At 44.8% G+C, this 60,948-nt stretch overlaps 5 protein-coding genes across 8 annotated transcripts; all 5 read left to right on the top strand.

Annotated features, from left to right (window-relative positions):
- Positions 1 to 568: 568 nt before the first annotated feature.
- On the top strand, positions 569 to 4,677 carry LOC136514017 (probable glutathione S-transferase DHAR1, cytosolic). Its single transcript, XM_066507999.1, has 6 exons — positions 569 to 883; positions 1,006 to 1,096; positions 3,060 to 3,206; positions 3,728 to 3,845; positions 4,068 to 4,208; positions 4,300 to 4,677. The coding sequence occupies exons 1-6, from the start codon at positions 814 to 816 to the stop codon at positions 4,384 to 4,386; spliced, it is 654 nt and encodes a 217-aa protein (XP_066364096.1). The 5' UTR covers positions 569 to 813; the 3' UTR covers positions 4,387 to 4,677.
- A 138-nt stretch (positions 4,678 to 4,815) lies between these two features.
- On the top strand, positions 4,816 to 8,587 carry LOC136514016 (probable glutathione S-transferase DHAR1, cytosolic). 2 transcript variants are annotated; one of them, XM_066507996.1, is made up of 7 exons: positions 4,816 to 5,022; positions 5,780 to 6,000; positions 6,150 to 6,240; positions 7,117 to 7,263; positions 7,768 to 7,885; positions 8,113 to 8,256; positions 8,349 to 8,587. In XM_066507996.1, the coding sequence occupies exons 2-7, from the start codon at positions 5,841 to 5,843 to the stop codon at positions 8,490 to 8,492; spliced, it is 804 nt and encodes a 267-aa protein (XP_066364093.1). In that variant the 5' UTR covers positions 4,816 to 5,022; positions 5,780 to 5,840; the 3' UTR covers positions 8,493 to 8,587. The 2 variants fall into 2 exon arrangements, with proteins under 2 accessions (XP_066364093.1, XP_066364094.1); XM_066507997.1 differs by lacking the exons at positions 5,780 to 6,000; positions 6,150 to 6,240 and having other exon boundaries at positions 7,107 to 7,263.
- A 3,122-nt stretch (positions 8,588 to 11,709) lies between these two features.
- On the top strand, positions 11,710 to 14,308 carry LOC136512655 (11S globulin seed storage protein 2-like). Its single transcript, XM_066506619.1, has 3 exons — positions 11,710 to 12,018; positions 13,050 to 13,773; positions 13,891 to 14,308. The coding sequence occupies exons 1-3, from the start codon at positions 11,820 to 11,822 to the stop codon at positions 14,048 to 14,050; spliced, it is 1,083 nt and encodes a 360-aa protein (XP_066362716.1). The 5' UTR covers positions 11,710 to 11,819; the 3' UTR covers positions 14,051 to 14,308.
- Positions 14,309 to 22,848: 8,540 nt separating this feature from the next.
- LOC136512068 (beta-hexosaminidase 1-like) lies at positions 22,849 to 28,400 on the top strand. Its single transcript, XM_066506070.1, has 15 exons — positions 22,849 to 23,215; positions 23,317 to 23,403; positions 23,942 to 23,977; positions 24,160 to 24,271; positions 24,379 to 24,449; positions 24,536 to 24,666; positions 24,789 to 24,805; positions 25,155 to 25,203; positions 25,769 to 25,869; positions 26,698 to 26,757; positions 27,188 to 27,221; positions 27,322 to 27,420; positions 27,505 to 27,564; positions 27,690 to 27,940; positions 28,035 to 28,400. The coding sequence occupies exons 1-15, from the start codon at positions 22,880 to 22,882 to the stop codon at positions 28,208 to 28,210; spliced, it is 1,620 nt and encodes a 539-aa protein (XP_066362167.1). The 5' UTR covers positions 22,849 to 22,879; the 3' UTR covers positions 28,211 to 28,400.
- Positions 28,401 to 32,166: 3,766 nt separating this feature from the next.
- Positions 32,167 to 36,973, top strand: LOC136512067 (protein-tyrosine-phosphatase MKP1-like). 3 transcript variants are annotated; one of them, XM_066506069.1, is made up of 4 exons: positions 32,167 to 32,404; positions 32,495 to 34,080; positions 34,189 to 34,771; positions 36,334 to 36,973. In XM_066506069.1, exons 2-4 carry the CDS (start codon positions 32,537 to 32,539, stop codon positions 36,385 to 36,387), a joined length of 2,181 nt encoding a protein of 726 aa, XP_066362166.1. In that variant the 5' UTR covers positions 32,167 to 32,404; positions 32,495 to 32,536; the 3' UTR covers positions 36,388 to 36,973. The 3 variants fall into 3 exon arrangements, 2 of the variants coding, with proteins under 2 accessions (XP_066362166.1, XP_066362165.1); XR_010772971.1 differs by having other exon boundaries at positions 32,171 to 32,404; positions 32,495 to 34,771; positions 36,334 to 36,500; positions 36,615 to 36,973; XM_066506068.1 differs by having other exon boundaries at positions 32,171 to 32,404; positions 32,495 to 34,771.
- The last annotated feature ends 23,975 nt before the right edge of the window (positions 36,974 to 60,948 follow it).

Genomic DNA, 60,948 nt, shown 5'->3' with positions numbered 1-60,948 from the left:
TATGATGACTTCATAAATTTTGAGATTTGTCGGGGTGAGTATGCGTATGTGTTGTGGATGTCTAAATTGTACCGTGTAATTTAAAAAAAAATATTACCCTTCGCCGTCTCCATTCATCATCATTCGGAAGAAGAGAGAAGGCCACGTCGTTGGCAAAAGGAGCAGCAGCGCGCACCGGAATCTTTTGAGGAATCATCTTTTGTCTCGTCTCTGTTCAGACGTTCACCCTTTCTCAAAAGCGCACGAGAGGGAGCGAGAGCGACAACAAAAAGAGGATCATCTGGCCTTCTTTAGATTAGGGTTAGTATTTGTCATTGTAGTATTTTCATTTGTATTTGATAATTATTATTTAATTATAATTTAACTAGACTTAAAAAATTCGCCTTGTAATTTATAATCAAACTATATAATTAGTTATTTTTTTATCTACATTTAATATATCCAAAAATTTAATATGACGAAAAGAGTGAAAAAATTTACGATTAAAAGCCATGGTCACGGATTTCTGCACGCGTCCTGGTTCGTGCTACCAACACCTCCACGAGGCCGCAAACACGGCCCGGTTCCCGAAGGCTCTAGAACCGGGCCCACGGAAGGGACCGTCAGCTGGCCCCGCACGTCAGCGACCCGCGGGCGCCCGTCCCGTCCCGTCCCGTCCCTGTCCGGTGCGATCCCTCTGCTATAACTGCCGGTCGGTCTCTCCTCACCGGCCCACCTCAAAGCAGAACACCTCCTCGCCTCGTCACTCGTCAGATCGACCGGGAGGAAGGAAGCAAGCGGAAGCGAACCGATCGCCGTCCGTCGCCAATCGCCATGGCCGCTGTGGCGCCGGTGGAGGTGTGTGTGAAGGCCGCCGCGGGGAAGCCCGACACGCTCGGCGACTGTGAGTGCTCCCCCCGTCGTCCCCCGTCCCCCGCGCTCGATTTCGCCCGGAGCCCTAGCTGTCTCGCTGATCCTGGTGTGGTATGGTTTGGTTTGGATGGGATTGAAACCTCTTGCTTGCAGGCCCGTTCTCGCAGAGGGTGCTGCTGACGCTGGAGGAGAAGAAGGTCCCCTACGAGGTGAAGCTCGTCGACATCGGCAACAAGCCCGAATGGTCTGTCTCGCTCCCTCTCTCCCCTTTCCGCCGCTTGTTATTATTATTTTTTTTTCCACAGGAGCATTCTGCTGTTCTGCACGCGGTGTCTCAACCGATTGGCAAAGCGCCGCTCACGTCGTCTTTTTTTTTCAAGGGTAAAGTATAATTTACACCCTCCAACTATCGTCAAAGTATAGATTTTAACCTCGAACTTTAAAACCGGATAACTTTGGCCCTCCAAAAAGTTCAACTTTCATCCTTCTGGCGGTTCTGTGTATGAACAGTACTTTTGATATTCTCAGGAGGCGTCGAAATTTTATATTATTTTTTAAGCATCTTAACGTTCTCAAATGAAAAAACTCAAAACTACAAAGTTGTAGATCTCATTGAGAGCTACAACTTTGGTATAAAAAGTATTTTCATTTAACTCCATACAAATAATATATTAGTACTCTAATGCGGCAAGCGCTAGTTAGCGATTATTATGGTGCTGAAAGTTTATATTATTTTTTCAAGCATCTTACTGTCCTCAAATGAAAAAACTAAAAACTACAAAATTGTAGATCTCATCGAGGTCTACAATTTACATATAAAAATTATCTTCATCCGCCATCGTATTGACGCGTGATGAGACTCTAATTTCAAAAAATAGAAAACCCTTCAATACGATGGCGGATGAAGATAATTTTTATATGTAAATTGTAGACCTCGATGAGATCTACAACTTTGTAGTTTTGAGTTTTTTCATTTGAGGACAGTAAGATGCTCGAAAAAATAATATAAAATTTCAGCACCATAATAATCGCCAACTAGCGCTTACCGCATTAGAGCACTAATATATTATTTGTATAGAGTTAAATGAAAATACTTTTTATACCAAAGTTGTAGCTCTCAATGAGATCTACAACTTTGTAGTTTTGAGTTTTTTCATTTGAGGACGTTAAGATGCTTAAAAAAATAATATAAAATTTCGGCGCCTCCTGGAAATATCAAAAGTACTGTTCATACGCAAAACCGCCCAGAAGGATGAAAGTTGAACTTTTTCAAGAGTTGAAGGGCCAAAGTTATCCGGTTTTGAAGTTCGAGGTTGAAATCTATACTTTGACGATAGTCGGAGGGTATAAATTATACTTTACCCTTTTTTTTAGTAATAATAACATCTTCTCTGCTGTCTTGACTTCATTTCCAGAGACCAGAGGTTCGGTCACCTCACTGTGGTAGACTGGGAACAGTATTCGAGACAGGGAATCTTTGCGTTGTCTCCTTGTTTGCTTTGTAGAATTGTAGTATTAATGTCTAGTGTCTAGAACTCTAGATCTTTAATGCATTCGGTGGATGTGGTAGATTTCCTTCTTTTTTTTGTGAATGATGTGGTAGATTTTCTTGATCTGACTGACTTGCAGACAGGCCCCGTTCGTGTGCCCTTAAACCCGTCTTGATCCGCTTCTTTTTTCATCCGGAACAGTGTTTTGCTCTCACAAATTCCTCCAGATTCATCCAAATTCATCCAGATTCCTCCAAGCAAACGGAGCCACAGCTTAGTCATGAATTCTGTACTATTCGGCCCCCATGTGTCCTGCTGAACTGATCTCTCTGGTGATTGTTTTTTTTTCTAGTTTCAAGGAATGAGCTGTAGCTTAATACTGCCTCCTATTTTTAATATGTGACGCTGGTTAGTAGCTTTACCTGGGAATTCTTATGCATCCCATCTATTTCTGAGAACTTAAAGCTGTCTGGTCCATCTGCATGTCTTCCCTGATGAATTAGAGTTCTATGGTGTACTTGGATTACAGCCAGTTTATGCGCACTAGAGAAGGTTTGAGGTTTTTTCAGTGTAATTTGAAGATTGAAGAGGATTTTGCGGCTTCTATTTTTTTTTTTCAGTGAGCCAAGGGTGTAAGTGTAGTTAAGTCCATTTAGACTCTGTTTTTTTTGTCTATTTGTAATCTTTTCATCCAACCTACTGTAATGGCTCTTTCAGGTTTCTGGAGATTAACCCAGAGGGTAAGGTGCCTGTGCTCAAAGGTGGTGATGGTAAATGCATTGCTGATTCTGATGTAATCACCCAAGTCATTGAGGAGAAGTTCCCAACTCCATCTCTGGTCACCCCTCCAGAATATGCATCAGTGTAAGATGTGTTGCTCACATCCATCTTGCTATGTTTTAACATGGGTGATTCTCTATTTCTGTTAATTCCTATGGCGTTAAACAGTTTGACTTGAAAGCCCCATGTTCTGAATGGAGCCTATGCTCTGCAATTATTATTTAAAAGGGTGAGATCTTAGTTGTATCTGCAATCATTTCAGAGGTGTATTATGTTCAAATAGCTGGCAGTTCATAATTCATTCACCTGAAGAATCACAATCTAGTAGGGTTTTACTTGTAATTTTCACAGGCAATACCTATACTAAAGAAAAAGGAAGTAATATATTTCATGAGTTTCAGTATGAGAAGCAGCTGCAATAGGATCTGTCAAGCGTCTGATTTATAGCTTGTGAAATACTTGTAACTTGCAAGATTGCTATCTCCATTATTAAGTTTATTCTGAAGCATTATTTTGGGTTATTGTGTTGCTGTGCATTTCAATTTTGAGCTTCAGCAATTGTCTTAGTGCTTATGCCACATGATCTGATATGGTTGTAATGACAGGGGGTCAAAGATTTTCCCAGCCTTTGTCAAGTTCTTGAAGAGCAAGGATGCTAGTGATGGTTCAGAGAAGGCGCTTCTGGATGAGCTGCAGGCACTGGATGAGCATCTCAAAGCTCATGTAAGTTAAATGCTTGACCTCTTACTGTTTGATATGGCTGCTGCTTTCAGCAGGGAAATAGACACAACACATTCTTCTGTGCACTTAACCTGTTTGGATATGACACAGATAATTTTTGGTTTGATTTGATGACTTGGTGCTCTGGAATTGCTTAGTCTCACCATCATATCTGATTGAACCATGCCTTTCCTAACGTCATTATCAATACTCTGGTGTTTGCAGGGCCCCTACATCAATGGGGAGAACGTGTCAGCGGCTGATCTTAGCCTTGCGCCAAAGCTCTTCCACCTCCAGGTCGCACTGGAGCATTTCAAAGGCTGGAAGATCCCAGAAAACCTAACCAACGTCCATGCCTACACCAAGGTACACAAGTGTTCAAGTGATTGCATTTCACTATCAGCTCCATAACCTGTACTAGAATCAAATAACCGAGCTCACTTTTGTCTTTGTGCAGGCTCTTTTCAGCCGTGAATCTTTTGTCAAGACTAAGCCATCCGAGGAGCACGTGATTGCGGGATGGGCGCCCAAGGTGAACACATAAGCGCCATCTGCTTTGGTGCTACCTGGTGGACTCCATCCATTTATCTGATCAGTCGTTGTCAGTGGTGTGGATAGGTGTCGCGTCTGTAGCCTAGATGCATGATTGAGTTGGAATAATGCAGTGCCGTGTCTCGAGTACTCAGTTCTGGCTGTTGCAATTGTGCCTTACCTTCTGTTGCCGGTTTCGTTCGAGACCATGGGCATCTCTTGATCCTATGCTACTGTAATGTGGGTACCAAATAATGGGCTGCTTTTATGCTTGTGGTGTGCATTCTGTTGTGCCTTGCTTTCATGATTTTCTGTTCTCCTGTGGTGAATTGGTGATAGCCTGAGCATCAGGTTATCTTCTATATATGGGCATATTTCTGACCTGGATTTTTTTTCAAGCACATGTTAATGAAACTGTTTGGTGCAGTATTCAACAATATCTGACGAGTGATTGTCAAAGTGCTACTCTGTTCATGTCCTTTTTTTCTACATTCCAACTGTTTTGGGGCAGAAATTTCTCTGCTATCTTGACTTCGTTTTCAGAGGTTCGGTATGGTAGACCCCTTCTCGAGAGGGTGCTTCATGCTGGAGGGAAAGGAGGGGGCTCCCTACCAGATGGAGCTCATTACCTCAGCAACAAGCCTGAATGGTTTGTCTCTTTTCCCTCTTTCGATTATTATTTTCCAGAACAGCATTCTGCAGTGTCTGACTAATTGGCAAACTGCTACTCAGATCGTGTCTTATTTTCTTTTCGCTCCAATTGTTTTGGGGGCAGATATTTCTCTGCTGTCTTGACTTCATTTTATCAGAGGTTCAGTGTGGTAGACTGGTATTGGAGTGGCAACAGCGTATGAGACAGAGAACCTTTCTGCTGTCTGCTTGTTTGATTTGGAGATATAAATGATATTTAGTATTTTAGTGGATTCGTTGGATGTGGTAGATTTCCTTGATCTGACCAACTTGCAGCCTGGGACTGGCATTGAAATCCACACTGCTTAGTCTTGCATTATATACACTTCAGACCCATGTATCCTACCGAATTCATCATCGTCTCATCGGGTCATCGGTGTTCTTCTCTAGTTTTCAGGGACAAGCTGTAGCCTACTAGAGCACTCCTGCATTACTTTTGTGCATTTTTTTTTCTTTTGGGACTTAAGGCCGTCAAAGAATATAAACAGAAGAATATAGATATAGATACATATTAAGTAGTAGATAGAATATATAGAGGTATAGAAGAATATATTATTATATTATATATTAGTAAGTAGTAGATAGTAGATATAGAGATATATAAGAAGAATAGATATAGAATAGATATAGATACAAATATAGATATAGAAGAGATAGTGACTGGCCAGCAACCTATCAGGTTCACTTTGTATATAAAGCTGGGCCCATGCATGCAGCTTGCGCCGCAACACATCATCCAAGAAGCACTGACGGGAGAAGCTTGGTCTAGATACACCAATGGCTGCAGGGCACAAGAACACCACCACAGTGGCGCTCCTAGTTCTGCTGCTGTCATTGATGCTCTCTTTGACAGTGTCAGTGGCGCGACTGTCCATTGCTACGGCCGTGGAGGTGTGCGTGAAGGCTGCTGTCGGGGCTCCTGACAAGCTTGGCGACTGTGAGTGCTCCCGTCCCTTGCTTCCTCTCATCTTTTAAAACCACATCTCGCTCTCATTTCGACATTTCCCAGTCCGATCCGACCCAAATTAAAACCCTAGCTGTTTCGTTGACCTTGGTTTGGTTTGGATGGTTCAATGGAATTGCCAGGTCCCTTCTCGCAGAGGGTTCTGCTCACTCTGGAGGAGAAGAAAGTCCCTTACCAGTTGAAGCTCATTGACCTCAGCAACAAGCCTGGATGGTCCGTCTCGTTTACCTTTTCTGTTTATTTTCCAGAGCAGTATCCTGCAGGGTCTGACAACTAGTTGACAAAGTGCTACTGAGGTCGTGTCTTATTTTCGACACTCAAGTTGTTCTGGGGCAGAGATTTCTCTGCTGTAGTTTTCATAGTTTCATTGATAGACTGGTACTGGACCAGGAAGGCGGGAACAGTAGAAGACAGAATTTTTGTGCTTTCTGCTTGTTTTGCTTTGGAGATTTTAGATGATATTTAGTGGATTCGTTGGATGTGGTAGATTTCATTGGTTTAACTGAATTGTATCCTGGAACTGGCATTGAAAACACTGCTTAATCTTGGATTCAATACTAATCAACTCTTTGTACTGAATTGATCTCATTGTCTCATCATTGAATTCTTCTCTAGTTTTCAGGAACAAGCTGTAGCCTACTAGACTTATGTTGGAATACTTGTGCATATTTCTTTTGGGACTTAAAAGGCTGTCAAAGAACATAAACCCCATACCGTTGTTCAACAGTGAACATTCAGTATCTTGTCTGGTAGAGTTGCATATGTCTTCTTGAATGGATTGAGTTCTGATCTACTTGGATCACAGCCAGTTTAGGGGCATTGGAGAAGGTATGATGTTTTTCTCTGTGAAAGCCATTAATTATCAAATGTTGAAATTACCAAAACGACCTTCTCAATTTGTGTGCTGGCACTTTTGGAATTATGCGCCCTCCCATCTGAATTTGTGATGACTTTTCTAAATTTGAAGATGGAATAAGATTTTGCAGCTTTGAAAATTTCAGTGAGCCAAGGGTGTAATTTAGCCCATTTGGACTCTAGGGTTTGTCTGTTTTTATCTTCACATCTAACCTACTGCAAAGACTTTTTCAGGTTTCTGAAGATCAGCCCAGAGGGTAAGGTACCTGTGTATAACGGTGGTGATGGCAAATGGATTGCTAATTCTGATGTGATCACCCAAGTCATTGAGAAGAAGTACCCAACTCCATCTCTGATCACCCCTCCAGAATATGCATCAGTGTAAGATGTCTCGCTCATATCCATTTTACTAGGGAAGGAGCTAGGTCAAGTATGAATTCCTAGGGAATTTAAAATATTTTAATGTGAAATCTCCATGTTCCAAATGGGTCCTAAGTTGAACTGTTGTTTGTTTCAGAAAATCCTTGCTATATATTTAGACCTGTAAAGTTTTTTTTTAGGTCTCAGTAAAACCAACATTGATTGCTAAAGGTGCCTCGTGTACTTGTAATTTTCATTGGTAATACCTCCTAAAAGAAAAAGGAGGTAATGCATTTCTCAGGTATATACAGACCATAAGTTTCAGTGGGAAGCAGCTGTACGATCTGTCACGCAGTTGATCTTTAGCATGCGAAATACTTGTAAATTGCAAGATTGCCATCTTCTTTTATAGGTTACTTCTGAAGGGTTACTCTGGGTTCTTGTTTTGCTGTACATTTTCAGTTTTGAGCTTCAGTAACTGTCTTGCTGCTTAGGCCTGATGATTCGATACGGTTGTGCTGATAGGGGATCAAAGATTTTCCCATCCTTTGTCAAATTCTTGATGAGCAAGGATGCTAATGATGGTTCAGAGAAGGCAATTCTGTATGAGCTGCAGGCACTGGAGAAGCATCTCAAAGCTCATGTAATAAGTTATAAATAATTTTTTGATATGGCTGCTGCTTTCATCAAGGGAATAGACACTCCACACACACTTCTCACTTAACCTGTTTGGATATGACACACTGCAAAAAATTTCGTTCGACAAGGCGCCATGCTGAGCGGGCCCTGCTTAGTCTTACAATCGCATCTGACTGACTGAACTGGACCTTCCCCTCCCTGACGTCACTATCAATGTTGTGGTGTTTGCAGGGCCACCCCTACATCAGCGGGAAGAATGTATCAGCTGTTGATCTTAGCCTGGCGCCGAAGCTCTTCCACCTGGTGGTGGCGCTGGAGCATTTCAAGCGCTGGAAGGTCCCAGAAAGCCTGTCCAGCGTCCACGCCTACACCAAGGTACACAAAGTGCTCAAGTGACTGCATATTGCTGTCAGCTCCATAACCTGCTCAGGATCGAATAATCTAGATCGCGTTTGTGTTTGCCGCAGGCTCTGTTCAGCCGCGAATCTTTCATCAAGACTAAGCCAACCAAGGAGCACCTGATTGCAGGATGGGCGGCCGAGGGTGCCCGTGTAAGCCCCCATACCCATCGTGCCTTGTTGGTACCTGGTGGACATCCCCGGTTCATCTGATCAGTCGTTGTCAATGGTGTGGGTAAGGCGTCTCGTCTGTAGCTTGGACGCATGATTGGATTGGAATATAAATGGAGACTGCCATGTTCTGATTACTCCCCAGTTGTGGCTGTTGCAAGTGTGCGTTTTTTTTTTTTTTTTTTGAATCTGGGCTCCTTCTTCATTACTCGTTTGCTACCAAATCGTTAGCAACGATCACAAGTACAGCATCAGGGATAGAGTTGATAATCACCTCCTCACCCTCATTACACAAATGACCCAGCGCGGCCAGCTCATGAGCGGCTCTATTACAATCTCTACCAACATGAACGCACTCAAAAGAAATAAAATTTGAGAAAACCAGCGACTTGATTTCATCAACCAAATGACCCGCTACTGATATATCATAGACATCCGAATTTATAGCCTTCACCACTTCTTGTGCATCAGACTCTACCTGGAGCCGACCAATACCAAGGCTCACTGCCATTTGAATACCTTGGAGGCAAGCAATTAGCTCGGCATGAAATGGACTAAATACATGGTCCATTCGTCCTCTTCCTGACAGCACCGAATCACCATCGTTGTCTCTGATCAGTGCACCCCAGCTGCCAGACCCCGAATCAGAATGGAAGGAGGCATCAAAAATGGAAGGAGGCAGCACAATTCAGCTTTAGAATGTGCACGGGGGGTTTTGTCCAGTGACTTCGCCGACAATTTTGCCTGACCACCGGTGTTTTGGACTGCTCAAGATTTTCATGGGCATACAACTCAACGCATCTAGCGAGGTCCTGGGCACTTCGCCTCCTCCCCTCTTCTCTTATAATATTTCGTTCCGTCCAAATGATCCATAATGCAATGACCATCAGCAATTTCTTATGCTCCCTAGCTTTTAGAATAAACTCTACAGCTCCTAGCGCCGTTGAATAGAGGCCAATTCCACTCTTTCAGCCTCCATGCCCAGAAAACGGCAGAGAAGTTTTGCCACTCGGCATTTGAAGAACAGATGGCCTCCATCTTCCCCTAGATGATTGCAAACTGGGCATCTGGTGCAGATTTTCATGCCCCGACGAACTAAGTTACATCTCAAAGGGTGGCTATTGTGTGCAAATCGCCAGAGAAAATGCTTGATTTTATTTGGGCATCTCAGCTTCCAGATATTTTTCCATGGACTGCCAGGATTGCAATTGCTTCCTCCTTACTGTCCAAAGGTGCTTTTGTTCCTCAAGAAATCAGCTCGGGCCACTTTGTAAGCACTTTTAACACTAAAAACACCATGTTTGTCATAATGCCATGCAAGATTATTGTCCCGACCCTGATGGACAGGTAGCGCAAGGATCAACTCAGCATCTTCTTCCCAGAAAGTGTCTCGGACCAACTGCACATCCCATTGTCCAGTGTAAGGATCTATCAATTCGGCCACCTCCGAGAGTAGAATATGGCCTCGTGGTGTTCGCGGTCTCCTGGAAAATTCCCTTGGAATCCAAGGATCTGACCATATATTTAGCCCAGCCCATCACCAACTCTCCAAATAATGCCTTTCTTGACCACATCTAGTCCACCAAGAATGCTTTGCCACGTATAAGACATCCCCGTCTTTGGCTTGGCTTCCAGAACGGATGTATGGGGGAAGTATTTGGCCTTCAGAACCCACGAGCACAGGGAGTCCGGTTGCTGCCATAGTCGCCAAACTTGCTTAGCGAGCATTGCCAAATTGAATAGGTGGATATCTCTAAACCCCAGCCCTCCTTCTTCTTTTGGTTTGAGCATCTGTTCCTTACTCAGCCAATGGATCTTATGTTTTCCTTCCTGGTGATTCCACCAAAACCGTCAAATCATAGCACCAATTTGATCGCACAAGGATTTAGAGAGATCAAAGCAGCCCATCGCAAATGTAGGGACAGCTTGAGCAACGGCCTTGATCAAAATCTCTTTGCCCGCCCATGAAAGGAATTTTTCATTCCATCCTTGCATTCGTTTCCAAATACGATCTTTCAGATAAGCAAAGGTTTTCATCTTGGACTGCCCAACATGCACCGGCAGACCCAAATATCTCTCATTCATCGTCTCTTTTGTAACTTGTAGTAAGTCACACACCTTCTTCCTCTGGTCCGGTTTTGTGTTCCTACTAAACAGAATTGCTGAGTTTGCTTTGTTTATCACTTGGCCAGAACAATCTTCATAGAGTTGGAGTATGTTCTGCTGGTGGCCGCAATCCCCCTCATTCGCTCGAATCAAAAATTAATAAGTCATCGGCGAACAACAAGTGTGATATGCTTGGTGCACCATGGCAGACCTTCACTCCAGCGATCAATCCATCCGCTTCCCCTTTTTTCAGCAGGGCTGAAAATGCTTCGGCACAAAGTAGGAATAAATAGGGAGATAAGGGATCCCCTGCCGCAGCCCTCTTTCAGTTTGTAAGCTCACCATTCACCTTTACCTGATACTTCACTGTAGTTACACACTCCATGATCAAAGAGATCCACTGCTCATTAAACCCCAAATGTTGCATCATTTTCTCCGAAAAGCACCATTCAACCCTGTCATAGGCTTTGCTCATATCTAGTTTGATGGCAGCATAACCCAAATTACCTTCTCTTATTCAACAAATAATGGGTTAACTCATAAGCTATAAGAATATTGCCGGTTTGGCTCGGGACCATGGGCATCTCTTGGTCTTTTATGCTATGGCGGGCCATTTGGATGGATCCTCCAATGATCTGATTTTAAGTGCGTTGTTAATGAAAATGACTTGGTGCAAAGTAAGCGCGCAGATGCACTCCCTCGTGGTTCTCCGATGGCGACGTCTGTAGATATTCTTCGGCCCTCCTTTATTATATAATTATCTTCGGAAAACGAATAAAAGAGAGTTAATCGTGGAGCTTGAGAACATATATTCCAAACTGTCTAATCGGATGGGTTCGTCGTCAGAACAAGAAATTCTTATCATTTCTGCGCGCGCGCACACACACGCCAGGTTCGTGCGTGCGCTGCCAAATGAGCTTCTCCCCTCAGCTGAGGACTCGCACGCACAAAACGCCTGAGACTCCGCAGCGAGAGGAGCCCGACGTTTAAACCCACGCGCGTAGGGGACGGGGAAAGCTGTTGTGAATAAGCACCCGTTCCGTTCCGGCCGTTTTTACATTACATACAGGAACAGGATGATGGGGGAGAGGATAAACTCGCGTGCTATAATCTGCCCGTTAATCTCGGATTCGCCGTTATCCGATCCCGCTATAAATAGGCGCCCCGTCGCCTCCTCATCTCATCTCACAGACACCAAAGCCCCCTCCGATCCCGATCACCACCACTTCCGATCCATCCTCGACCCAGCCTTCACTTCCAGCGATGGCGGCGGTGGATCTGACCCCCAAGCAGCCCAGGAAGGCGTACGGCGGCGACGGCGGCGCCTACTACGAGTGGAGCCCCGCCGACCTGCCCATGCTCGGCGTCGCCTCCATCGGCGCCGCCAAGCTCTCGCTCGCCGCCGGCGGCCTCGCGCTCCCCAGCTACTCAGACTCCGCCAAGGTCGCCTACGTCCTGCAAGGTCTGATCGATCGCCGCCTCCTCTGCTCTTACCTCTTACAGCATCTTACAGCAGGGCAGGTTGTTCAGTATGTTGCTGACGCTGACGTGTGCCTTGTGTTGCGATTGGATTTGAATTTGTTTGGACAAGTTAGATTAGATTGGGAGGAGGCGGTGGGGGGATGTGTCAGTAGTAGTTGAAAAGTAATTTGTTACCGCATCATCGAGTTTGCGAACTAAACTGTGCATGTCGACGTGGTTGGATGTTCTAGTTTGGTTTGCATGGTTGTGGGTTTCAGATTGGTAACGTACTATGGAGAAGAGAATTGAGTCATTCCTGCTCGCAGTTTTATTGCGATGGCATCAGTTTGTTATAATCTAATCTAATGGGTTATATTCGTGCATCAGATCTCGAATTAATTTGCTTAGGAAATTTCGAATTGAATGGTCTTCTGCTGTTGTGGCAAGTCGTTACTAGTTTGATTTATCGTGAAGTCTTGGTTTATAAGAAGTAGGGGTCGTATCGCGCTGCAGTTGACTTTTTCCAATGCCATTCACTAATTTGTTGTGTTAGTTTGTGTATACTAGCTTAATTAGATGTTCTCTGTTCTGTAAACCCTTCATTGGAGTGAATGAATTCCTGGTTGAGTCATTCATGTTCACAGTTTTATCAGCATGCGAATGCGATGGCATCACTTTGTAGCTGCTTTGTCATAATATAATCTAGTAATGGATTTATATTCGTCAATCAGATCTCGAATTAATTTGTTTACAAAAATTCGAACTGCATGGTCTACTGTTGTGAATTAATTTGTTTACAAAAATTCGAATAGCATTGTCTACTGTTGTGGCACGTCGTTACTAGTTTGATTGATGATCGTGAAGTCTTAGTTTAAGTTGTCGTAAATCGAGCTGTAGTTGAATTTTCCAATGGCATCTCAAGTAGCTGTTCTCTGTTTTGTAAACCCTTCGTTGCAGTGAATGAATTCCTCATGTTCCCTGGTTCTGATTGACACATAGTATATCTGATCTGATGCTTGAACCGAACCGCAGGCACTGGTACCTGCGGCATCGTCCTGCCGGAGGCGACCAAGGAGAAGGTGGTGGCCGTGAAGGAAGGCGACGCCCTCGCTCTCCCCTTCGGCGTCCTGACATGGTGGCACAACGCCCCCACCGCGTCGTCCGACCTGACCGTCCTGTTCCTCGGCGACACCTCCAAGGGCCACAAGCCGGGCCAGTTCACAAACTTCCAGCTCACAGGCTCCACTGGCATCTTCACGGGCCTCACCACCGAGTTCGTGTCCCGCGCGTGGGACCTGCCGGAGGCCGACGCCGCGAAGCTGGTGTCGAGCCAGCCGGCCTCCGGCATCGTGAAGACCTCCATCGCGCTGCCGGCGGGCTCGGCCAAGGACCGCGAGGGCATGGCGCTCAACTGCCTGGAGGCGCCGCTGGACGTGGACATCCCCGGCGGGGGCCGCGTGGTGGTGCTCAACACGGTCAACCTGCCGCTGGTGAAGGACGTCGGGCTGGGCGCCGACCTGGTCCGCATCGACGCGCACTCCATGTGCTCCCCGGGCTTCTCGTGCGATTCGGCGTACCAGGTCACCTACATCGTGCGCGGCAGCGGGCGGGTCCAGGTGGTCGGGCCCGACGGGAAGCGCGTCCTGGAGACCCGCGCTGAGGGTGGGGTGCTCTTCATCGTGCCTCGGTTCCACGTCGTGTCCAAGATCGCTGATGCGTCCGGGATGGAGTGGTTCTCCATCATCACCACCCCCAAGTAAGTGCATTGTTGCATCGTGTCGCGTCGCGTCTTCGATCATTGAGCTGTTGATTGCGTTCGAATTGTACTGGACTGGAAATTGACTGAATGGTTTGTTTGCAAATGACATTGCAGCCCGATCTTCAGCCACCTGGCGGGGAAGACGTCGGTGTGGAAGGCCATCTCGGCGGAGGTGCTGCAGGCGTCGTTCAACACCACGCCGGAGATGGAGCAGCTGTTCCGCTCCAAGAGGCTCGACTCGGAGATCTTCTTCGCGCCTCCCAGCTCCAACTGAAGCAGCCGGAAGCCGGACGCCCACGCCCACGCCCACGCCCACGCCCACGCCTTAGTGTCATCGTCGTCAGGTCATGGTTAATAAAGAGAGTGTCGTCGTCGTCGTCGTTCAGTGCGTCGGTCGGTAGTCTTAGCGTCATCAGGTCAGGGTATTAGAGAAGAAGAGGTCCCGTCAACATTTAAACTGCAACTGCTTCGGAGATGAATACGATCGCTTTTGTTAATTATTATTATTGTGGTGGTTAATTATCTTCTCTTATTAATTTTTTTTTACTGCTGCAAGAGTTGTTAAAAAAAGAACAGAGGAAAATGTTGATGGTTTGCCTTCCAACTGAATCATCTCTCAACTTCTGCGCCCGCTTCAGTATCAACATTCATATAGTCAACTGAATCAATACATGAGGCAGGCATCTCGCGTTGCTCTGCAAAGGAATGTTCTGAAGATACTTTTTGGAGTTGCCAAACTGCACAGAGCTCACCGTAATAGGACCACCTTCAAGAACATGTGTAAATGCAGATGTAGTAGGGGTCGCGAACCGGATGGTACACAACTTGGTTTTGGATTACAAAAAAGGAGGAGGCGAGCTCCCTCGTTCAGGAACAAACACTTCGTAAAATTCTTTTTGGTGAACCTGGTATATGTACATTTGCATTGCTAATGAATTTGTCATCTTCAATGCAAGTCTGACTCCTGGTCCGTAACATCCATTTCATGCAAGGATTCATTATTGGATTCACAATCCTGTTGCAACAGATCTTCTGGAGTCTTCAAAGATGCTTCACAGTTTAATGGGTTGCATCTGCTAGTATCATGTGGCTTTGTCCATTTGAAAGGGAGGGGGGGGGGGGGGGGGGGCAATTTGCACTGTTGTTTCTGTTTCACGGACCCATCACCTCTAACAAGTGGCCTGGGACGAGCTGTTCTCCTGCAGAGTCAAATGGAAATGCAGACAGCACGCTTTCGCAGCAATCTGACGAAAGTACTAGTAGTTAAATATATAAGAAAAAAAATGGATTCAATGGAGAAAACATGTAAATTTTAGAATGAGAACAATAGTTTCCCAAAAGGGTGAAGATTAGACAATTATGACAGCGTTTAGTTAGTTGTTTGGCTGAAACCATAAGGACCAACAATAAACATAGGGAAAGCATGCAGGTTGAGCTATGTGCTTGTCACATTGTGCATTATCACAGTTGGTTGATAGTTCATACAGCAGGGTTTAGGTTGGTTTGATTTATTTCCCATTGGCTGCATATGTTGTATATCTTTCACTTCCAAAAACAGGCAATATGGATCTTTTTCCAATCAGCATAGTTCAATTACATATATTTGGTTGACGATGACAAAACCAAGCACACAATCCTGGCCTGGGAGCAGCACGCAATACAAATGCAAAAGAATAGCTAGAATGTCCATAGATTTGGATTCTCGTGAGGTACAGATATGATGAGGTTTTAATATAAGCGAGCACTGCACCCAACCCCCACATGAAAATGAGACGGACGACGAGATGATAGGCAGCATCGAAATCATTGGAACAGCAATTACCTGCTATATAACAAGCATATAAGCGCCTTGATGAGCATGTACTTCCTCCTCACCAACAACACCATAACCTACATTGTACAAAGAAGCAAGCTGGTAAAATGGTGCTTACAAAAGATTCAGATTATTTGTGTGGAAACAATCGCCCTGTTCACTTGGCTTATAAGCTGTATTTTTTTAGTCAATGAATAGTATTTTTCTTTCACAACAAATCAGCCAACAGTACTTTCAGCCATGGCTCAGGGCAAATATAAATGTTAAACTATGGATACCTTGTGTCGTGGGTCGTGGCGTGCGGGCCTGTTTGGACCTTTAGCCGAATGCTTGGCGCTTGGTGCCTGTTTAGATAGGCCCAACTTCCTCTCTCTCTCAAACAAAAAAAAAGAGAAGATAGAGGCCCACTGAACTGACGGCACGCGATTTCGGGCAGCAGCCTCGTAGCGAAAACGAAAAATGCTCTGCACACTAGTACTTTTTTTAGTTTCTAAAAAAAACTAGTACTTTTTTTATTCCCCTAAAAAAATAGTACTTTTTTATGCTAAATAAACTAGCACGTCTCGTGCACACTAGTATATATAGTCGGCGTCATCATCGTCACACTGTAAAAGAACAAGTTTTTTTTAAGAGGATTCTCCATCTATAATAACTATTGGATCCGTACGTCGTGCTATATGTGTCCTCCGTCATCCGTGATCTTACATCCGTACTTCGTGCTATATGAGTCCTCCGTCATCCGTGATCTTACATAGAAGATGTAAGACTTCTCCTCAACAAAGATTCCTCATAGACCTCGAAAAAGGAAAATAATACACGTGAGATGTAAGGCTCCAACGCCCATACGAGCCAAATTATTATGTTCGAGGACTCCGACGCAAAAATAAGCCAAAAAGGACTCTGACGCACTACGACCGAAAATATTAATGCAAAATGTATTTATACGAGCAAAAAAATATTCATGTTTCAAAAACAAACCAAAAAGGACTCTGACGCCCTACAAGCGAAAATATTAGTGCAAAATGTATTTATATGAGCAAAAATATTAATGTGAAATATGTTTGAACTCGCCAAAAAATATTAATGTGTAACATGTTTGGACTCGATAGTTATTGATTAGGAGTATATGCGTGGCCCTATCATTGAGTCTGAACCCATCTATAAAGCTATTCTATTTCTATATTTAAAGAAATGTCTATGATATACATATGAACCGATATATCGAGAATTCAATTAGTATTCTCATTGCATTTGAATTTTTTTCATAAACACGTGCATGTCGCACAGACATATTTGCTAGTATTATACAAGTGTCAAGTATCTTCTTCTAAATCAACACTCGTTAGAGCATAATCTGGACAGCTGCAGGTCACCTGCCTATTATCATGGTCTGTCCACTCTACCTAAACTAGAGAAGGTCTTCACTCCAAAGGATGCACGCACAAGCACAAATCTTTGTTTGTACTGGGCACTTGGCAGAGGTGGTCACATTAAAGTTCCGTCCCTGACAGGTGGGGTCCTACGCGCGCTGCTTCCCTGTCATATAATTATAATTATCGTTTGCCGCCCGTCCCACGTGAGAGCGAGATCAGAGCCGCGTTGCGTCGGTCGCAGCTATATGTCATATTCGTTTAGCTGATAAGATATGACTGAAAGTACCATTGGCTGATTTATTATGAGAGAAAAATATTATTTATTAATTGAAAAAGTATAGATTATAAACAAAGCGAACATGACAAGTTTGCTTTTGCTTGCAGGATGGCCAACCGTGTCCCTTCAAACGGCAATTTAGTCTAACTAATTAAACACCTTTGCCTCTTTTACAATGATCGTATGGTCCGTATAATCATGTAACCAGTGGGTGATCAATTGACACAAACATATGTACGACATCCCCTACCTTAGTGTGCGAAGATTGCATTAGTCCGCTTTGGATCTACTCCGTCTCATGCTTGCGACAATTAAGCCGTTGTGACAGATCCAAGTCCTGGTGAACTTCACTAACAACCTTTAGGAGGTACTCTCTCCACTCTAAATTATATATTGTTTGTTTTGTTTTTCTAGACTAGTTAGCATGTACGTGCGGCAACGAACGTGTCTAGAAGCTATTTATTGTTTTTATTTGCCATTTTCTAGCTTGTTTGCCCTTATCATCTTATCATATTATTTCCATATATTTTTTAAAAAAACCAACATTTTTAATTTTTGTATTTTTTTGTTTTTATTTGTATTGATTTTTTTATGTTTTTTAAACTTTTATAATTTATAATTCGTCGCTAATTTTTATATTGCTCGTATGTTGGGGCATTAGAGTAGAATTTCATATTGTTCCGGTAAGGTATTATTAGACACACTAATCATGTTTTTTCCTTGTTAATGATTTTTTGATTTCTTTTTTTAACCAACTTTGTATTTGTATATATTTTATTTTCTAATTCTAATTGGACCAAAAACCCATTGACCCGGGTAGCAGCGAGCAAGTGGCAAGTGTCCATATGTTTCTGTCAGCATCTAATTTTTCTACAGCGGCGCATCCTGATTCACTGTCTTCTCTATTTCTCTCCACCTCCTCTCCTCCATTTCTGCCTGTACTCCACCCTGTTGTGCATAGCACCATCGTCGAGGCTGGCCGCGCGTCCCAGTTCTTGCCGCCGGTGACGAAGGTGAGCCGGGCAGAGCTCCTTTGCCGGGTCTAGCCGCGTCGCCCATATGGCTGGCCGCCGTAGCTGGTGAATCAGCCCGCAGGTTGCCGGGGCAGGGCTACGCCGGGTCTGGCCGCGTCGTCCAGGGCTGTCCGCCGGAGCTGGTGGATCCGCCTGCAGGACGTCGGGGCAGGTCTGAGCCGGGTCTGGCCACGCTGACTGCTGGCCGCCGATACAGGGCCGCGCCGTCGGGCAGGTTGTCGTTGCTGGCTGCGCCGTCCGAAGGCCGCCAGGGCATGCTCTCCTTCTCGTCTGTGAGGCAACAAGGGCGCCTTCGGCTCCTACTCGGCGAGTCCAGTGGTTGCTCTAGTAGCTCGCGTCTCCTTGACGCGTTCTATTTCGTAGTAAGTTCAGTTAATTTCATTTAAATGTCAATTTCCCCCCTTTAATCTCTTTTTGTTAGCAATAATATGCCTACCATATTCAGTTTTTGTATTTGGTCACTAATCTAGTCAAACTGAAAGTGAAGTTATGCGGCGAGAATTAGTAGATTATATAGATACATAGAACATGTATATGTAGGTATGGATGCGGGTGTCTTATAGAATCAGAACCTAGCACCACCACCACTTTTTGATATATCTATGTTGGATGGTGGGTAAATAGAGTAAAACTTTGTAGCTAATAATGTCATGTATCCCAAGCATGTAACAGTTGCAAAACTTACTCCCTCCATCCTGTAATAAAGTGTATTCTAGCGTTCAAAATTTGTCCTAAAATATAATGCATTTTAGAGGACAAAAACCAATTTTACATTAAATACTTTCCATTTATCAACCAATCACTATTAATCACGTTGATGATAGCGTCTGATTAGGAAATAAAATGAGGGTACATGGGTCTTTTGTGTTCTCTTTTAATTTATCTTAAAAATCCTAAAATACACTATATTACAGGACAGATGGAGTATCTCTTAACATCTGTGGTTCTTGTGGCCAGCTCCTATACATGCAACACCTGCCTTTCAAGCTGTATATACTGAACTCAATTTTTTCTTACAGGGAAGTTAATGATTTTGCATGTTTCCTTGTTCCTCAGGTTCACCTGGTGAACCTCTACTACTCTTATGCTAAGCATGTAGGGGTTCCTAATCCTTTTGGTAATCAGATTCAACTAACTTCATTGGAGAAGGTTCTCAAAACCAAGTCTAATGGATATCATGTTAATAAGAGGAAAAATGTTATTATTTGAGGAGTCCTTTATGTAACAGTCATCTCTGAAGAGTACTTGCCACCTATGTACATTGGTGGCAAGGCTGACCCATTTGTGGTCCTGTACTTAAAGAGGTGAGACCAAAAAGAAGACGAGGGTTATTATCTTTCCCGATATCAGAGTTATGTACGTCCATATTTTTTTTTTCAAGACTCTCATAATTCAGTATTATTGCAGGTTGTGATAGGCACGCTAAATCCAATATGGAACCAGACATTTGATTCATTGTACAAGATGCACTGCATGATTTGCTCATGGTGGAATTATATGACCATGATACATTTGGAAAGGTGTCAATTATGTCTCTTGCATATTGTTTGTTCATTTGAAATCTAAAACTCCCTACATTGATTCTCTGTGGCTTCACGACATTACTTCTAATTTGCCCGTGTGTTATTCTTTATAAGTTTTTTTTCCGTTTCGTTGGCTTGACCAGATAAACATTCTGGTTTAACAAGTCAAAGAAAAACTATGCGAGAGGCTAACCGAGTGGCACAGCTAGGTTTTTGGTTGCTGTATGCAAGATTCTCTTGTTTCATAATTTCAATCCTACCTAAACACAATAATATATTATTATAAATAGCTAAATACTTTATTAACATTAGACCAATGAGTTTAATAATAATCTTGCAGTAACCAAATCTGTAATCAAACATGTGTTGTTTGCAATCAACATGCTTGGATTAGGATGACGTTGTTCGTTAACATCGACCTTAGCCCTTAACTTTGCACGATAGTTACGGTGATATTCCCGAATTTTAGCCCGTCTTTCTGTGTCTGCGTCTTTATCATTACACTACACACCAGCATGTTCTGTTTCACATTTCAGTGTGTTTTGCCCCAAATATATAACATTTAATAGTACTGCAGCAATATTTCAAATTTGTAATCAAACCTGTGTTGTTTGCTATCATCATGTTTGGATTAGAATGATGTTCTTCATTAGCACTGGCTTTAGCCCTTAACTTTGCACGATAGTTACGTTGATACTCCCGATTTCTAGCCCGTCTTTCTACCTCTTTATCATTAGACTGCACATCAGTATGTTCTGTTTCAAATTGCAATTAATTCTATTACACATTTATAACATGTAATAGTATTGTAGTAACATAATTAACATAAGTTTAAATCAAACCTGGTTGCTTCAATGTTATCATGCTAGGATCAGGGTGTTCTTTTTGTTTACCAACAGCCTTAGCCCGTAACCGTGCACGATAGTTACGCTGATATTCTCGGTTTCTACCCTGTCTTTCAACATCTTTATTACAAGTCATTACATTAGTAGCTTGTGCTTCACGTTTCCTTTTACATCCTATTGAATTTCTATTCTCCAAGCCGACTTCATCCTCTAACAAATATATGAAAATATTATTTGATTTTGAAATAAAAAATCCACATAGATTGGTTTTTAAAAAACAAATAACATATCACCTTAAACATTGCCATCTTGTCTTGTGGTCAGGTTACCATCTTATCTCGTGGTCGAAGCCATAAAGGTTGTCTTGTTTATATTAATATGGAGCACCGCAAACAAGGAATTTTAAAGCAATAGTGAAACAAAAAATTAAAGATAAATGCATTTAAGCAATTCAGGTTTAGTTGCAACTTGCAAGTCGGAAAAGAGTAGATTACTTTTCAGAAACATGTAGTTGAAAGAGAGTTCAGAATAATTTGCAACTTGCAAGTCGAAAAAGAGTAGATTATAACTTTTTAGAAACATGTAGTTGAAAGAGAGTTCAAAATAATTTTAATAAACATGCAACACATATTATATTAATCAATCTTTAATAGAACGTAATCAATCTTTATTATTAGATCATATCAACACAAAAATAAAAAATTGTATACCTGCATTAATCAAACTTCTGGCTTCTGATGTGTCAAGCAAAGAGCTGTAGGTGTCCACGATGGCAGGTCAGCAGCTATAGACGTGAAGGCGGTGCCGGCCGCTGGAGACCTGCAGATGAAGCTGCTGCTAGACACGCGTTCATGGCGCGTGCTGTATGCCGAGGCCCGGAAGGATGCGGTGGACTTTCTGATCACGCGTGCGTGACTCCGTGCCGCGGGAAACCGATGAACGTGACACCATGATTGACGTGCCGCGGGAACCCGACGAACTCTCTGATCTCGCGTGCGTGACTCCGTGCCGCGGGAAACTGACGAACGTGACGCCGTGCATGTGTACAGACAGGCAGAACAGGAGGTGCAGGTGGGTAGAATTTAGTCTCGGGTAGAATTTTGTCTCGGTGAAAGATGCTGTGATCGTTCGGGAGTGGGTGCGTGCGAGTATAAAATTGTCTCGGTGAAAAAACGTCGGCGATGGAATTGTATGGCAAGAACGCAAAAATCTTACATTTTGTAAGATGTGGCCCACTTGTTAGGAGGTAATTATGTTTATTATCGCTTAGATCAAGATCTTAAATCACATCTAAGGGTTAAAACATAGGGTGGGTAGAAATTTTCAGGTAACTGGCATTTTTCAATTCATTCGCTCTTTTATAGTATAGATATATAACTTTGTTATACACTTAGATATATTCATATACACTATCTCTCTAGACACATGATAAAAACAACATATTAAAAAAACCAAAACGTTTTATAATTTGGAGCGCAGGGAGTATGTCGCCAAGAGCAGGAGACTTGACAGGCGGCTTGCTCCGCCATGCCCGCCAGTCTACGTGGTGTCCTTGCACTTACATAAACACTAATTTTTATAGGCTTGCTCTAGATTAAAAAAAAACAACTAGTGTAAGCCGGCAGGTTCTGAATCTTAAAAAAAAAACAACTTGGTGTAAGGAGGTTCTGATTTATTACTCTTAGAACATGATTACTTCTTAAGGCCTGTTTGGTCCACTGGACTAAAATTTAGCTACTAAAACTAGTGACTAAACTTTAGTCATTCCTATTTTATTTCCCTAACTAAAAGTGACTAAAGGTCATTAAAGCAGTTCAAGAAAGACCGAACTACCCCTAATGAATGCCCAAAGCAGGGTGGGAGACCAGCAATAATAAGGGGCAACCCTTGTCCACTGGACACTTTAGCCCACTTTTAGCTACTCTTGGGTAACTAAAGTTTAGCTACTATTTAGCCCATTTTTAGTCAGTTTGTTTGAAAATTTAGCTACCAAGGCGACTAAAATTTAGCAGGGACAACCAACAAGCTCTTAATTTCTTTTCTTTTCTTGCAAACCTTCTTTTAATAGACATTAGCACTTCACTAAAAAGTGTCCACTCCAATGGGACCTAAACATTGAGGACCTCTACGAAAAAAACGCTCGAGTTGTTTGGCCACGTATATAAATTTGATCCCTGCGATTCTCACATAGAACCATCACTCCGTCAGCACATTAAAATTCTACCCAACCTTCCCAAAATGCCCCCCAACCTCCGCGCTTACCTCCTCTCCGCCCTCCTCCTCCTCGCCGCCGCCGGCGCCGCCGGCGCGCGGCGCCACGCGTCCTCCGCTGGCGAGCCCGTCTACCTATGGCCGCTTCCCAAGAGCGTCTCGTCCGGGTCCCGGACCCTGACGGTGGACCCGGACCTCGCGCTCGATCCGCAGGGCCGTGGCGGCCGCTCCCTGGCCGTGGCCGAGGCGTTCCAGCGGTACCGGGGCCTCGTGTTCGCGCCGTGGGCGCACGCCGCGCGCCCGCGCGGGGCGCGGTACGACGTCACCAGGCTCACCGTCGTCGTCAACTCCGCCAACGACACGGTGCGTAGTGTTGCTTGCTGGCTGGCTGCTTTCGTCTGAATCAGTCAGTCAGTGCACCGGCGGGTCTGACGTTTTTTCTTCGGTTCCGTGTATGTATATAGTTGGCGCTGGGGGTGGACGAGAGCTACGCCATCTACGTGGGGGCGGCCGGCGGCGTCAATTCCATCGTCGGAGGAGCAATCATTGAGGTCTGGTCGTCTGGCCTCTTCCCCCCACGGTTCTGCTCTGTTTCTTTTGTTCAATTCGGTGCAGCCATGCTCCCTGCCTCCTCGATCGCCTGCGAATTGTGCGGCTTTCAGAGTTGACTGTACAGTTACTAGTTCTCCAATCTTTTCGGATGTTACTCCTTTGCGTTGTTGGTGCTTTTCACTGGAAACCTGGAATTGTTCTAGTTGTTAGAGTTTTCTTAATCAGAATGAACTAAATAATGGTTAGTGATTGAAGTTCGTAAGGCAGTTGAGATAAACTATTAAGCACCACTGACATACCAATCACTTAATATCTTGTGCAAGTAGTCTTCAGGGCATGATTTTAGTCACAGTTGTCTTCCTTATCCATATGCGCTAGGCCTATGATTGAGTGCACGCATGCTGGCATACTTGCATTTTATTGATCTTTTTTCTTTTACCAAGCATATGCTTGGTTTGCAAAGTTATTTGGCTTTCAATTTTATGTGCTTTGATGTTGTAAGTTGTAACTGAAGCCATACATTATCTGTACTTGCAGGCAAACACAATATATGGAGCTATTCGAGGACTGGAGGTACGAACTGAGTGTCCAAATGACACCTTTTTGTTTTCAAATTTTACCCGGCTTTTACTTTTAAGCCTGCTGATTGTAAACATGTATTGCATGATCTCTGAAGAGCTAGTTAATACTTAAATTTTGATGTTTTAAGATTTTGGAGCATGCACATAAACATTGCCTGTTTAATGGATTTGCAGACATTCAGTCAACTTTGTGTTTTCAACTATGACACCAAAAATGTTGAAGTGCGCAATGCCCCATGGCATATTCAAGATGAGCCCCGCTTTGCTTTTCGTGGGCTGCTCCTAGGTAAAAATGTAGCTTAATGCTTGTACTAAAATCACTATGAGTTATCAACAAGAAACAAAACATAAAGTGTGAAATCATTAATTTTGCGTCTATCGCATGTATTGCAGACACCTCACGGCATTATCTTCCGGTTGATGTTATTAAGCAAGTGATCGACTCTATGTCATTTTCTAAGCTGGTAATACTACCGTCTTCTGGGCTGTGCTTGTTATCCTACCACTACCAGAACTCCCTTGTACTGAAACCTGGAGTTCTGTCCAGTAGAACGTTCTTCATTGGCATATCATCGATGAACAATCCTTTCCATTGGAGGTGTCAACATATCCAAACCTTTGGAAAGGTTCATACTCCAAATGGGAGCGCTACACCGTGGAAGATGCACACGATATTGTGAAGTATGTCATTATATTATATCATTCGACTTTAGCATTAGCTTTTTTTTCTCATCTTAGTTCTTTTGCTGACTGATGTTCTCTAATTGCTTCCATATCTTGCCTCATACTTCGCCATGGTAAAGCTACGCTAAGAAAAGAGGTACTTTCGGTCACTTTCTACTTCAGAGTGCAGTCATAGAAAATCCATGCATATATGTCTTTGATCTAATTGACTATATTATATAACTATTTCAGTCAGAAATTACAAGTCATAGGTTTTTTTTTTCTGTCCTGAGAGAAAACAGCAAGGGGAACCCCACTGTAGTAAAATATATTTATTTAAGTAGGAAAAGGTGCTGTACAAGGCAAAAAAACCCAAAGGAGAAACAAACTGTACTAGGAGAAGAAAAGAGAGAAAAAGGGGGAGGGTAAATTAGCATAGGATGTTTTCATATATCACTGCATTTTGTAATATCTTGCTTACTAGTACTATTCTTTACTTTTCACAGGTATCAATGTCATGGCAGAAATTGACGTGCCTGGTCATGCAGAATCATGGTGAGTTTGCCTGTATCTTTTCTTATGATGTTCAGAGAGACAGAGTGACTTCTCCCTCCAGTGTAGATTTTTGCCAGTTGCTTTGTTAAGTGTGACTTAATTATCTCCTGCACAATTGAAGAAATTACTGGTTGATATTTCATGGCATCATTTAGTGTTACAAGTATTGATTCATCAAGCAGTTAGTCGCTCCTGGGCAGGGCAGAGCTTCATTGAGGCCAACGTGGGCCGAGGCCACCCCTGGCCCAGCAAAGCTTCTAGAATTAGATCCCACTATGCAATATTTTGTAGACTTGCTCTTTGCTACGACCTAATTAGTTTCATTGGCCCCTGCTAGAATTTAGCCCAAGCTTCGCCACTGCTCCTGGGTATATGGTACCCATATCAATAAATCATCATAGTTCCCCTTATTTGATTTTGATCCGTTGATTTACATTTCAACTAAAAATAATTCATACAAGTCCAACTAGGTTATCTGATTAGGCATCCAAATGTTTACAATGGTTATGCGGCTTTTCTGCATTATTTGCTCTTGAAAATTTATGCACAAATTTACTTTTTGCAGGGGAAATGGATACCCAAAGCTCTGGCCTTCTCCCAATTGTACAGAGCCATTAGATGTCTCTAGTAATTTCACATTTGAAGTAATTTCTGGAATTTTGTCTGGTTAGTTCCTTTCACACTTCTTTCTCAATCTGGTTAAGTCATATGAGAACTTGAATACTAATCGGACAAATACTCATCCAGTTCATATTATTTTCACACCATATGTTATTTTTTTGAAGAAAGCAAAAAGGAATACATTGAAATTATGCAATGTGGCATGTGGAATATGTGAGCCCCTATACAAGTTCATTTCATCTGGCATAGGAATTTGTTTTCCAAACTGTACTTAGTACTTATCTATAAATGGTGTTCCACAACTCATTAGAAATATGATCTGACCAACTCAATATTGTGTTGTGTTTTGCTGAAATATGCTCTTCCACAACTAATGAAATGTACTTAAATAATTAGCCAATCTTTTTTTTTTCTTGAACGACGCAGGAGAGCTGCGTGTCATTTCATTAAGTAGAGAATAAAACAACGTAGGAGAGGCAGAGCCTGCTCCCCCAAGAACCAATTACAGGACTCTTAGCGTCACACACTAAGAAAATAATTGGCCAATCTTTACGTCAAAGAGCTATTATTTCAGAAATTCATGACCTGCCTTCAGTAAAACCTACTGGGAAACTATACGTTCTTCTTCTTAGATTGGACTGAGCTCTTGGATTGCTTTAGAAGCATCTGCAAGCAATCATAAGAGCAGATTAATCATAAATGTGCACAAAATGTCATCGAATGATAGTTGGAGCATCCTCCTGTACAAAACTTGTGCACCAAATATTGATAATGATCCATTGTAATTTCTCTGCTGACTTTTGTATATACCAATTTGCATTTACTGCATTATAACAAATTGATTCATCATTATGGACCTTTTTATCTTCTCAGATATGAGGAAAATCTTTCCATTCGGGCTGTTTCACTTGGGTGGTGATGAAGTATATACAGGTTAGCCGATTATGTTGCAAATTAACTTCTAAATAAGAGTTGACTCTATTTTAAGGAAGGTTGTTGTATGCATCTCTAATAATGCTGTTTTTTGTGCCATGACATACTATCATTTATGTTTGCTCTATTGTATCACTTTCAACTACAACTTCCATTCTATTTTTCAGAAACACTCTGACCAGAGTGATTCATACCACCTTCATAGATATCTTTTTGTATTGATAGGCAAAATAATAGTAAGTGACATTACTTCTGTTGCTCAAATGGATCTTGTGTGATTTTTCTCCATGTGTTGTCTGTTGAGCATAATGGTCACTGATACAGTAACACTATCGTGCCTAAATAGATGCTGATATATAGATATTTTAGTTATGAGTGCCTTTTTGTTTATCCTGAAGTTTTTCCCAGCTCATTCTAATATCCATGACAGGGTGCTGGAACACAACACCTCATGTGAGGCAGTGGTATGGAACCTTATCCAACAACTAGGTTTAATCCACAATTTATTGATATCTGTTGCTAGATGTTCCTTTTATTTAATTGTTTTAACATCCCCAATTCCAGGCTTAATGAGCGCAACATGACCACAAAGGATGCTTACAAATACTTTGTTCTGAGGGCCCAAGAGTTGGCAATTAAACTAAACTGGATTCCTGTGAATTGGTCTGTTCCTTGTATCCTTGTTTAGATAGAACTTTTGAGTTTGAAGGGTAGAGGACGAGCTTTAACTTTGACTTGTGCCTGCAGGGAAGAAACCTTCAATTCATTCAAAGAAAACCTCAATCCTCTGACAGTGGTGCACAACTGGTAAATCAAATCAATTTTATGCTACACAACCTGTTTCTTTCATTTCCTGACATGTCATATCTTCCATATCCAAACTAGTGGCCGATGCATAGTGCTAAGTAAGTTTAACTTATGAAACACTTCAGGCTGGGGCCTGGAGTCTGCCCTAAGGTTGTGGCAAAGGGTTTCAGATGTATAATGAGCAATCAAGGTGTCTGGTACCTTGATCATCTTGATGTTCCCTGGGAAGATGTCTACAGTGGCGAGCCACTCGATGGGATCAGTGACAAAGACCAGCAAAAGCTAGTACTTGGTGGGGAAGTTTGCATGTGGGGTGAGACAGCAGACACATCCGATGTTCTACAAACAATATGGCCCCGAGCAGCTGCAGCAGCAGGTATGAGAGACGCATCATGGAAGTGTGAACCACAATCATTTTTCCATCCACTCTTTCCATAAGGACTCACTTGTCGCCATTGAAATTACTGTAGAGCGTCTGTGGAGTCAATTGGAGGCCATAACTGCCCAAGACGTAGAAACAACCGTCCTGTCACGGCTACACTATTTCAGATGCCTGCTGAACCACCGTGGGATCGCTGCGGCTCCAGTCACAAACTACTATGCTCGGAGGCCTCCGATCAGCCCAGGTTCATGCTTTGTTCAGTAAGCAGGAACTTCAGACCGAAGGTATCCACGAGGTGCTCTGCCTTCATCTCTACACCCGCCATACTTTGACCAGAGAACTTGATGTTGTCCCTTACACTGTACCATATCTGTTTGTCATTCACAAAAATTATCTATACAATTCGTCTCTGTGTTTGATTCCCAAAATCAAATAAAACTGCGCCATTCAAATCTGACCGGGGAGAAGCTGGTCATCGGCATAACAGTAAAACTCAGGCACCTTTTTAACAGCCTTGTCATTGAATTCCTCCCACGTGTATGTGAACCAGGTTCAGCAACTAGACAACTGGGCAAAGCTCCTTTGAATTGAACTGGTAAGAGAGCAGTGATCTCAGTGTGGATATTTCTATTGCTGCCTTGTGCCTTGCTTGCTCGACTGCATTTGGATTTTTGGGGAAGCCGTCGCTGTCGGACGCCATCCTTTCCTGAGTTCGGTCTACCTGAAACCTGCTGGTCCAAGCTGCGCATTAATGGCGCGTGTAATTTGCGACCGCCTGTTGTGCTTGAGCGATGAGAATGGGTTTGGCCCCTTGTTATAGGTCACTGTCCTTCCCATGTCACCCTCGTTGGCCATTTATACATCTCTGTGGCCTTCTGCTCTATATCCACTGCCATGTTTGGCTGCCTCTTAACCTGTGGTGACTGGCGGGCAGGGCAGGGCAGGTGAAGCATGGCATACTGGCCCTGTTATGAAAGTACTGTTTGCTAATTTGTTGGAAGATAAAAATATTGTTTGTTCGTTGAAATAGCATGGCTCATCAGACAAAGCCAACAGGGCCACTATCCCCCCTCTCCAATGCCCTGCCCTGAACTCTGCTGAATTTCACTGAAAAGACGTGTGAAACTTTGTGTTGGAACCGAAGACTTGTGGACAGTGACACTGAGGCAGACTGGCTGGAGAGTGGCTCTGCCGTTCTCCATCTCTGAATCTGATGTGTGCTTCCATTCCATTCCATGTTACTCATTTCCTACCTGTGGAATTGGGAATGTGATGTGACGTGTCAGCGAGGTATACTCGTGGATACCTGTAAATAGGTCCCAAATTATAAACCATTTTAAGCATGGAGTTAAACCATCTCAACTTTGACAAAAAAAATATAGAAAGAATTACAAAAATTTATGACATCAAATAGATATACTATGAAAATATAATTAATGAAGAACCTAACGAGGTTGGTATCGTAAATGTTATAAATTTGGTTAAACTTGAGATGTTTTTACTCTTTAAAATTCTTAGATTATAATTTAGGACCGGGGGAATACATGTTTTTCACTTTTGCCTATGTATGTATTGGAGTGTGATGTTGCTCCTCTGGTTGGCTGTACGTGCCGACGTGCCGCTGCAGACAGTTTTTACTACTTGGACTGGTAACTTCCCGGTCAGCGAAGTAACTTTTAGCCACCGGTTTCTTGGACCCGATGCCACTTGTGACGCTGACGCGTACCTGGTATCCGCTAGGATGTGACGAGCCGGCGGAGGATGAGTGTATATGTTGACAAGTATCTGATTTTTGGGTGTTTGGTTTCTATAAGATGTCACATCGAATGTTTAAATACATACATAGAGTATTAAATATAGACTAATTACGAAACTAATTACACAACTAACGACTAATTTGTGAGACAAATCTCTTAAGACTAATTAGTTCATGATTTAACAACGTGATGCTACAGTAAACATATGCTAATGATAGATTAATTAGGCTTAAAAAATCGTCTATCAAATTAGCCTCTATCTATGTAATTGATTTTGTAATTAATTTATATTTAATGCTCTTTATTAGTATTTAAACATTCGATGTGACATGAATTTTAGGAGCGACTAAAGAACCAAACACCCCCTTGATCTGTTACTGAAATTACATGATTTGAACGGGGAGATTCTGACGAAGTTATCTTAAACTATAGTGTCTTGTTCGTTTCATTAAAATTTAGCTACTGCTGATGTTGATGTTGATTTATTATGAGAGAAAAATATTATTCCTTCGCTGAAAAGTAAAGCTGAAAAACAGGACAGTATCTTCCAGAACATGTGATACATAATGCTACTCATTTTTCACGATAGAGTAGTCAAACAGTTTTCAATTTAGCTAAATTCATAAAAAAAAGTAGTAACTTTTATGATATAGTTAGATTGATTATGAAATATATTTTAGCAGTAGATCTATTTACATTATATAATAATCCTAGTTAAATCTGAGTAAATTTGACTTGGCTCAAATCTGGGTTTTAGAAAGAAACGAGTATTCTATGAACTAGTAAGCTGTTTGAAACGTCACATAGTATTCGAAAACAAACAACAGAGTGCGCAAACGTCTCATATACCGATATACGTGAGACTCTGCGTTTATAGCGCTTCAAATATTGGCAAATCCATAACCGGACTATGAAGCTCACTGCTTCTCACCACGCTAGCCTCAGCCCTGATAAAAAACATATTATAGGAAAGATCGTCAATGCAAAGAACAGAGAGAAGAAATAAGTATATAAATTTGCTATGAAAACAAACACAAGCCAGGTATCAAACATATTCAGTTTGTCGAACACAACCCAGGTATCAAACATATTAAGCTTTCAGTTCGTTAAGATAAAAGAAAAATAAAGTGCTTATTTTGAGTTGGACCGTCGTCCTCTGCGAATTTCCTGAAACTGCGGCGAGAGTAGCAGTAGACCGGATTCTTACGCCAGTCTCAGTGGAGGTTTCATCTCCCAGTTTTCAACACACCCATATTTTGAAAACAGTGCAGAAGAGTTTCATCCCCATGAAACTCTCTCTACTCCCATGAAACTTTTATCTTCTCTATTCATCAAGACAGTGTCATATCAGCATATTTAATGCCCATAAAACTCTATAAAATCCCCATTAAGACTGGCCTTAATACCCCTTTATCACACAAGGTGACAAGAGCAACAGCGTAAGCCTACACCTTGATGGCCATTCACTATACAAAAAGATTAGGCAAGGAGTACCCAACAGCATGACCATAGGAGCAAACAAAATTGTCTCCCACCTAATATTCCCATGACATTTTTTAGCAAATGGAATCCCTTTTTTTTTTTGTAGGAGCACACATCAAGTGCCATCACTCTTTTCCTTCAGGGTCAAAGTTTGTCTTAACTCTTAATTTTAACTTTATGTACACCTCCGTCGTTTTTACCGATGTCCCGAAACTAACCAACCAATCATGTCCTTGCTCTACCAATATAAGATAACGTGAGGACACACCAATCGGTTCTCAACATGTAGCAAGTTTCATCCCCTTTTGAGGCAACCATTGGTGCGTAAGAGTTTTTGTCGATTCTCACCGAAGCTAAACTTTTTCATGCGACTCTTATACGGTGCCCATAAATTAATTGCTTGGTTGTCGATATCGTAATGAATAATCTAGAGCATTCAAATCCTAGCAAATAACCATATCATTGATCTATTGGAAAACAACCAACTCATCGACCGATCGCGTCCTTGCTCCACCAATAAAGCTAGCGTCACAACACACCAGGAAAAAATCGACTCCTGATATGCAACAAGATTCGCTGTCTCTCCAGGCACCTTCGAAACACAAGAAAATTCTTGTCGATTCTTGCTCGCTAGAACCGAACCTTTATGACATGCGAGACTCGCACAAAAGCATCTCCTTAACTTCGTCATCCGGATATCAACACCGCAATCAATAACCTAAAGCGTCCAAATCATCACAAAACACACATATAATTCGAGACACGGAATATCTAATCCTATTGAAACCGTCCCCGTCCCTCGGCACAATACCGTCCAGGATTTTGTGTTTGCAAAGTGTCCAAAGAGCAGGTGCACCTAACATTTTTGGGGGGACATGACACGCAGTCTTCTTTCCTCCTGCCTTCCTCGACAAGCCGCTGCAGCGAGACCAGTCAACACCACCCCCGTCAAACCCGGGGCCCACCGCGCAGCCACCCGTCCGATCCGGGGCGCACGGATCCCGGCGCACATCCGACGGCCCTGATCGCCCCGGCGCCTCCTGAAAACCCTCACCCACTAGGGCCACTGCTTCCCCTTCCTCTCCTTCCCTTCCCCGTCGTTCGAGAGGAGGGCAACCAACTGGTGGCGCGCCGATCTCCCGATCTGGTGGCCCGCGCCCGCCCCGATCCGCCGCGGACCGCCGCGCCCGGGCCGGATTTGCCGCCACGGGCGGATCAGGTGCGGATTCCCCCCATTTTTTTGAGGATTTTTTTTTTGCCCCCGGCCGGGGCACGGAAATGGCTTAAGCGTTCTGCCGTCTCCGCGCAGCGTCCGTCGCCGCCTGAGGAGGCTCCGATTCGTGGCCGGCCCATGGCGACCCCCGACGACGGCCCGGCGCCGGCCGGGGCCGGGGGCCGCAAGTTCTGGCGCTCCGTGTCGTGGTCCGAGCCGCGGGAGCCGGCCCCGCCGCCGGACGCCGCGGGCGGGGCCGGGGCAGGTGGTAGCGGGGGCGGGCAGTCACGCCGCGTCCCGCCGCCGCCGCCGCTCACCCCGCGGTCGATGAGCTCCAAGGCGCGGTCCTGCCTCCCGCCGCTGCAGCCGCTCGCCATCACCCGCCGCAGCCTGGACGAGTGGCCCAAGGCTGGCTCCGACGACGTCGGCGAGTGGCCCAACCCCACCACGCCCGGCGCCTCCAGGCCCTCCTCCGCCAAGCCCGGGGAGGGGCTCCGGCTCGACCTCTCCTCGCTCCGCTCGCAGGGACGCAAGGACCAGATCGCCTTCTTCGACAAGGAGTGCTCCAAGGTCGCCGACCATGTCTACCTCGGCGGCGATGCCGTCGCCAAGAACCGCGACATCCTGAGGAAGAACTGCATCACCCACGTCCTCAACTGCGTGGGTTTCGTCTGCCCGGAGTACTTCAAGTCCGACCTCGTCTACCGCACGCTCTGGCTGCAGGACAGCCCCACCGAGGACATCACCAGCATCCTGTACGACGTGTTTGATTACTTTGAGGATGTGAGGGAGCAGGGCGGCCGTGTGTTTGTGCATTGCTGCCAGGGGGTGTCACGCTCCACGTCTCTGGTCATCGCCTACTTGATGTGGAGGGAAGGCCAGAGCTTCGATGACGCCTTCCAGTTTGTCAAGGCTGCCCGGGGGATTGCGAATCCAAACATGGGCTTTGCCTGCCAGCTTCTCCAGTGCCAGAAGCGGGTGCATGCGATTCCGTTGTCCCCAAATTCAGTGCTCAGGATGTACCGCATGGCGCCTCACTCCCAGTATGCCCCTCTGCATTTAGTGCCCAAAATGCTCAATGACCCATCCCCTGCCGCCCTTGACTCTAGAGGCGCGTTCATTGTACATGTTCTGTCGTCCATCTATGTCTGGGTTGGAATGAAGTGCGATCCGGTAATGGAAAAGGATGCAAAGGCTGCTGCGTTTCAGGTAGTGAGGTATGAGAAGGTGCAGGGGCACATCAAGGTTGTGAGAGAAGGTTTGGAGCCACAGGAGTTTTGGGATGCATTTTCAAGTACACCACCTAATTCAGAGAGTAATACAAAGATTAGCAAGGACCAGATCGATTCAGCATCCAAGAGTAACCCAGGAAGCCGGAGAATCGAGTCTTATGACGCTGATTTTGAGCTCGTCTTCAAAGCAATCACTGGGGGAGTGGTTCCAGCGTTCTCAACTTCTGGGGCTGGGGACGAGACCCATCTTCCAGCTAGAGAAAGTAGCTGGAGTTTACTGAGGCACAAGTTTATCTCCAGGTCGATAGCTCGTGTTTATTCAGATTCTTCTCTAATCAGGGATTTTGATCCACGGGTAGACCGTGTACAACACCTGGCTGCTGAAGCATCAACCTCACCTCCTTTCCTTTCTCCAAGCTCCTTGTCATCAGATTCAAGCATCAGCTCGAAGTATAGTTCAGACTCACCCTCCTTATCACCTACAACTAGCTCCCCACCATCATTTGGCCTCTCGCCTTCTTCATCTAATCTGCCTCATGCTTTGGTGCCATCGTCCAGGTCTCCCCTTTCTCAATCATCTAATGAGGGAGCTTCGAAGCCTTCTGGCCTGGAATCAATGCGCTCTCCTTCCAAGACTTCTTCTATAGCAGAAAGAAGAGGAGGCTTCACACTTCTAAAGCTACCATCTCTCCAAAAGGATCTTGTATTGCCGCCAAGGGTACCGTCTAGTATTCGCAGGACTGAGGAGGCCTCAGATAAGAGTAGTACAAATGGTGTTAAACAGCAGACTGGTGATTTTTGCTCAGAAAAATGCACTGGTAATAGTTCAAGCTCGCATTCTGAAACTAGATTAACTGAGCGTACTGACAGTAACTCAGAAGCTTGCAGTAATGCACAACTGTTAGTCTACCAGTGGCCCAGCATGGAAAAGCTAATTACATTTGCACGCAAGGATCTTGACCCAAAGTCAGTTTTGATTTTTGTTACATCGAATGCCATCAGAAGTGAAGCAGTTAAAATGGTGTATGTATGGGTAGGAGGCGAAAATGAAAGCAGCAAGAGTGTTGATGCTGTTGATTGGCAACAGGTCACTGGTGATTTTCTTCATCGAAAAGGCCTCAGCGATGCTCTTCCTGTCAAGGTATGTGCATACTGTGCACCACCTCTACTTTTCTGCACTTTGTTCTGCTTCTGAACTTTTAGCTACCAGTCAAGCTGTATAAAGAGCTTGGAACTTATATTTAGGAGTTGCTGGTTTCTTGCTTTGGATGATGACTCTTTTAGTGGTAACAGCTCTCAAATAGTATAAACATTGCAACTGAAACTGAAATAGCAAACTCCAGTGAACTTCAGTGTTATATGAGGCCCACATGCTATCTTAGATTCTTCCCACTCTTTTCAATTATTGATATTAGTCAACATAGATTGTTAGCTTGTAACATCGATGTTTGGTCATCAAGAAAAGATTGGATTATATATTCTGCTAGTGATGTGTCAAAAGACGATATATAAGGCCAATCAGTTCATGTCGCATTAGGCATTACAGACATATGTTTCTAGGATTGCTTCAGTTATCCTAAACTTATGAAAGTTGATACTTGATTGAATTTCTGCGACCGAAGGATAATGATCTATTAGCATCTGGAAATTTACCAATGAACTCTATCTGTATTTTATTGTTTGTTTACTTTCACACAATGGTAATTGTTTCTCTATAGATATCATTTTATACTACATAAACATCTGCCAGAGTGCCAGTAGTTCTTAATGTTTGAAACTTTGAATGTAGAATTGTTTGGTTCAATTAGTGACTGATAAAAAGGTCGAAATCAATTATCAGACAACAACTTTGGTTATTTTCATGTATCAGTGACAAGATTGGATAGAATACTAGTCTGTCTTAGGCAGGAAAAGGCCCTGTGAGGTTGGCTTCTGTACCTGATTTGTATAATTTACAGCGCAGACAAGTTTGACTGGAAATGATATCTTGTTAAGTATATTGTTATCTTAGATTACTTATCTTTATTGTTTGTAATCTGCCATGCCTATATAGTCAAGGACCCACGGCATCTGATGATGTTTGGTGGACTAATAAACAGGAATTATTTAGTGTCAGGTTGACTCGGTTCTAGTTGAGAATACTGGAATAATGATTATTAGTCCCTAGAGACCACTCTTGACCCATTCTAGCTATTAGTTTTTGTCATATCTGTCCTGTTTGTAGTGTAGACTGAAATGTTAGGAGGTTGTTGCTGTTTGTCTGTCTCTGCACATCTGCAGAACTTCAACTTGGTGTTTTTGCCATGTGTCACTCCAGGCTCCAACTAATCATACTGATAGTAATAGTGATTTGATTTGGTTGGCATTTCTTGTGGAATCCCTTGCTGACAACAGAAAGCATGCTCCAGCTACCCATGACAGTGATTGAATCCACAGCCTTGGCTTCTATCTTGAACCCTGCATTCCTGCTTGGTACCACTTGTTATTGATTTGTTTGAAGATGTTTGGCTAAACTCTGATGATTTTTATGCGGATGCGGACCTGTGTAATGCGTCTTTTTTTTTTCTTGAGCACGTGTGTAATGTATCATGTGTCTGAACATTCCCATGTGCCATACAATATTACTTGTTGCCATTTTACCTTTATTCGGTTTGACAATTTATGAATTTTATTACTAACTCTTGTTGGGTTTTAACAATACAGGTTTTCAAGGAGCATGAAACTGAGAATCTTTTGGAACTACTGAATGTTAGTTAACATTAGGCGGTAGCTATCAGGATATTGTAGTTGCTTAACAAACTCAGGCACAAATTATCATTCAACGAAGGCATGCCCTCCAGCATCAGTCGGTACCGATGATTGTCAGCGAGGTATAAAGCCACTACCATTCCCTTGAACATAATAGGCTACAAACAGATTCCATTTTAGTAGAAGCGATGGATCGGCAACTGCGCCTCATGATCTATCTTTTGTCCAAATGGCAGGAGGCTGCCATGGGCGTTATATCCGTTGTGAATTAACACTCATGGTGTAGGCGCAATCGGCCAATTGGGTGTATATTATCCGCTCCCCTGTAATGTAAGCTCAGATACTGGGAGATGGTGTGTCAACAGTTACTTTTAGCCTAAACATTCTTGTACATCTTTGAAAGGAACAGATTTGTAATCCTCTTGGCTTATAAATGGCTCCATTGGTCATATAACTTTTAAACTATATAGAACTCAGTTGTTAGCTGCCAATCTTCTGTTTTTCTGCAGTTTATAACATCAGAACTCAGTTCGAAGCTGGTAATCTTGTTTTTTGCGCGTTGCTCTGCTGACAGTGAAAACTCATACCGGATTACTATGATATGCATTTTTTAAAAGGGCTGTGATTTGCATTGATGTCTTCATACCGATTACTGTGATATGCATTGATGTCTTCATACCGATTGCTGTGATTGATATGCCTTGATGTCTTCGTAGGTTATCCTTGCACTCATATGCATTGATGTCTTCATGCCGATTGCTGTGATTGATATGCCTTGATGTCTTTGTAGGTTATCCTTGCACTCATATTTTATTTCATTGTGATGTTCTTGTGGGTAGAAGCCGGATCACAAGACTCATGTCAGAGCTTGCACTCGTATTATTTCATTGTGATGTTCTTGTTTGTGACTGTAGGATAAGTCACAGTTTTTTTGCTGCAATTTGCAAGCCGGCAATAACCTGTTTCGTGCGAATTGCAATGTGATTCCGGCCTTTGCTAGATCAGATACTAGAGCAACTCTAAGAGATTATGTACAATAAGAGTCTACAATCCATGATTTAGCCATTCTCTAAAATAGAACATCCTCCAAAAGAGTAGAGTAATACAACAGTCTTTCTAAATTTTTCATTATCTATTTTTTAAAGCTGACATGTCATGCTGAGATTGGTTCACTTCTCCATTTGCTGTACTCCCACCATTTGCAAATGACGATCCTTCACGACTTGCTTGGCTTGCTTTTTTACCCAGCGACAAGTGCAGATGGCGAACCTTGGCTTGCTTTTTTACCAAGCGAGAAGTGTGGGTGGGTGACTTGTTATTTTGGAAAACATGAACTCCACGGCGTGCAGTTCTTCACCAAACTGGATCTCCGGTCCGGTTATCACCAAGTGCGGGTGCACCATGAAGACGGCCTTCCGTACTCACTATGGCCACTTCGAGTTCTTGGTGATGCGGTCCGGCCTCACGAACGCGCTGGCCACGTTCCAAGCATCGATGAACACAGTGCTGCAGCCATTCCTCCGCAAGTTCGTCTTGGTGTTTTTCGACGATATACTCATATACAGCCCCTCCTGGTCGATGCATCTCCAACACATCAAAGCAATCCTCACGGCGTTGCGGGAACATCACCTCCGCGTCAAGCGCAGCAAGTGCTCGTTCGCTGGGCCACGTCATCTCGCTAGAAGGAGTCGCCATGGACCAGAACAAGGTGGCCGCGGTCACGTCCTGGCCGCCTTCGGGGCTTCTTGGGTCTGACGGGGTACTATCGCCGCTTTATTTAGGACGTCAGGTCCATTGCCGCGCCCCTCACCCAGCTGCTCCGGAAAGACTTGTTCGCGTGGAACGACCAGGCCGCCACGGCGTTCGACGCCCTCAAGCAGGCCCTGTCTGTTGCCCCTGTGCTGCATCTTCCGGACTTCGAGCAGCCGTTCACCGTGGACTGCGACGCGTCTGGCTCCGGCTTTGGCGCGGTGCTTGCCGGCGCCATCGCTTTCTTCAGCCGACCCTTTGCACCCCGGCATTTGAAGCTTGCAGCTTATGAGCGGGAACTGATCAGCCGATCGACACTGGCGTCCATACCTCTGGGGCCGGCGCTTCATCGTGCACACGGACCACTACGCGCTGAAGTTCATGCTTGATCAGCGCCTTTCTACGGTCCCTCAACACCAGTGGGTAAGTAAGCTATTTGGTTATGATTTCGCCGTGGAATTCAGGCCGGGTCGACTCAACACCGTCGCCGATGCCCTCTCTCGCCGCGCGGAAGGCGACGCCCACCTCGCCGCGCTGTCCGGGCCGTCCTTCGCCCTCTTCGACGACTTGCGCCGTGAGCTGAACGACAACGCCGAGCTCCGCTCCCTGCGGGACTCCATCGTCGCCGAGCGTGGCGCGCCCTGGCGCGTCGTGGACGGTCTGATCCTCCACGGCGCTCGTGTCTTCATTCCGCCGACCTCCACGCTAGTGCCCACAGTGATCGAGATCGCCCACTCCGCTGGGCACGAGGGCACTCAAAAGACCCTGCATCGCCTCCGCACTAACTTCGTCGTCGAGCATGACCGCGCCCTCGTCCACGACTTCGTCCGTGCGTGCGCGGTGTGTCAGCGGAACAAGGTGGAATCACTGCAACCTGCCGGCCTGTTGCAGCCCCTAGAGGTCCCCTCGCAGGTGTGGTCCGACATATTGCTCAACTTCATCGAAGGCCTTCCCCGAGTTCACGGCAAAAGGGTCATCCTCACCGTGGTGGACCGCTTCTCCAAGCACGCTCATTTCATCGCGTTGAGCCACCCCTACACCACCACCTCGGCCGCCAAGGCATTCGTTGACGCCATTGTTTGCCTCCATCGTCAATGATCGGGACCGTGTTCACTGGTCATGTTTGGCGCGACCTCTTCAAGCTCGCCGTCGTCAAGCTCCGCCTCAGCACGGCGTTCCATCCCCAGATAGACGGGCAGTCAGAGGCAGTGAACAAAATCATCGCGACGTATCTCCGCTGCATTACGGGCGATCGTCCCGCACCTGGCTTGATTGGCTGCCCTGGGCGGAGTATTGCAACAACACGTCATATCACTCCGCTTTGCGCACCTCGCCGTTTCAGATTGTATACGGTCGCCTTCCGCCGGCCCTGCTCCCTTACACTGCCAGGACCGCGCGCACGGACACCGTGGACAACTTGCTGCACGACCGCGATGCGTTCCTCGCCAACGTCCGGGAGCGTCTTCTTCAAGCACAGGAGTATGCAAAGCGCTACTATGATGGCCACCATCGCGCTCTGGAGTTTGCCGTGGGTGATTGGGTGTGGCTTCGCAACCTTCACCGACAGGCGCAGTCCCTCCTGCCCGGGCCACGGGGCAAGCTGAGCCCGCAGTTCGCCGGGCCGTTCCAGGTCACCGAGCGCGTGGGCGGCGTCGCCTACCGTCTACGTCTTCCGGAGGGCGCACGCGTCCAAGACGTCTTCCACGTGGGCGTCCTCAAGCCGTATAAGGCGTCCCCTATTGCAACAATCTTAACATTAGAACTCCCTTTCTGCAACACATGAATCACCCTATTTGAAAATCATTTGTTGCAACATCAAAAAACCCCATTGCAACACGGAGAAACAGCAAAAAAAAGCGTGCAAAATAGCAAGGGGATGGGTTCGAGGTGCAGGCTGCTCCAGCCCCTGGCCCATCACCTTCGAGCTCGCCGGATGGAGGAGGGAATATGACCCTAGAGCTCGCTGGAACCCTAGCCACCGTCGCGTCCCTCAGATCCAGGGGAGGAGGAGGGCTCATATCCAGAGAAGGACCGACCTACCTCGTCGGAGCAGCTGTCGTCGTCCTCGTCTCCGATGGGGGGGGGGGGGAGCGGGAGCCGGGTCGCTGGGGAGCGTGGGGTAGCAATGGAGGTCGCGGAGAGAGAGGGAGAGAGCGCGGGCGGGCGGCCCGGCAGCGAGCGGGGTGCGACGTCCGTAGAGCGCACCACGGCAGTGAGCCAAGGGTGGGGATGAGGGAGCGAGCGGAGGAGTGGGTGTGCGGAGGCGGAGGTGCAGAGTGGGGATGAGGACGAGGGAGACGGAGCGGGAGTCGATGAGGATGAGCCGGTCCGAGTCGTTCCGTGGACGGGTCCGTCTGGACGGAACGGACGCCCGAACAATATTATTATCGTTTGCGAAAGTCTGCTTTTCCTCCCTGAACTGTAAAAGCAGGTAAAACACCTCCCTGAACTTTTAAAACCGTTCGTTTTACGTTCCTGACCGATTTTCAAAGGCGGTTCTGTCTTTTTCTTTTTTATTTATTTTGGCTGAATCTTTGAAAAATTATAGTAAATCATAGAAAAATCATAAAATAGAAAATCTAATTTTGTTGGACTCCCACATGAGTAGATCTACACATTGAATATATAATATTATATGCTTTAGTACAACATTTTTTTTCCTGTAGCTTCATATCTATGCTTTTGTATAATTAATTCATAACTACAGTTTCTATGGTCCAATTGTGGTGAAATTTTTATGATAGACTAATTATTGTATGTTTGAATTGTAGTAAAAATTTCATACTCATTGGATCATATATAACTTAGTTATAGATTTATTAGGTGTATGCTTGTTAAAAAGTATTTATAAATCTATAACTAAGTCAGGACAGCAGCAGGATGCTCGAGCCAAATTTATTTGGGGAAACCTAATTAGTTCATCGGATGTTTAGATGCTAATTAGGAGTATTATTAAATGTAGACTAATTAAAAAAATAAATTACACAGATGGAGACTAATTTGCGAGACGAATTTTTGAAGCATAATTAATCCATGATTTGCAAATTTGTGCTACAGTAAACATATGCTAATCATGAATTGATTAGGCTTTTTAGATTTGTCTCGCTAATTAGTCTACTCCTATGCAATTAGTTTTATAATTAGTTCATGTTTAGTTATCTTAGTTAGCATGCGAATGTCCAATATAACACGAACTAAACTTTAGCCTCTGATCCAAACACCCTGGCCCTTATGGAACAGAAGGAATGAGCTTGTATTCCAAAGGGAAGCGATGACAATGAGACGCTTCCTCAGTTTATGCGGCAATAAAGCGCAACTCTGGAGCTAAGCGAACAGGGCCAAGAAACACATGTAACGTCTGGTGTTCACTGTTTACAACAATCATGAACCAAGGCTCCGGTGCTAATCAATCTAAAATGTAATAAGTTTGAAGTTTCTTAGCAATAAAGCTCAACTAGGATGTAAAATGAAACTCTTTGATTTCAGGCCATTGGGGACAAACTCAAATATATACAGGTGGCGTTTGGTTTTAACCGATTGTTCGGTTCGGTTTTTTCGGTTTTTTAAAATTTCGGTTTCCAAAAAATGACTCCCGTTCGGTTTGCTAAAATTTCAAAAACGGACCAATTTTGGTTCGGTTTTTTAATTCGGTTTTTCGGTTAAAACCGAATATAAGACAGAACTTAGAACTGACAGCACAACACAGTACAAACTTGCACAGCACAGTATATTATTTGAAGACTCAAGACTGTTACAAACTTAACAATTTAATGCTCAAATAAATATTACAAATTTACAGTTCATTCCTGATAATAAACCACAATACTCCATCAGTTTTGATAAACAACAGGGAAAAAAACAGGTTTCTCGGTATTTTGGTTTTTCGGTTCGGTATGGCATAGAAATCGAAACCGAACCGAAAAACCCAACTTCACACACTGGAAACCGAAACCGAACCGAAAAACCGAACTACCGACTATTCGGTTCGGTTTCGGTTCGGATCGGTTCGGTGTTCGGTCTCCGATGAAAAAGTGCCCAGGCTGATATACAGGTGGGGGACCCGCGCCCTCCAGTTATTACAGGATTTCATGAGCTGCATCAGGACTTTAAATGTTACTATTTGTTGTTTTCTTTAGCATGGAAAGAAGCAGCAGAGCGTCATACCCAAGCTAACCGAGCATGAGTGAAACAGCCCAAATAGTGCCTTCTCTGCCTTTATTAAATGGACTCACATCCATCGACGCATGCATGAATGAAGGACAGAAAGAAGGACAATGAATAGCTTCAGAAAATACCCAACTATTTTAGCAAAAGAATAGGTGTATACCAAGTATATAAATGTATATGTATAATATGTTATCTTGAGACAAATCTTGTTCTTCTGAGATAGAATTAAGCCTAACACAACCCTAAGCGCATTGCCCACTTGATTCAGCAGCCCACAGGCCACAGGTCACCCCACAGCACAAAGTGTGCCTCTCTCGCATCTCTGGCAATACACAATCATAATGGCAGCGGCTCTGTTCCGCTTCCCCATCTCCCCAGTCCCCACATTCATTTGAGCCAAACACACACGAGGGGTGAGGCTATGAGGGTGTGATGCGCTTACAGAAAACAAGGAAAAGCGAGTATCTGAAGAACTCCTCCACTCGATACCCTCATGATCTTCTCCCTCACAACACCGACAGGAAAACACATGTGGATAAGGAACCAGAATGTCTCGAGTTGCTTGATACTAAAGAGCAGTATACTACCTCTATCCTAAAATAAATAAATTGCTAGAGACACAATAAAGTTTGACCAACTTTATAACGATTGATGGTGTAATTTGGCTAGAGAATTTGTCACGATCGGCCAAATTCTATATGTTATTCACAATTAATCTAGATTAGTTGATACGTTGCTTAAGAGCAGTAACATGGCCAACGGCGTTCCATGCTGGAGTATACACGTGAAGAAAAGAAGAAAGCAAACAATTGAGGAACAGGCTGGATGACCAACACGTATCAAGGTGTATGGAGAGGATTTCTGTACGTAACTCATGGATGGAGTCTCGAGAGTGCATATGAACAGAATTTCCATCATATTCTTGCTGGTCCCTGACGTGCAGGTTTATTTGCTTGGCCTGGTCGAGGAAAAGATTAATTGTTTAATTGGTCCGGTCAAGGAAAAAAGGAAGTTGACTGGACTAAGAAAAATCTTGTACGCTTGGGCATGGCCGAGCAAATAGAGATCCCATCTATCTCTTCGACAACTTTTTTTATTATATTATTATTTTTTTAATAAAAAATAATATCTACTGTGTTATCATCAGACGTCCTTTGCCCCGCTGGCCGCGTGTCTGCACCCCCGCTCGCCTTGCAGCAGGGCCGAACGGGACAGGCCTTCTGCCCGCACGTAACACGAGTCCATTGTTCGCGTACGAGTCCGTTCCTGGTTCACGTGGCAGAAAAGCAACATATGGCTAGGGAAATGGGAAATACCTGAAATTAATATAAACATAGTCCATGATTCCCAACACAAAAGTGTTTTTTATATTTTTATTACTTACAAAAGTATATTCAGCCTGTTCGGCTGGGGCTGAAACGATCGTATACGATCGTGAATTATTACTGCTGGCTGGTTTGGTGTGAGAAAAAAATATTGTTCTAGCTGAAAATTTACGATCGTTTACGACCAAGTGAACATGCCGATTATTTAAAAAAAACTAGATCTAATTTTAATAGGTTTCTATAAACTATATCTACACGTGATATAGTGATATAAACATCATGAAATATGCTTTATATCTTCAATGTAACTAGATTTGTAGAATTCTTAATATGTTCGTCTAAACCACAACCACGTTTGTCGCCGCATACGTGGGTAAAAACTCGTTGCCTGGCCCCGTGCAACGCCCGTTGCACGGGCATATATCGCAAACGTATGTGATATCTGGTTACGTGCGTAAAGGAAGTCTAACCCTATTTGCCAAAGACCAGACATACCCTATAAATATCCATGGGTACATGCACAGCAGGAAATCGGGACTTTGCCCAGTGCTCAAATCTTTGCCGAGTGCCAAATATTGGACACTCGGCAAAGGCCATCTTTGCCGAGTGCCGCACTCGGCGAAACTTGGCACTCGGCAAATAGGGCTTTACAGAGTGTCTAGCACTCGGCAAAATAAGACACTCGGCAAAGCCAAACTTTGCCCAGTGCCAGACACTCGGTAAAGTTGGGCACTCGGCAAAGAGGCGCCCGAGGATAATGGTACCCAACGCCGTCCTTTTTGCCGAGTGCCTTCTGTTTGGCACTCGGCAAAATATTGGCTTTGCCGAGTGCCTAGGGTTAGCACTCGGCAAAATATTTACTTTGCCGAGTGCCAAACCTTGGCACTCGGCAAAATAATTTTTTTTTTATTTTTTGCCACCAACTTTTTTTCTTAGATTTGTATTTGTACCATGAACAACATGTTCAAATTTGGCACAATTTCATTGTTGTTTGCTATATTTCTTCACTTTATTTCGTTTTCTTGCAATTTTCCGAAAAATGTAGGTTTGAACTGCAGGTGCATCGAATAATAGTTTTATCCATTCCAAAAATGTTATTCTTGTTTGTTAGTATCACTTTATGCTAAATCTAGGAATTGTCTCTAAATTTCGATCAACGTGCTCACGGGGCAACGTCGCGAACTTGCGTGCGAGTGGTTATTTAATTCTATAAAATTCAAACGAATCCTGAAAATCATGAAACTTGGCGAGATGTCGTGATATCATATGCATATGCGGTGGTAAAAATTTGAAAACGTTTGGAGGACGTCATCACGTATGGTGTTCACAAACCAGGACATCATACATGATGACGTCCTCCAAACGTTTTCAAATTTTTACCACCGCATATGCATGTGATATCACGACATCTCGCCAAGTTTCATGATTTTCAGGATTCGTTTGAATTTTATAGAATTAAATAACCACTCGCACGCAAGTTCGCGACGTTGCCCCGTGAGCACGTTGATCGAAATTTGGAGACAGTTCCTAGATTTAGCATAAAGTGACACTAACAAACAAGAATAACATTTTTGGAATGGATCAAAACTATTATTCGATGCACCTGCAGTTCAAACCTACATTTTCCGGAAAATTGCAAGAAAACGAAATAAAGTGAAGAAATATAGCAAACAGCAATGAAATTGTGCCAAATTTGAACATGTTGTTCATGGTACAAATACAAATCTAAGAAAAAAAGTTGGTGGCAAAAAACAAAAAAAAATTTATTTTGCCGAGTGCCAAGGTTTGGTACTCGGCAAAGTGAATATTTTGCCGAGTGTTAGCCCTAGGCACTCGGCAAAGCCAGGACATGATTTTTTTTTTAATTTTTTATTTTGCCGAGTGCCAGATTGGGGGCACTCGGCAAAATACTTTCTTTGCCGAGTGCCCCGGATCTGGCACTCGGCAAAGAGGTTTGAAATATAAAAAAAACCGGACACACGCACACACACCACGCACACACCACACACACACCACACACACGCACACACACGCGCGCGCGCCCGCCCCTCCGCCGCGCCGTAGCCGCCACCGCCGGCTCCCCGCGCGCCCGCGCGCCTCGGCCCCGCGCCCGCAGTAGGAAGGAGGAGGAGGTAGGAGGAAGAGGAGGAAGGAAAGGAGGAAGGAGAAGAAGGGGAGGAGGAAGAAGAAGAAAGAGAAGCGAGGAGGAGGAGGAGGAGAGGAAGGAGAAGGGAGGAGAAGGAGGCAGGGGAGAAGAGAGGAGGGGAGGAGAGAAGGAGAAGGGGAGAAGAGGAGAAGAGGAGAAGAGAGGAGAAGAAAGGTGCCGCCTTGGTTCGTCGACCCTCACGTCGTAGCGGTCGTCCCCGTTGTCGTCACCGGCCCTCGGTCTTCGCATTCTCGCTGGCAAGGTATGCCCTAATGTTAGTATTAGTTAGTAAGTAGTAGTGTTAGTAGTAGTAGTTAATTAGTAGTGTTAGTATTAGATAGTAAGTCGTAGTGACAGTAGTAGTTGTAGTTGTTGTTCATAGTTTTAGTGTTAGTAGTAGTTATTGTTGTATGTATGTGGTTGATGGCCTTCGTGCCTATGTTTGGTATATATGTGGTTGTTGGCCTTCGTGCTAATGTTTTCTGCAGGTTTTGGGAACCTCTCCGTGCAGGGGAGGTGCTGCCGAAATTTTCAATGGAGTCTAACCATTTGCCTTTTCTTTGCAGGACGAGGACCGTTGGGAGGCACTCGGGGACCCCGATCGTCTTCGTCGGCGTTGCGGTTCTGCCTGCACCGCGTCACCTCGCCACTGCAGCGACTCGCCACTGCCCCACTAGCCTGACCTCACCGACACTCTAGGTATAACCCATATTCCATACTTGTATCTCGTGTAACCCCAGTTAGGCGTCTCCCATCCGAAAGAGATACGGTCGTTGGTATGTAGATCTTTGCATACCAAATTCTGTATCTGTTTCGGATTGTCCACGTTTTTTGGACAGCCAGCGGATGCGTAGATGGGTTGGTTTTTGTGGCCCGCTCTTGTTCGAGACAGAGTTTTGGCACCACCTCCTCGTTGTTCTCCTGATACACAATCTCCCTGCTAGGACATGTATCGGGAGAACAGCGGGGAGGTGCTACCGAAATTCTGTCTTGGATAGGAGCGGACCATGGAAGCCAACCTCATCTACGCATCCTCGGGTGGGATTAGGACCTATCCTTCACCTATTAGATGTATAGTAGGAACGCCTTGTGGATTTACCTGCAGTTTTTATTACTCGCTTACATATGCATGTGCTAGAGGATAGATAACCGTGAGTGGATGTACACGGGCCATGCAAGTATGACCCCAGAATGGATGACCAAGACCAATGCTTTCCTGGAGCATGCATTTGGCGAGGCTGCTAAAGGGTCAGCCCGGATGCCGTGTTCGTGCAGCAGATGTGGCAACAAGAAAAGAAAAATTAAGAGGCTCATGGGGGAAGATCTTATCAAGTATGGATTCATGGCAAACTATACCCGCTGGATCTACCATGGTGAAGCCGATCGTATTAGAGAGGAGATGGTGAGACAGTGTCTCGAGGATTATGATGGAGATGGCAGGGTAGCAGACTAGATGGATGACATTCAGCAGGCACGGTTCGGTGAAGGATTGGAGGAGAAGCCAGAGGAAAGCACAAAGGCGTTCTATGATATGCTGTCTTCAGCGTAGAATCCCTTGCACGAAAAGACAATGGTATCGCAGCTGGATGCAATTGGACGCATCATGGGGTTGAAGTCGTAATTTAGCATGAGTCGGGACAACTTCGATGGTATGTTGGCAGTTTTTGGATCCCTGCTTCTGGAGGATCACATCCTGCCGAAGAACTTGTACGAGTCACAGAAACTTCTTCATGCACTTAAGATGCCGTATGAGCAGATCCATGCTTGTCCGAATGGATGCGTCCTTTTTAGGAAAGATCACGAGGGAGCAACACACTGTCCAAAGTGCAAATCCTCTAGGGACCTGGAGGTCGACACTAGTGATGGCAAGAAGGAATAGCTGAGTATCCCTACAAAGGTCCTACGGTACCTTCCTTTTATACTGAGGATCCAACGGCTGTACATGACAGAGGAGTCCACGAAACAGATGACATGGCATAAAAATGGCAAAAGGTACAATCCGGACAAGATGGTACACCCATTGGATGGCGACGCCTAGACCCATTTTGATGGCATACATCGTGTTAAAGCTGAGGAGGCTCGCAATGTACGTGTAGCGTTGGCAACAGATGGGTTCAACCTGTATGGATTGTCCGCGGCCCCATACACTTGTTGGCCCGTGTTCGTGATACCCCTAAATCTCTCCCCCGGTGTCATCTTTCAACCCAAGAACATATTTTTGTCGCTGATAATTCCTGGACATCTGGGGAACAATATGGGTGTGTTCATAGAGCTTGTGTTCGATGATTTGATCAATGCTTGGGAAAAGGGGGTACTGACATACGACCGAGCTACAAAGAGAAACTTCACAATGCATGTGTGGTACCACTACTCCCTTCATGACTTCCTAGCGTATGGCCTATTCTGCGGGTGGTGTGTTCACGGGAAGTTCCTATGCCCAATATGCAAGGCAGGTGTGAGGTTCACTTGGCTGAAGAGTGGTGGCAAGTTTTCTTTGTTTGACCAACATCGTCAGTTCCTCCCCTTGACCATCCATTCAGACGAGACATCAAGAACTTCACGAAAGGTGTTGAAGTCACCGATCCTGCACCTCAGATGATGACCGCTGCTGAGATCCACGCTGAGATAGAGGCTCTCAAAGTTGATAAAGAGAAAGGTCGTTTTGATGGATATGGTCAGTACCACATGTGGACTCATAAATCGGGCTTGACTAGGCTTCCCTATTTCAACGATCTTCTTCTTCCACACAACATTGATTTAATGCACACAGAGAAGAATATCACCGAGGCGCTTTGGGGAACACTCATGGACACAGAAAAGTCAAAGGATAATGTGCAGTAAGTTCTCAATGAGCTTGTTACATACGCCATCACTATCGTCTATCTATCCAACCCCCTTGTCTCTTGCTTTTTCAGGGAATTTCTGAATACATACTGGACAGGAAATAGGGATCCTTCCCCTCAAGAACAAGATAGTCTTCTCAAAGATGGTGTGCCCGATTTCATTTCATGGTTCGAAAAGAAGGTACCATCCAATTTACATCGTTCCATCTGTGACATCCCACTTTGCTCCTACGAGCGAGTAATGATCTATCCGCCCTCACCTTACAGGCACGCACGGATGCGGAAATGGATGAAGAGTTGAAACAGGTTGTCAAAGGCTTCCCCTATAGGGTCAAGTCATTCACCATATATGATGTGAATGGCTATCGCTTCCACATAAGAAGCCATGAGCTCAGTCGGCCCAATCAAAAAACCACGAATACTAGAGTTCATACGCCCGGCACCGATGACCGCGACTACTACGGCATAGTCGAAGAAATATACGAGCTCAACTTTGAGCTTCGTGGAGGTCATAAGCCAGTCGTATTCAAATGCCATTGGTTCGATCCCAATGTCACGAGAAGAGCCCCTGAGATTGGACAAGTTGAAATTCGACAAGATTCCCTCTATCAAGGAGACGATGTCTATATTGTGGCTCAACAGGCCACGCAAGTTTATTATCTTCCATGGGCATGCCAAAAAGATCCCACTCTTGAGGGTTGGTACCTTGCGTAGTTGGTATCACCGCATGGCAAAGTGCCTGTCCCAAACGATGAGGATTACAACTTTGACCCAAACACATATACAGGGGAGTTCTATCAACCTGAGGGGCTAGATGGCACGTTTGACATAGACATGTTTTTGCTGATGGGCATGGAAGTAGACAATGACATTGATGAGGACGATGGAGATGAGGACGATGGAGAAGAGGTGCAAAATGCCAAAGACTTAGCACTGCTTGAGCGATTACGGTTTGGTGTTGCCATTGATGACAATGATGGAGATGAGGCGGAAATGTTAGACAATATTGATAGTGATGACGACACTTATGATCCGACCGCTGCCGATCTTGAAGATTATTTCTAATTCATGTAATACTATATTATTATTATTTTCTAGTTATGTTTCGTTCATTTTGCATCTCTATATTTGTCTATATTGTGCTAACTGGTTTACTCTTTGTATTTGCAGGCACTCGACAAAATGCCGGGCGGAAGGCGGACCCGGACCTGCAACTCGCTCTACGTGAGGATGACTTAGGAGGCGGAGGCAGAGGCGGAGGCGTCGGCGAGGAGCCGTCTGGCCTGCCACCCCTGTGGCCGCCCGAGGAGGGCGGTGCAGTCGTCTGCCGTCCCCCCGCTCGAGGAGGACCGGACGACGACCACTGACGACGAGGACCAACAGCTGGCCCCCCAGACAGGAGGGGGTGACACTTCCTCTGGGGGGGGTGGCGGGGGGTGACACTTCCTCTGGGGGGTGGTGGGGGGTTCCACTTCGAGCACCTCATCGGTACCGTACTTGCGTGGGTCCTCGTAGCTCCCGATGCGGCCGATCCTGTTTCAGAGGAGGCCGATGATTCATCCCAAGGGCGACAAGTAAGTATTCGTTCATTTTGCATCTCTTCTTGTTCATATGCTGAAAACCGAACTATGGACTAACAATTCTTCTTACTGACTCCTGTAGGAACTAGGAACTTGTGTCCGGGGGCGATCATCGGTAGTGCAATGGGATCCTCGATGGCCTGATCCGCCTGCACTACCCTGGTTTGGTCACCCACGCCCATGTTGAGTCGCCTCCCTAGACGTGGGACCACTTCAACTCCGCCATGGACGCCGTGTACGACACCGTATAGGAGCGGATCAGGCGTGAGTTCTAGGTGAGTCTACATCACACTACATTGCTCAATACTATGAATTCATTAGACGTTCTTGAAATAATGAAAGGACACATGATGTCTGTATGCAGGACTTCTTCACGTTGGAGGAGGGGCATGACCCCGCCTGGGTGACGAAGGTGCAGGACAGGGCATGCAGGGGCCGAGTCACGGACCTATACTACGAGGCGAGGCTGCAGTGCCACATCAACCACTCGTGCAACGTCCTTGGTCGGTACCCGGGGAAGAGCGAGGCTAGGACCATGACACTCACTAGGGAGCAGTACCTCGTAGTAAGTTATAAAACATTGTTACTGACTCATTCCATGAAGAATAGGTAGCCTTCATTTTATATTCTAACATTTCTAATACTTGATGGCATGCAGATGGGTCCTTCTTGGTGCACCACCCACAGAGACTGTTGGGCGGCCATCGTGGACAAGTGGGTCTCCGATGAGTGGAGGGAGAGGCACGCCCTCCGTCGGGAGTGCCGCCTGCAGATGGGTGGGCTGGCGCACCACCAAGGCAACTGGCCCCTCAGTTCGTATGCCCAGGCCTAGGTACACGCTACGCACTTATTTATTTATTTGTTCTAACGCTCAATTCTCATTACTTCTAATCGTCTTTGTGTTTTCCTCGTAGTCCCAGTCGCATGATGGCCAGGAATGCAACGAGTTCATGGCGTACGCCATGGCACACAAGGGTAAGGCGACAGCCCCGAACACCGTCTACAACCTAGAGGACGGGCCCGAGGCGTACAGCAACACGAGCGTCCACAGCAAGCTCACCGACTACGCCTCGGCGGCCCACGAGCGGCATGGGGAGGACTTCGACCCCACCACCCAGCCCCTTGATACCGACCTCGTGATGAGGCTCGGAGGAGGGAAGCAGCATGGCCGGTACTGGATGGCCTCCAACATGGTCGACTCGACCTCTGTGCCCAACCTCGCCCAGATCCGAGCACAGAGCATGAGCTCCTCCGTCCCCATTCGACCTCGGCAGGCGAGCACACTGCAGCAGATGGCGGCACTCCAGGTTAGTTCTATTTCATTCGCCGTTCATTACTTTTACACATGTACCTTGCATTTGCATTGTTTAAATGTTGGTGATTGAATATTGCAGGCCACTGTGGAGAGGATGGAGGCCGAGAGGGAGGCCGAGAGGGTCGAGAGGGAGAGGGAGAGGGCCCAGAGGGAGGCCGAGAGGGCCGAGTGGGAGGTCCTGAGGGCCCAGAGGGCGGCCGAGGCACAGAGGATGCAGGACATGTTCTCATTCATGTCGAGCCTCGGCACCGCTCTCCCGGGTGTGGTGGCGCCCCAGTCACTGCTCGCTCTAGTTGTGCGTCCTACTCCTCTGGCTCTAGGCACTCCGGTGAGTATATATATATGGTTGATCAAGTCCTTTAGCTTGTGTAGATACTAATGAATTCAATTCTCCTTTGTGCAGCAACAGTCGTCGGGTTTGAACCCGACTCCTTCGCCTCAGCACACACACCCCGGCTGGACAGGTCCACCACCGCACGGAGGTGCCCCTTCAGGCTCCCATTGGGTTCAGTGGCAGTAGGTGGTGCCCCTTCATGTTTCATTGACTTTTCTTGATCTAGGACTTGTGTTGGATGGAGACTTCTTAGATGTTGTCATGGATTTGCACATTGGATGTGCGTGTGATGGATTATGCAGGAGGATGTGCTTGTGATGGATGTTGGATGTGCTTGTGATGTATTATGGATGTATGTGATGGATTATGTATGCGTTTTGTGTGATGCTAAATGCCTGTGTGCTGTCTCATGTATTATATATGAGTTTTGCGTGTTTGCTTTCGAAGGAAAGCAATAAACAAAAGAAAAATAGCAAATTTCCCAGCTTTGCCGAGTGCCAACACTGGGCAAAGAAGTCTTTGCCGAGTGCCAGGGGTGTGGCACTCGGCAAAGCTGGAAAAAAATGCTGCAAAAATAGCCACTTCCCCAGTTTTGCTGAGTGCCACAGCCTGGCACTCGGCAAAGAGGTCAATTTTGCCGAGTGCCAGGTGGTACCACTCGGCAAAGACTATTTTTAAAAAGATTTTTTTTAAAAAAAAATGGTTTCTTTGCCGAGTACTGAGCCCTGGCTCTCGGCAAAAATTCAAATTTTGCCGAGTGCCAGTCCCTAGGCACTTGGCAAAGCCGGCGTCAAATGTTGACGGCAGTTATTTTTTTGCCGAGTGTGGGCTTGGCACTCGGCAAAGACTTTGCCGAGTGTCGATTTTTAGCACTCGGCAAAGAAATTTTTGCTGATAAAATCTTTGCCGAGAGACCTTTGCCGAGTGCGGCACTCGGCAAAGCCTTTGCCGAGTGCTTGGCTGGCTTTGCCGAGTGCCCCCAGCACTCGGCAAAGAGGGCGTCTGCAGTGGTGATGGCGCCAATCGACATTATCATTCTATTATTTTTCAGCATTATGTTCCTTTCTTCTACCTTAGGATAGTACTACATCTTTGTTAAAAAAAAGATAGTAGCACATGCCAAACCCTAATCTCCATCAGGGATAGGTAATCTTTGCCATTTTGCGCTGAAAAACGGTTGGCTGTCCACAAAAGCGAGGAACCCCATTGCTAGTTTGTCATGAAAACTAGTCACTCTTGGTCGCAAAAGAACGATAGTTGTCATGGTGTCACGTGGATCAAATTTTTATGGCAACACAATTGGTGACTCCGCTGAGGACGAGTTTCGGCTATTTTGCAGCCGATGTTTTGCCGTCAAATATCAAATTAGGTTGTTTTTTTAAGGATCCGAAGGGGCCTAAGCCCATACAGTGCTTTATTAGAACGATAAAAAAAGAGGATGTTACAGAGTACAACAGGGAGGAGAGAGGCGGGAGAGAGACTTAAGATACAAAGAAAGAAACAAAAAAAACTTAGCTTTAGGCAACAACCACTACTAGAGAACAGACTTTAGAACAATGTCCCAATTTAGCATTAGCCTCGGCATTTTTTGCCCCTGGGACTAGAAGGCCTTTAGTCCCGGTTGGTGTCTCCAACCGAGACTAAAGGTCCCTGCCCAACGGCTAAACCAGGACTAAAAGTCTTCCAACCTTTAGTCCCGATTGGTAATACCAAGCCAGACTAAAGGTAGACCCTTTAGTCCCGGTTGGTAACACCAACCGGGACTAAAGGTCCCCGGATGGGTTAGTTCAAAAGGAAAGCATCCCATCCATTGTTAGATGTGTTGTGTAGGTGGGATGGTAAGCTACGCGCGAGGCAGTGCATGAGGTCTTGGGTTCGAATCTCACAGGGCGCAGTGGTGGGAGGCATTATTTTTTTAAAGCTGGGAGGATCTTTAGTCCCGGTTGGGAAACCTGGAGTAGAGCTAGTTCCCAACCGGGACTAAAGCTCATTTCTGTAGTAGTGAACTTAAACCAGACTTTGTATCCATGAAGAAAGTTGTTCTATTTGATTTTGCTTCACTATGTATTAGCTAAACTAGAAATATCACTACCGAAGATGGTTTCTTTGTTGAGTGTCCCACACTTTGCCGAGTGCTTTTTATCAGGCACTCGGCAAAGAGGTTGTTTACCGAGTGCCAGAGATAAAGCACTCGGCAAACAACTGACACTCGGCAAAGAGGTGGTTTGCCGAGTGCCGAGCACTCGGCAAACAATAACACTCGGTAAAACTGGCTTTGCCGAGTGTTATTCTCCTGACATTCGGCAAAGGGCCGCCGCCGTTAGCCCTTTATCGAGTGTCTTCTCCTGACACTCGGCAAAGTGGTGATTTGCCGAGTGTCATTTTTTTGGCATTCGGCAAAGCGGTTATTTGCCGAGTGTCATTTTTTGACACTCGACAAATATTTTTTTTTCATTTTTGACCTCCAAACTTTTTCTGCAGTCCTCATACAATACCTGGTGCTCCATGTTCCAATATGACACATTTCTCGGACTTTTTCTATATTTCTTTAATTTATTTCATTTAATTGAATTTTCTTGGATAATTCAAATTATAATTGCTAGTCATTCGAATAATGAAAAAAATGAATGGAAAAATGATGTTCATGTTATTTAGTATAATGTGAGGCCGTATCCAGGATCAGACCACCAATTTCGAACATCTTGTTCACGAAACATGACCACGAACTTGCGGTCGAGTTGTTTTTAAATTCTATAAAAAGCAAACGAAGTCCGAAAATCATGAAACTTGTCAAGATGTCATGATATCATATGTGGAGGCTGTGATAAAAATTTGAGATGGTTTCGCGCAAGTTGTCATGTACGATGCTTGCAAACTGAAGAATCTCCGAAGAAGTTTTATGATTTCATGAAGAGGCCGACGAGGTGGTAAGCATTGTACGTGACAACTTGCGCGAAACATTCTCAAATTTTATCACAGCCTCCACATATAATATCATGACATCTTGACAAGTTTCATGATTTTCGGACTTCGTTTGCTTTTTATAGAATTTAAAAACAACTCGACCGCAAGTTCGTGGTCATGTTTTATGAATAAGATGTTCAAAATTGGTGGTCTGTTCCTGGATACGGCCTCACATTATACTAAATAACATAAATATCATTTTTCCATTCATTTTTTCTTTATTCGAATGACTAGCGGTTATAATTTGAATTATCCAAGAAATTTCAATTAAATGAAATAAATTAAAGAAATATAGAAAAGTCCGAGAAATGTGCCACATTGGAACAAGGAGTACCAGGTATTGTATGAGGACCGCAGAAAAAGTTTGGAGGTCAAAAGTAAAAAAAATATGGTTTGCCGAGTGTCAAAAAAATGACACTCGGCAAATAACCGCTTTGCCGAGTGCCAGAACGTATGGCACTCGGCAAAGAATTTTTTAAAAAAATTAAAACCCCCTCTTTGCCGAGTGCCAGTCCTGGGGCACTCGGCAAAGATTTTTTTTTAAAAAAACCTCTTTGCCGAGTGCCAGACCAGCTGGCACTCGGCAAAGAATTAAAAAAAATTAAAAAAAACTTTGCCGAGTGCCAGATCGGGGGCACTCGGCAAAGGAGGGATTTAACCTCCCGGCCTAGCCGGCCCACACACACCGCACACACGCACACACGCATGCCCGCGCCCGCACCAGCGCCAGCGCCGCCGCCCCCGCCCGCGCCCGCGCCGCTGGAGGAGGAGGAGAAAGAGAGGAGGAGGAGGAGGAGAGGAGGACAAGAGCTTGGCAGCGCTCTCGCCGACGCCCCGGCCTGGTAATTTCTATAAAGGCATTACTACTTTTTTGTTGCTGTTTATTGATCATTTTATTTATCAAGCAAATAGAGAAGGATCGTTGTGATGCATATATATAGTGAACTGGCATTGATGGAGGTTGAACTACCTGTAAATTGATTCTTAGAAATAATGGCGCTTTTGATGCTGCTTGATTAGAATTTTTTTTGAGGCACTGATGGTTCCAAAATTATGCGGATCATTTAGAGGCAGCGGAGTGCATGTGATTTTGCTTGCTAACCGGTGCAATGGGATTGTATTCTACGCAATGTGATTTTGCTTGCTAACCTTCTGTTTAAGGTTGCTGTTCTTTCATTTTTCCTTTTGAAATGAGATGCTTAGTTCTGATTTGCTGAAATCTTGCGAAGTTTCAAACACTAAAATAACTAAATGCGCCACGCGTGCAAACTAGGAAATTAGTAACGTGCATGCATTGCACAGTTCCAACTGCACGAAATGAAGAAAATAAGCGAACGAGGAACATGCAGAGTTCCAGCTTGCACGAAGGGAAATCCCAGGTCAACGTCGAGAAGTACAAAGTTTGATTCCAACTCAGCATGAAATAAACAAAACCCAGTAGGGAGGCCAGTACCGGGCCAAATTAATACTGACTAGCTTTAGTGAAAACTTTAGAGTACACACCAGACCTCTCCCGCGCCCTATATAAGCTGCTAGCAAGCAACAACATGAACTATGGTCTTGGTTCAGGAGAAATTGTTTTAGGTTCAGGACAAGCTTCTTCCAGGTTCAAGACAAAATAGTTCTATTTTGCGAGAAAAAAAATTTCCAGCTTCATTAGAAAATTGTTTAAGTTTAAGAGACAATGTTTTAGGTTAGCGATGCTCAAATTTCTGGTTTTTTAGGGTCACTGTGGGAGAGACTCCCACCTTAATTGGTGCAAGACCAGAGGGACCGAACCTAGCCGGCTAGCTCACCGTACTACAAGTGCCTCTAGATGTTCATGTTTTGTAAAAAAAAATGAAATGTCATCAAATGCTAATCTAGTTATAGAAGTACGGCAGTAAATAAAGAAACAAAGAGAGAAAATACAAAAGAAAAGAACGTAAACTTCAAACATGCATGGAAAGAAGAAAATAAAATGAAACAAAGTAACTAAATAACAGGCAGAAACACGCTGTTCATGGCGCCGCTGCCACGTACATGGGGGCAAAGTAAAGATGGGGTAGCCAATGGAACGACAATATTACGACCTGCCTTTAATTTTTTTTCTTTTCCTTTGAATCATGTGATGCCTAACTTTAGCATCAGCAGCAAGTAGGCCTCTTTACACAGTAGTTACCCTGTAGTAGGAGGAGGAGCCACAGAAAAGATGGTGGGCGGTGGGAGTAGGAGGAGGAGCAGCCGCAGGAGGGAGCCGTCGCCTGCCGCCCCGTTGCGTGAGGAGGAGGAGGAGGAGCAGGTGCCCCAGGTGGACGCCGAGGAGGCGCAGGAGGACGCGCAGGAGGACAACGAGGAGGAGGCGACAACAGGGGGTTCCGCTTCCTCTAGTTCGTCGAGTGTCTACTTGCGAGGTCCCGCGAGCCTCCCTTAGCGACCGATACCTCGTGAGAGACGCTCGCTGATTCGACCCGAGGGGGAAAAGTAAGTAACTTTAGATGTTATCACTACTTTATATGATATGTTAAAAATCAAAATAGAAACTAATAATTTTTCTTAATCACTTGGGTAGGAACTGGACGATTGTGGCGAGTGGAGGTGGTCACAGACGCCAAGTCAATGGCATCCTCGGTCTTCTGTGCAAGGAGCACTTCCCTGGCCTGGTTGAGTACGCCGGAGTGACGGGGCCGGCCTACTCATTTGACCACTACGCCGCCGCCCTCGATGCTGCAGACCGGGCCAGTAGGGTATTCAACAACAAGGCGGAGCGGGTGAAGCAAGAGCTGTGGGTAAGTCTTCCTCGCACTACATTGCTCAATACATCACATTCATTGGATATTCTTGAAATAATGAATGGATACATCGTGTTTGTATGCAGGATTTCTTTAGATGCCAGGACGGACATGAGACCAGGGCGGATGCGGTGGCTACCAAATGCTGCAAAAAACTCATCGTGGACATGCATTACGAGGTGCACATCCAGGCCGTCGTAACTTACCACGAGACCGTCCTTGGAACGAAGATCACCAAAAGGGACGCAAGGAGCATGACGCTGACCTAGGACTAATACATGCAGGTAAATACAGAACATTAATACTGATTTCTTTTGAGATTAAGTAGGCTTAATTTCATCTTCTGATATGTCATGTACTTGATGGCCTGTAGATGATTCCTTATTGGTGCGCCGCACATCCCTAGTGCTAGGAACAGATGGTGGACAAGTGGTGCTCATGCGAGTGGGATGAGACACACAACTTGTGCCGGGAGCGATGTTTGATGATGACAGGTGTAGCACACCATCAAGGCAGCCACAACCTCAGTGGATACGCAGAAACATGGGTACGCGAATTCATTTATTTATTCTAACGCTCAATTCTGCATGATTTCTAATCATCTTGCTGTTTTTCTCACAGTCGGCGTCACATGGTGGCCAGCCTTGCTCCATCTTCAAGGCATTTGCTATGGCCCACAAGGGCAAGGCGACGTCCGTGGTCGACTACAACCCAGAGGACGGGCCCGAGGCACACAACAATGCAACCGTCCACAACCGCCTCAGTGAGTACACATCGACGGCAAGGGAGGTCCATGGGCCAGAGTACGATCCGAGCACCGAGGACCTTGATGGAGAAGTCGTCATGAGGGTGGGAGGAGGCAAGAACCATGGGCGGTACTAGATTGGCGACGGCGCAATCGACTCGACCGCTACTCCCAGTCTCTCCCAGATTTGAGCAAGCAACACGAGCAGGAGCCCAGCCATAAGACCTCGGCAGGACACTTCACACCACCGGGTGGAGGCACTCGAGGTTATTCCTGATTTATTCGTGGTTCATTGGTTTTTTCATACCTTTCCTTTGCATTATTGTAACATTCGGGTGAATATATTGTAGGCCCAGCTGGAACAAGAGAGGAGGATACGGGAGCAGATACAGGCGAAGATGGAGAGGGTGGAGGCCGTCTATTGCATAAGATTTGTGGAAATGCTAAATGTATGTATGGGTATCCCCTCTTGACATCCAACTCTACTTTGAGTAACTTTACCGAATTAAATTTTCATTCACACTACTATGTGCAAGGAAGGTTGCGTGTTAACGATGCTCACTCACCAACAAAAAAAACTTGCCGGAATGTAATGCAGTCTGTGGTACGGCAGGAACGCTACAGGTTGAAGAGAACGTACTTCAATGGCGTCCCTGCTAATCAGATCCATATGACCTCTCCGGCCTTGTCCATGAATGATGCATAGTGGTGTGAACTTATCAAGATTTGGTCTAGTGCTAAGAATAAGGTGTGTGAACCCATCGATTTCCTGTCTAGTCTTGTTATGGTCTACTTGTGTTGTAGTCTAACACAAATAAAGCTATAGAAAACATCTGAGAAGAACAAGCGAAACCATGCAAAAGTGAAGTACCACCAGGCTATAGGAACTCGCTCCTATGTTGTCTAGATGCAAAAATTTGTAAGTGATGGTTGTGTTTTGTTGTTACTCTAGCCTTTGTATAAATATAAATCGAAACTCATGTGCAATGTGAATAGAAGGAGAACAAGAGGAATGCCACAAAACAACATCAAGGACTTGAAGAAGAAAATAGTCCACCTGATGAAGATGTTAATGCTGTGGAGGTCTTCAGAGACTTCCATACTAGTAGAAAAAATGGCCTGAGCGATGCTACAAGAACAGCAGTTGTAAGTACCTTCTTTTGCTTCCCTTGAAATCTACTAAAGCCATTGCCATAAAAGAAGAAAACATAGCAGGAGCCTAGTGTTATGGAAATCTACTAAAATCTACTAAAGCTTATGTAATCTCTATTAGTAGTAGACTGAGAAAGACCTATACATTACTTGTTATTAATCAATCTCTTGGGTTTTCGATTGAAGTCCTCTTACACTATCTGTAACCTAATGTTTTACTGATTGAATTCCGCAGGAAGCTATGAAAACTATGCAAGCAGATCATGTTGCTGATAGGTAGCAACCAATTACTAGTGCTGATGTTGTTTGCAAGGTCCTCTGCGTCCACAAGGGCAAGGCCCCGTCCTAGGGAAGCGCCAACAATCTTTTTTGAAGAATGTTGGTATCCAGCCAAGCTCCACCAGAACAGAGACATCAATGAAGAGAATGCTTCGGGAACAGCTTGCTGCTGAACAGGAAAGTTCCGCTGCCCTCATCGATCAAGTGGATGAACTAAAGAGGAAGACAGAAAAGACTAAAAGGAAGCTTGAGAAATACAAGAAACGGCAACAGGAGGAGTACAACAATCTCCATGAGCTATGCACGAGCTTCAGCTCTTCTGGTAATTCTTAGTCTTCAACTCCTACGGCTTGATGTAGTGAATATTTATGGTTTGATGTGTGGAGACATGTGCCGGTTTGATGTGTGGACTCATATGTCGTTTAATGTGGTGATACTCTGTCAGTGGTTCGCTGCTGACGTGTGAAATATAAATTGTTGTTATTTGATTGTTAGGCTAAATAGTAATGTAGTCAGTCTGTGCAGTAGTGATGATCTCTAATTACTTCTATGACGAATTGATTGTACTCCACGCGGTAGAACCAGGACAGGCCACGTGATCAAATAAAAATACGACGTGTGGACGAACCAGTGCACGACACGTGAATTGGCTAGGGCATGACACGTGGGCTATTAAAAATCCAACACGTGGAAGGAAATCGTCAAGCCACGTGGACGTATAAAAATACGACATGTGGACGGACAACATAGTGATGCGTGGTCAAATAAGAAATGGAGACGTGGACCAATAAAAATACGACACGTGGTCCAATGAAGAAGTGACACGTGATCCAACGGCAACACGACACGTGTACTAGTAAAAAACTGACCTGTGGAACAACAGGGAAATAACACATGGTCCAATAAGAACCTGAAACGTGCAAGAACCGAGATGGCCATGTTGTGCAATAAGAAGGTGACACGTACCCAAACCATCTCCAATGCAACCGGCTATAGCATGTACACGTGGAAAAGCATCTCCAACGGAAGCGCCCCACCAGCGTGGCAGCCCCCTGCCACGCATGCCAAAATAGTTCTATTACGATCTATTTTTCATCACAGATCAAGGCACTTCTATGATGATTTTGTCAGATTCGTCATAGATATGCAAGAGTGACGTGACTTCTATGACGAACCGGTTTTCGTTATAAATTCATCATA

Source organism: Miscanthus floridulus, chromosome 16 (genome assembly GCF_019320115.1).
Source record: "Miscanthus floridulus cultivar M001 chromosome 16, ASM1932011v1, whole genome shotgun sequence".
Lineage (NCBI taxonomy): Eukaryota > Viridiplantae > Streptophyta > Magnoliopsida > Poales > Poaceae > Miscanthus > Miscanthus floridulus.
This window is presented reverse-complemented; position numbering and strand designations above follow the sequence as displayed.

Coding starts and splice junctions, on each gene's coding strand:
- LOC136512655 (XM_066506619.1), top strand. CDS start 11,820: ATGGCGGCGGTGGATCTGACCCCCAAGCAGCCCAGGAAGGCGTACGGC. Junction 12,019..13,049: donor GGTCGCCTACGTCCTGCAAG/GTCTGATCGATC, acceptor ACCGAACCGCAG/GCACTGGTACCTGCGGCATC. Junction 13,774..13,890: donor TCCATCATCACCACCCCCAA/GTAAGTGCATTG, acceptor ATGACATTGCAG/CCCGATCTTCAGCCACCTGG.
- LOC136512067 (XM_066506068.1), top strand. CDS start 32,537: ATGGCGACCCCCGACGACGGCCCGGCGCCGGCCGGGGCCGGGGGCCGC. Junction 34,772..36,333: donor GCGATGCTCTTCCTGTCAAG/GTATGTGCATAC, acceptor TTAACAATACAG/GTTTTCAAGGAGCATGAAAC.
- LOC136512068 (XM_066506070.1), top strand. CDS start 22,880: ATGCCCCCCAACCTCCGCGCTTACCTCCTCTCCGCCCTCCTCCTCCTC. Junction 23,404..23,941: donor TCGGAGGAGCAATCATTGAG/GTCTGGTCGTCT, acceptor CTGTACTTGCAG/GCAAACACAATATATGGAGC. Junction 27,941..28,034: donor CCGAGCAGCTGCAGCAGCAG/GTATGAGAGACG, acceptor AAATTACTGTAG/AGCGTCTGTGGAGTCAATTG.
- LOC136514017 (XM_066507999.1), top strand. CDS start 814: ATGGCCGCTGTGGCGCCGGTGGAGGTGTGTGTGAAGGCCGCCGCGGGG. Junction 884..1,005: donor GCCCGACACGCTCGGCGACT/GTGAGTGCTCCC, acceptor TCTTGCTTGCAG/GCCCGTTCTCGCAGAGGGTG. Junction 3,846..4,067: donor ATGAGCATCTCAAAGCTCAT/GTAAGTTAAATG, acceptor TGGTGTTTGCAG/GGCCCCTACATCAATGGGGA.
- LOC136514016 (XM_066507996.1), top strand. CDS start 5,841: ATGGCTGCAGGGCACAAGAACACCACCACAGTGGCGCTCCTAGTTCTG. Junction 6,001..6,149: donor TCCTGACAAGCTTGGCGACT/GTGAGTGCTCCC, acceptor TGGAATTGCCAG/GTCCCTTCTCGCAGAGGGTT. Junction 7,886..8,112: donor AGAAGCATCTCAAAGCTCAT/GTAATAAGTTAT, acceptor TGGTGTTTGCAG/GGCCACCCCTACATCAGCGG.